The sequence below is a fragment of the Coenobita brevimanus genome, chromosome 38 (genome assembly GCF_032717465.1).
Source record: "Coenobita brevimanus isolate Jiangsu-jjx chromosome 38, ASM3271746v2, whole genome shotgun sequence".
Lineage (NCBI taxonomy): Eukaryota > Metazoa > Arthropoda > Malacostraca > Decapoda > Coenobitidae > Coenobita > Coenobita brevimanus.
In genome coordinates, this window is record NC_136991.1 from 50,022,968 (window position 1) to 50,095,056 (window position 72,089).

Here is a 72,089-nt window from a genome sequence, read left to right on the forward strand (position 1 = left end):
GTTGTTGTTTCAAACAGACGAAGAAAGGAGGTAAATCAAAACCGATGGTAACAGAAGAAGAGAAGAAAAGGTGCATCAAAGAAAACATGTTAGTAGAAGAAGGGAAGGAAGGAAGTTGATAAAAAAGATGGATGATAGCAAGACGAAGGAAGAAGGGGAGGTCAAAGAAAATGTGAGATAAAGGAAGCAGGGGAGAGAGCAAGGAGAAAAATAAAGAAAAAGAGGAGATTAATGAAAATAAATGAGAAGAGAGGAAGAAAGTAGGTAAGAGGACACGATAAAAGGAAAATAGGAAGAGGGAAAATTAAGGAAACACTGATAAAAGAAGAATGGCAGAAAGAAGATGAGGGAATAAGTGATGTGAGAAAAAAAGGAAGAATGTAGATAAATGAGGAGGTATTAGTAGAAAAGGCATATTTCAAATCTAAGAAGACAAAAGAAGAAAAAAGGAAGAATGTTGATAAATGAAGAGGTGATGATGAGAAAGGATCACGTGAAATCCAAGAAGACAAAAGAAGAAAAGAAGAAGAATGTTTATAAATGGAGAGGCGATATTAAAAACGGAATATGTGAAATCCAAGAAGACGAAAGAAGAAAAATGGCAAGATAAAGATGATAACACTGATGCTCAAGATTCAGTACCTTGCAAGCCCGGGAGAGCCAGGTAGATGGAGTAAGGATGACAGTCAGCCGCTTAGTGGGTGCCAGGAGCCTTGAGTCCTATATAACCACCCTATGCCAACCCCCCCACTTCACCCCCACCCTATCTCCCTGCCCCTCACCATCCCTCTCCCCTCCTTTCTTCTTGCCTTCCATCCCTTCCCTTCCACATCCCAGCCAATTCCTCTCCCCTCCCCTCTCCTCTCTTCCCCTCCCAATTCACTTTCCCAGCTCCTCTCATTCATCCCCTCCCATCCCTGCCCAGCCCCCTCCTCTCCTTTCATCTCCTCTACTTCCATCCATTCACCTCCCCTTACCATCCATCCCATCCCAGTCCCAGTACCTTGCCTCCCATCCCATCCCAGCCTCCTCCACGCCCCTCCCAGTCCGTCAGTGATTGGTTGGCACGATGCTGGTGAAGGGCGAGAAAGGGGTGGTGGTGGGGGGAGGGGAAAGAACCACAGGACTTAGGCAAAAGAAGACAAAGGAAAACAGAGGGGGTAGGAAAGCCATGGAGGAGGACCGAAGGAGGGGCAGGGAAAGGAGAACTGACGGAGGGAGGGGGGAAGAGGAAGAGGGTAAGGTGGAAAAGATATGTATTGAGTCAATGTTTACTCCTTCGCTCATTGTACTGTTGTGGACATAAATATCGATTCATTTCATAACGATAAATAATGAGGCAGCGAACAATGTAAACCCAGTATTGGCATCTGCGGAAATCATCATACTTCATACAATACTGTGTAAGAGTTTCATTATTCTTGGGCTAATGAAATGTAGGCTCTCTGTATTACTGTCCACAACTGTATCTTGACCAAACCTCTCCTTTTTCTCCCTATTAACCATCCTAAAGAGAGAGAGAGAGAGAGAGAGAGAGAGAGAGAGAGAGAGAGAGAGAGAGACGTAAGATGCGGGAATACAGAACTATACATGTCGCTCTCTGGTAATGTCAAGAGAGAAATTAATGCCAGTGCCACTTTTTTTTTTTTTAAACCTCTGCCATTGACATTGGAGAAGGTTATGTATTCACTCATGTATATCTTTTTGTTTGTGTTTATGCACAAGATGTCTCAATGAAATATGGTGGATAGGTGGGCAATGGGTCAAGGAAGAGTTGATAAGATGTTGAGGTGGATCTGGAGCAGGATGTGGGAATAAATCATAAATTTTATCGGCGTCGGCGGTGGTATGCGCTGTCTGAGACCGCCTAACAAGGTAGAGTAAGACCGTAGAATTAATTGACTGTGTGAGCCGGTAAAAGTATTCGTTTGGTAGCATTTTATTGGCCTTGGCGCAGGTATACACTCTCTCAGTGCTTAATTTCTGGTGTGAATAAGTTGCCTGACAGAAAATATATAAAAAAGACAAAAACAACTGTAACGAACCATATCAAACTGTACTGCTTCACAATACTTCCTGTATGTCAAAATGTAAGCGAGAGTATTTTTTTCCCCGACGTCTACCAGGGCCCTCACTGTTAATTACTATTTAGCATATACAACCAGACATTACCTTGTTGAGCCGCAGTTCTTACTTCCTGTATGTTTTATTTTGTAAATTTTGTCCAAGCTTGGAGGAACGACTGAAAAGGGAATTTAATGTGCTTGTTACTCTCCTGGCTACAAAAGCAAATCGTTGCTCCATCCATCCATCAACCATGGAGTCTTTTTTTTTTTTTTTTTTTTTTTTTTGCCTCATTAGAAGCGTAGGGTCCCGATGCTAGGCTGTCAGTCCCGATGCATAAGGGGAGGATGACCAGCCTCACACGCCTCTGAGTGGCAGATGTTAGCAATAAACCACAACCACCCCTCGGATGTAGCCTAAACCTTTGCAGGCTACATCTGGCTGGAGCGCCTTAACCCTCTAGGCCACCAGGTGTCATTTGGTTATATGGTTGCCTTACTATACTTAGTAAATGGTTTCCGGGTTTACAGGAAACCAATTGTCTTGTCATTCAGTGTAGAGTCACCCGATGGAGCACTACATGGACTTTATTTATAGTCCAGTCCCTCTCTACAGTGACAGCAGTTGTAAGAAATAATTTGGATTTTCACTCAGTGCAGATTCATCTAAAAGGAGAGCGACCGACCCTGTCTAAAGTTATTGGTCACGACAAAGAATTTATTTGTGTGTGTGTGTGAAGCAATCTTTACATTTGGTCCGTTTAACCTGTCATTCAATGTAGTTACCTAAAATTGAACAATATATCGAGTGAGTGGATGGTGACTTTGTAAGTTTGTGATTCACGGCACACAGGGCAAGGATTTTTGCGGGCAGGTGTACTAGCTTCAAGTGCAGGGAGAAGCGCCCTAGTACCACGGCTGCTCAGTGCTTCCTGTGTTAGTACGGGAAGTGTAATAATAACGGGGATAAGAAGTGGTGGCTTGATTGTCAGGTAGTGATCAAATCTGGACTGATATTTTGGATTTCTGGACGAAAGAGAGAGAGAGAGAGAGAGAGAGAGAGAGAGAGAGAGAGAGAGAGAGAGAATCATTCACGGAAGAGGCGATTGCTGACCTTTAGTTTATAACAGTATTTTCCACATCATCATCACACGTTTTTCACTGTAATATTTATTGCTCCTCGCTACACGTTTGTATCGTAATATTGCTCGCCATCCTGAACATCATCACAGTAGCAGCAATAGTAGTAGTAGTAGTAGTAGTTATAATAATAATAATAATCATCATCATCAGCAGCAGCAGCAGCATAACTTCTGCAATCCCTAACTTCTGACATACCACATGTATAGCTAATATTTTTATCATTATTTTAATTTATGGCCATGCAGATTAATACCAGTCTGATAGTTTGCTTTTAGCCTAATCACTAGTGTTGCGTGTAGTTCAGTAGCCATGTGCAGACGCCAGTGCATGAACATAATTTATTTAAGAGAGAGAGAGAGGGGGGGGGAGATCTATTGCTAATGAGATGAACATCCTTTGACTCCACCCTGTGTTGAGGAGTTCATTTCCCTCAATTTTGGCCTAAGTTCATTTACCTCAATTTGGCCTAGATTATTTTCCTTTTGCAGCTTATTTGATGTAGCTCATTGGCAGAAAAAGACAATGCAGTGACTTTCTTTCCTTTCCATAACACTTTCCACAATTTATACGGTACTCTTTCCTTCTCCAAAACTGTGTAAGATTGCTTGTTTCTTCTTATTTTTTGCCACCAAATGGTATGGAGTGGCCACAAACAATCGCCTGCACAACACCCTCTCCCTTGTGATTTGGCTGCCCTCCCCACAGCTCCCAACCCCCTGTCTCTTGTATACCTCTCCACTCCATCCCTCCATCTCATCTTTGGTCTCCCCTTCCTCCTCCTCTTCCCCTCCACGTCACTCACATACACTCTTCTAGTTAGTCTCATATTCTCCAACCTTTGCACATAGTGAAATCAACTCAGAATATTTCCCCTAGCACTTTCATTCTAATAATTGACAAAGATCCTGCATGAATACTTGATCTCCAGCCCAGAGTATCTCATTCCATTCATTCCTCATTCATTCACTCTCAGATGCATTTATTACAAACTCATTCTCTCATTCATCATCCACTCATTCATTCCCACTCATTCATTCCCTGCCCACTCGTTCATTCCCCAGTCACTTATTCATTTTGCAACTCCCACTCACATGTACACATTCCCACTCATTCCACTACTCAGATATTCATTGCCCACTCTTTCATTTGCTTCCCACTCACATATTGATTCCCACTCAATTATTCATTGCCCACTCAGTGTTGACTTTCTCCACTGATATTTCTTCACTCATTCCTCACCTGTGCCCTTGTACTTAAATTTTCCACCCTGATCCTAGTACAGAACATTCCAATCCAGTTAATCATCATCATCATCCAATCACAGTTGCAGCCATTGGTTCCCTTATACTGAACTGTCTTGAAACCATGTCAAAAGTCATTGAGATTTTTCTAAACCAATCAGCAAGTATGGTAATCTAATTCAGCAGTTGTTTCATACTTTACTTCACATCCTTCCTCTTACTTTTTGTAACTGTTCGTTCCATTTCTGGTGGCTGTATGCTGAATGACGTCTAATAATTTCCTGTAACCCAGGAAACCATTCACAATGCAGGGTGGTAACCATACAACTAGTTGGCAGGGTGATGTGGAGTCTACTATGATGCTTCTGTTAATTGGGGAGAGAGACGCAAATGCAGTATCCATTTGGCACCCAAACCTTTATTTTCTTATCTGCACCTCACTGTGGTGAGGCCCTGTTTACTACAAGAAAGCATTGGTTCAGTGCATGGGACAGCCCTGCAGGGGTGGTTGCTTGCCCATGGTTAATGGGACTGCTCACCCTGAGATACTAGGGTTATTTAACAACCCTCTACCACTTACCTTACCCCCTGTGGAGCACAACACTCATAGACTGAGGTAGAGGTGGGAAGGTAATGCTCAGCACAGGCTGTACAGAACTGCTAAACAGGATGGAGTTGGTTTCTCATTGCATCTCTCATCTCACTGACTTCAAACCCTCTTTGTTGTAAAGTTACATCACTCTGTATCACTCTTACACTGGACAAGTGCCTGTATATCACAGCCCTTATGGCATATACAACTCTCATCTTTACATACAACTCTCTAATGCAAGAGTCTTCTGGTATTCTGGAGACCTGTACACAAATAATGAACATGGGAACAATACAGGTACACCTTATTCTGCATTTCCCACGACCAGTGACCTCCATACTCTTAACTCTTGCATGGTTCAGCACATACATTAGTACTTTAATTTAGCTGCTGTTCAGCCTTGTGAAACCTCTGACCATCAAGCCTTCATTAACTCCTTCAGCCTGAGGACATTATTTATGTTTTATTCAGTTTACTGTCATATAATATACAGTAATCTTAAAAGAGACTTCTTGGATTGAAATAGGTAACTACTTAATTCACGAGTGTAACAGTGATATCCACCAGTGTAACAGTGATAAACACAAGGTGGCAAAACTGGTGGTGACACTAATTCAACCACCACACTGGAATGTGTGTGAATGTTTGTGTTTGGCTTCCTGATCTTGAAAGGTTATCCAAGAACAAGAGAAAAGGAGGCATTCCAGGTAGCCAGGAACTAGCAAATATGATACTGTGCAGTATATTGCATCTTTACAGTACACATATACACATCCAGAGTTCAAATAAAACTCACAGCCTATCAACAAGTAAGGAATTCACCCCTAAACCTAGGCTGCAGCTCAGATCTGAGATAATGTTTCGGGATGAGCACAGAGAAGCAAGTGATGAGTCAAGAGAATGACTTTCCGGTGCGCTTACCATGTTATGATTCAGTACTGACTCATCACCTACCTCCATCTAATGAATCACGCCACCTACTAAGTGGATAGTGATGGAAGACAGGGTAAGCTAGAGAGGGCAAAGTTGCACTCTCAGCAGCCATATCTCCCGTCAACTCACTGTCTAGCAACTTTAGTATGATCCATCTATTGCCAGACACCTTAATCCCGTAAGGGGTGGCCATAATCCTGTACGGGGTGGCCATAAACAAATCGCCTCCATGTCACCCTGCCCTTTCACTGCCCTGCTTCCAGCTCACACCCTCCTCATATACCTCTCCACTCCATCCCTTCACCTCATCCTTGGCCTTCCCCCCTCCACCTCACTCACATACACTTCTCATCAGTCTCTCACTCTCCATCTTCTCCAAATGGCCTTCAGTATGATATAATATCCATCCGAAACATAAGCTTACATTCAGCGTCTTACTGTTGCATATTGTACAGTATATCTCATCATAATCCAAGCAACCAACAATCACTAATTTTGGTACTGTACTTCTGCACAATGAACTAAATAAGCAGACATGCAACAGCATGTGTATCAACCATCTAACCCTGTAAATCAGTGGTTATTAATATTGTGAGAGTAGGAAGAAGCTTGGTCTCAAGGAAAAAAACAATGAGGTCTCAACATCCTGGACTTTATTAAAGAATTTTAAATACAAGCCAGTACCTGTACCATTTTACAATACCTCCTCTTAAGGTGCAGAGACCTGGGGCTAGGTCATTTACCTGTGAACATTTAGATGCCCCCGGTGGCATTACATAAGAAAACTTCTGCTGTCTTGTGAAGATTCGAACCTATGCATGCAAGGAATATGACTGGTACCAGGACTTTTGACAGTTGCTTTAAACCACTAAACCACCAGGTATCCATTGATCCATACAATATCTATTTAAAAAAATGTTATACTGTACAGCACCACAGAATAAATATGGATTAGCTGACTAATAAACACAAACAAATAAGTGATTACCCAGAGGAAAAATATCTGATAATTTAAAGGTGGAGAAAAATTACATGAAGAAAATATATTGTAAAAGAATGGTGGCCAAAGTAGTTCTTAACCATCCTTAGCAAGATATTAATGATATTTTTGTTTGGTGACACCTTTTTACAGTAGCACTCGCGTCCAAGACGGTAATATTGTCACCTGAGGGTCATGTCTAGGATGATAAATGTCTTGGACCAATGCAAAACCTTATGGAAAAAATTGTCACAAAATCTTCGAAAAGTACCCATAAAAACATCAACCTACTGTAGACCCATTGTGGCACCAAAATAAATTTCCTCACCTTGAAAGCGTGTTTCTGAGCTTATCTCCAGCTTAGTGGGTCACTTATCTCCAGCTTAGTAGCCTAAGGTAGATGGCTGCACTTCAGGGGGTTAGCAGACGGTTTCCTAGGCATGGTTTTGTATGGAAAAGCAGTAACCTAGGAGCAAACTCTGAGTGCAACACGCAGTATGTCCACAATGCTCTGGTGAGAGACAAAAAAACAAGCCCCGCTTGCTCATCACATGACCATATGCCAATATTTTATTGGACAACATCTGAACCACGTCACTGTCTCGGGCGTGGGAACTGTGTTGGACAGGGCAAGACTGTCATAGTTGCATTCTCCTCGGATTTGGGCCGTGATAAAATGTTGGTCCCGTATTAGACGTATGCAACCAGCAATATTATGTATTAATATTTAAGGTCACCGTCTTGGACGCGAGACGTCTTGCACACACCCATCTTGGACACGAGGGTACTGTACTTTGTTCTGGCCAATGCTGGGCAATTTTCTTTAAGTGAGACTTCATATGCTTTCAACTGATGATACACTTCCTCCTCCACAAAAATACTTTTCTCATGATGATACAGACTAAACCTTAAAGTGTAAGGCACCTTGCTTTATTCCAGGCTTTCCTGGATGTCATCCTGTCTGTGTACTTTCCTTGTGTCTTAACACCACCTTGCTTGTGCCAGGATTTATTGCTACAAAACGAAATCTGTTGAGAGGTCCCTTACACTTATCATCCTTATGTTTGGATGGGGACACACCTTTTGAACTTCATTTAGAGGTCCTTTATACTTATCCAGGTCTGATAGCCCTTTTATGCCCAGGAAGGCCCAAGGCCTGAGGCTGGACTACTACTAGTCCAAATCACTTACCTAAGCTGTAAGAAACCACTCTCCATCCCTGGATTTAAGCCATGGTGCATTAATACAAGACATCCAACCTGAGACGTACCATTAAGCCACCAAGGCATCTTTCTCTTATCTCACTGCAGGATATCTTGTAGTAAGCTAGAATTTAATCTGGTGTGTTCCTGTGTACCTTCATTTCTGATCCTCAGTGCTGTAATTAACCAAGAGAGCTATTGGTACATACCATTTTTTCTTAAAAGTAAATTCTTTTTCTTATTAACTGATATTTTATAAGCTTATTAGTACCATACAAATTTGAGAAATCAGTATACAGTATTATTTTTTCAACTTTTAAGGATAGATGTCTAATATGTCCTTACTCAAAGAACATGACTGACAGTAATGAGTGAAGTGGGATAAAGAAAATCTTCACAGTCAACTTCTTTTTCCCCTGCTTCGCAGAGACTGATATCACACAGTAGCTGACTGAACAATGTAAATTGAGAAAAAAATTCAGCACTATCAGAAAGACATGTTTGCAATATTCTTCAATAATTCATACTTCAGAAAGTCTTTGAACTCTTCTCTGTTTTCATCGTTTATGTTTTCAGCCATGTGAATAGGAAGATGGAGTCTACCATCTTGCATGGCTCCTAAAACCTTCTGTCGGCCATCATTAATATGGTATGAAAGTGCAGCCATTTTCTTGGAATCAAAGGTTTCCTTTGAGCGTATCTCTTTAATTAAGTGCCCAACGATTGCCCTAAGGTGCAGGTCTGCTTGGTGAGCAACACTACGAGAGCACTGCAAACGAGAGGCTGCTGTTTCTGCACTATGGTCCAACATGGGGGGAACTGGTGATCTGAAACATTTGTCAAACATTTCCCTAACACTTGACAGATTTTCCATACTGTCAGCCTGAAAGACACAAGTGAGTGATTCCCAACTATGATGGCAGGGTTGGGGAGGTTGGAGTTTGGCTGCCATTGTTTTCACTACTTCAACTGGTACCTGAGCATCTCTTTGGCTATTTTGCTGAATTGCTGCTTCTGTGCTGCATTCTACATACAACTGACAATAACCAACACCATATTTCCTGGCTAACTGAAAGTACTCATATCTCATGCTTCGATAGTAAAAATTATCATCCAATAAAATTACATAACATGCATTGTCATCTCTTCCTATGTCTGGGTTGATTATATTAAAATTAGATGGGGCTTGATTTCCTGTCTTAAGGTAGTCAAGAAAGAGGGCAACATCTGTATGAATCTTCTGTCTGGCAGCTTTCCAGTTATACTCAGGATTAAGGTTTAGCACTCCACTTTGTTTGAGAAGTGCAGATTCCTTTTGGACATGCAGTGGAATTATATCATCATAGCAAATGTGAATGGTATTGATTAATTGTGAGGAACAATTAGAGTTTAGATCTGATACAATCTTTTTACACAAAGTTGATTTCCCAGCACCAGGCAAACCTACCAAAGAAACAAGTATGATGTTACTCATCATTGTATGCACATCCAATATAGGAATTTACCTACATTAACACACACCAATGCAGACTTTATTCCTTAGCTGGTCTCTCTGCTGGGCTGCTAGATGAAAGATCATCTTGTTTATCATCAGCCATCATCTTCAATGTGTCTTCTACTGCCTTCCAAGCAGCATGTTCTTTGGCCTCCTCAGCCTTCCAGTCTGTCTCAGTGCTAGAGTCCTGTTTCACTGATTCCCCAAGGTCACACACTGAGGCACTGATACCTCGCCTCACTTCCTCACCCTTGGCTGCCAAAATCTCCTCAATGTTTTTCTTGCCATCCAGGTCTGAGAACCATCCAAGGTTGTCTGCTACCAGATGATGCTTGGAGCAGCCTTCACATGTCACAATCACCACACCTTTCTTGTAGGCTAACTGGGAGATTACCTTGCTCTGCCTGGTATTACACACCTTGCAAGTAAACACCAGTTGAAATTTTGGGTCAACTTTCCCTAGTGACACCTGCCCATCACCCTCTGAGGGACCAGATGCCTGAGTGCAATATAACCATGATCTAGAGCACTGTAGCAGCTTATGTGCAGTTCCACAAGGATTCACACTGGTCTTTTGTAGTAACCTTGAAGCTGTTGGGGTAGTTAATAAAGCTGTTCTGCACATACCAAGTCTAACTGAGCTAGAAACCAACCTTATAAAATAAGCCATATTTCTTTCAGTAAAACTGTCTCAAACTCAATACACCACAACACTCATGAAATTCATAACACTGTCAATCTGTAGAGGCCAGAGCAAAGTTACTGAAATAATGACACATATAAGTACGAGTCCTGCACCAAATCACACTTGCTGCTGTGGTGCATCCACTTGTTGTGCTTCCAGTGCAGCCTCCATCTGCTGGCTCATCTCATCAATGCGGCGTTGCATGTAAATCGGCTGCAGTTCTGTGTACACTGACATAATCTTGTGGTTTACGTTGATATGCTTCATTACACACCGGTCTACACAATTACTCTGCAAATATATAAAAAATAATATATTGTCATACGTCTACAATACTCCCTAATTTTTATTTTTGTTTTAGAGGAGATTGGCAAATTAGCAATTTAAAAAAAAAAAAAAATTAATAACGTATTGCTTATTTATTCCAAACCACAGAGGCCTACAAGTGCTTTTACTATACCAACTCTGATGGGGGAAGTTTAGGATCATTCAAAAGCAGGAAGAAAAATCAGTAGCAGACAGGTAACTACATTTCCAGGCACAATATTTAATACTGTACCTATGTTTCTTTAAACTTGGGCAAAGCATATTTACCAAATAACAGAAAGGGATTGCTGTTGTACTTCTTTTATTAAAGAAAAAATAAATTAATAATAATAATAATAATACCAATTCCTTGTGCTATTTATGCATAAAATTTCATTACCAACCAGAAATGAAAACACAGATATTTACCAAATAACAGGAAGGGATTGCTGTTGTACTTCTTTTATTAAAGAAAAAATAAATTAATAATAATAATAATAATATAAATTCCTTATGCTATTTATGCATAAAATTTCATTACCAACCAGAAATGAAAACACAGATATTTATCATATATGTTCAGATAAGTACTCAGCTTACTGCAGCTACTAACAAAGCAAAGCTCTTCTAACTTACCTCAGTCTCTGTTAAAGTGCGGTCATTGAAGCCCATCACACAGAAATTGAAGCATCGCTCTGATATATGATTGTAGAGTTCCAGGAAGTCTTTGAACTGCAAAGAATAAATATATTACTGTACTGTGCAACAACAAGACATTCCAAGAATATCTACAGTACATACAAGAGTGAAAACAGCAGAACTGTCAAAATGTACATATGAAGAATACCATTAAAAGATCTGGTTCAACCCTCTGTACTGTTAGCTGCTTGTGGGTTCATCAGACTACAAATGTTGAAGCTTTATAAACAAACCACCGCATATCATTCACGGCCTCATATTCATCTATGATGAATGGCAGAGTGGCTTGGGGATAAGGTAACATATGTGAGAGGTGTTACATAGAGGGATGGAGACTAATCAGTCACTACAAACCCTTAAGAGCAGTGACATGGCCTGCGTCACTATCTGACACACCCAAGTACTATACAGTAGTGTGGAAATGAGAGATTAGCCACAAAACCGAATTTTACTCAAGAAGAAAGGTACTCATTCATAGTGTTTATTTTTTCTAAACTTTTCTTAAAGTTCTTCTGGGACAATGACTGTGTTGCACGGGGAAGGCAAAAGGTGGTTACCAACAACTCAATTAGCATAACGTAATCCTTTGGTGCACACAAAACTGACATTCTCCTTTGGTACACACAAAACTGACATTCTCCTTTGGTGCATATAAAACTGACATTCTTCTTTGATGCACACAAAACTCTCTTTGATACACAAAACTGGCATTCTCCATTGGTGCACACAAAATTGATATTCTCAGTTAGTGACCTAACTTGTTCCATGGTCTGCGGTTTTGCTCTGTAATTCTTACAAATGTATGCTCTGCAGTGCTTGCGGTCTTCCATACTCACATCTATTTTTGTTGATAAGTTTCTCTCTAAATCTCTCTCTCACTCTCTCTCTCTCTCTTTTCTAAAGGGTACCCTATGTAGTTATTGAGTACTGCATGTTAAAAGCCCCATGGAGTAAACCAGCTACTATTAAACCCTGATGTCAATTTATATTAGGTTAGATTAAGCTGGTCAGATGACCACTCTTCTATACAGCAATAATGCTATAGCTATTCATTACATGCTGTGAAACTATGTTGTGTTTTCCCCCACCAGTTTCCCAAGACCTTCACATCCCCTCCTATTTGTTAGGAGTTGATGCTTGTCAGGAGAGAAACAGTGGTTATTATTCATTGCTAATCAAACATCACATTACTACAAAACAAATACTGTATAGCCAAATCACATTCATAAGCATGATCATCATCCCAACCTTTTTCACTGACAGCAATCAGCAGAAGTGTATACAATAACCACAGAGTCACTGTCAGGGTTGCCTGCATGGTGACAGTCTGATGGTCACATGGACACAAGGCTACGTGGCTGTCCAAAAGTCTATGCCACTTTGTAAGCTTAATATTTTAAAAATCTTTAAGGCTCCCCTAGGTGTGTCAGGAGTCAAACATCAGTACTGCTCTGCATCTGAAGTGATGGTCCTATGGATTATCCAAATGAAAAATGGTCAAGCACACTTTAGGAAAATGGTTAGGAATTTACCCTACCAATTCACCACAAAGAAGTTAATATTCATATAAAAACACTAGTATAGTTTTACTTCTAAGCAATATGAGAACATATATTTACTGTTAGGTTGGCTATGTAGGCTCGTAGCCAAACTTTTTTATTTATTTATTATTAATATTATTATTATTATTATTTATTTATTTTATTTATTTTTTTTTTTTTTTTTGGGGGGGGGCTTGCATAGCAGCCAGCTTGTCAAAGATCTCCTGTATGCTTGCTGTGGGAGTCTGGGTGTATGTATAAGCATTGCTGAGAAGCAGTACAAAACTTGTGAAAGGAGAGTGACTTCTTTTTGCACTATTAAAAAACAGATTGTCAGAAAGTGAACCTTTAAGCAGGTGGGAGGGGTCAACTGATCCTCTCAAGCTCCCCCTCCCCTGATTACGGGCCTGTTATGCCCTGGTTAGGACTAAAAGATGTTTAGCCTATGCTGCATGTAACAACTGGTAGACTTTTAGTTTTGGACATCTCTGGATTTTGACATGCAAACAATGCTTTTCTGGTGGTTTTTGATGTGGTTTGAACGATTTTGTCTTTCACTTTTATTGCAAACCACTAGTTTTTGTGATTTTCCCCCATCCCCACCAAGGGGTTTTGCTAGGGGAAAATCACAAAAACTGGCAATTTCCAATAGAAGTGATGGTCAAAATCATTCAAAACAAATAAAAAAACCATTAGAAAAACATAGTTTGCACATCTAGCCTAATTTCCTGACCGAGCCGAACTGAACCTAAACTATTCCCATGACCTACTGAATGTCCTGCTTACCTTATTCAGAGTTTGGGTTGTCATTTGGAATGGAGGTGCTATGGCCATAAAGCCAGGAATCGAGGTGCTATGGCCACAAAACCAGATATGTTTACCAGTATTGTCTCTGAAGCAACATGGACTTCTACAGTTTTTAGACATCACCCAAGGTGCCACAACGATGTCCTAAAAACGTAATAAAGTAGCTTCAGATTTGTCTGCAAAATCATGAAATTTTGCAGTTACTGAGAAATAATCACTCACAGCCAGAGCACAGAGATGCCATCCTGATACTGAAATTCAAATGTCAAAATCGGGTGCAAAGTGACCGCTAATTATGCTGACCTATGATTGGCAGAGATGAAAACAAAAGCACCAATCAACAGCCAAAAAAATATGGTTAGCCATTGCGCATGCCTACTGGTGACATGTAACGAACGTATGAACGCACAGGAGCTCTCTAACAGCACATGAAAGATGACATTAAGTTCTGAAACGTGGAAAAAATGTGTAAATTCATTTACAGCACTATTATTCATTTGTTGTTGTGTGTTCTGAGGTTCAAAATAGTCCAGATAAGGAGATCTAAAGATTGAGGAGGGTTAAATTCTGATAATTCCCCGGATGCCCAAAACTAATAATGTAAAAACTCAGGTTAGATCTATTTTGTTGCTGACATAACCACTCACCTCCTACTTACTACACTACCTGGTTCACCTTAAAGCAGTGGAGCCGTTTTGCCTGGGTTCGTTAATGCATGCAGATACCACTCGAACATCACCATACGACAGGGTCCTGTATGACTTTCTAACATATTGTATTATAATCAGGCCTATTCACGTAGTTCTTTTGAATTTACTTGAATTGTATTCATGATTTCTAGTGAAATGCTATTTTTTTACCCCATCATTTCCCCTGGCCTTCAAGCCCTGTATGGTCTATGGGGCTAGTGGGTGAAAGGTAGTTTATTAGGTAGTACCTTAATCAATGCCTTTCAGCCATGGTTATTACCTGGTTTACTCACGCAAATTATTCAGTTTGTCTGAAAATTATTATCACCTTAATGATTATCCTATCAAGTTTGAAATCTGTGGTCCAAACGTAAAAGTTATCCTTGCATCATCCGATCCTGACGCCGGTATCCAAAGCAAAATACAGGATTTATCGGTGCACGATGAGGGTTGACTCTGTACTTGTATCTCTGTCACCAACTCTGGCATATCATCGACCCGAAAATAATGGTTTGCGCCTTACCTGCCTCACGTTAGCAGCTAAATCACCGGCCATTATAAGTGACCCCCAATCGTATGTATTACATGACGGGTCTTATTCTTCTTCCTTATGATGTTCATCCAGATCCACACGGCCACAGACAGGATATCGTACTGGTGAAAAAAATATATAATGCAGTATTTATTATACATAAAACTCATAATTTTGTATTCTTCCCTATCTTATATATACCCATACTTTAAATTTAAGGGAATCTAATTTCATTTTATTTTTGCTCCTGACGATTCACAACTTGGGAGTCTTCCTTCATTCATTCAGTACGAGAAGGCTAATCATCTGGTTGAAGCATGAAAAAAACAACTAAATGCCTTATCGTAGGGAAGGCGTGTTAATGAAAATCCAAAACCTCTAACTAAATCATGATTGACATGGTTTTTAAACGCAGATTAAAAGTTCATGTTATAACCCCGTGAAAAAGGAAATGAGTATTTTCATTCGAGGGAACTGGACCACACAGCTTGACTACTATGTCATGGCTGCATGAAAATAAGCTTTTGTTGATAAGCTTCTGTAGAGATGTGTCTCCTTGGTTGCTAGCCAAATCTACCCTTAAGTATGACTGCACTTGGCTATCAGCTGAGCTGTAAATGCACTATATTAAATAATAAGAACACAGTAAGTTTGTCTATTGCCAGATGCCATAATCCCATAAGGGGTGACCATTTGACTTTGAGTTATTTGTTTTACGGGTAGGGGCACTTATAACCCTCCACCAACCCACTTGCTGACACGTAGGGAGCACGTATGGTTTGGTTATATGGTTACCACCCAGCGTTGTAAATGGTTTCTTGGCTTACAGGAAACCATTTGGCTTGTCACTCGATGCAAAGCCACCTGTAAAGGAAAGAAAAACAATGAGAAGTGACAGGAAAGATGGGAGAAATAGGAAGAGGAGGGCAGGCACAGAAAAAGAATGATAAAGGCTAAGGAAGAAGTAGGCAGCACTACATCAAGTGAGTGGATGATGGTCGCCATCACCTACCACTAATAGTAAGTGAAAGCATGTAATAAAATGTAAGAGGAAGTATTAAAAAAAAAAAAAAAAAAAAATATTTCTGAAGGAAATTGAGGTAGTTTGTAAGTAAACTTAAAATTCGGTGGACTGTATATCTGTCTATGCATTTGTCTCTGTTTATCTCTCATTATCTATATCTGCCTATAGCTAGATTTCTGTCAATATGTATCTGTGTATCTATACACTATATGTATGCAGATAGTGTATTGTATATTGCCCTGCTAAAGGCAAGGCAAGGCAAAATACTTTTTGTTAGTGTGTGTGTTTGTGTGTTTTGATTCTATCACAAAACAATGTGGATGAATTTTTACCAGACCTTTTGGACACAGCAACCATGTGAATGTGCTGAAGCTATTTACTTTTTTTGTGAGGATTTGATCAAAGACAACTAGATGCTAGCCATCACATATTTTTTTCTTAATATGGACTGGCTTTTTTGTGAAATGCATTAACTGAATTACTGGTACATAGTTTTGCAAATTTTATTCACATTTAGTTTGTAGGTAACTTGTATTGGCTACCTTAGCTAACAACATATTTTGGCAGACGATTAGCATTCGGCTTTTTTTTTTTTTTTTCCTATTTTAAAATTAATTTTCCGCCTCTTCATGTTCTGAAACACTTCTTTGGTCTTATTTCTTGTATGTAATTTTTTTGTGCAATGGCCATGATTACAATCTTCAAAAATCAGCCGGCTAATTTACACTTCTACCTTCCATTCCTTTCCTGTCATCTCTTATCATTCAGCTTGGTAATCAGTTGTAATTGAGATGATTTTTGCTCCTAATACCGAGCCTTGTCCAATCCTCTTTCTAACATGGACATCCTTGCACATTCCTATTTCTGACATTGGTCTTAACATGTTTTCAGACAGAGGCAGAGAACCAAGGGAATGGTAGGAGAGAGGCAGGGAATTGGGTACATGACTGCCCCTGTGATTTTTAAATGCCTTCCAATTTCCCAAACCCATAACAGTATTGAAATTGTTCTACCAAGCCCACAGATAAAATACAGTACGTATATGCAGTTTTAAAGGGAATGGAATCTGGTGGTTGACCCTGTCACTTCTGGTACACGCATGTCATCAACAGGGAAACTGTAGCATCTTTTGGGACAGTCATTCCAGCAATTATTATATATGGCAGTTTTTTTTTATTAAAGTCTTCTTTCACCCGCTAAACTTCCATGACAATGCCATCCTCTTGGACAGCAACATACGGTACCATATACAATAATAGGAATTTGAATTTAAAGGGTTTGGACCATAATTCAGTCAAGGTAAAAACCATTGGAGAAAATGGATTTGCCCTATCTTAATACAGTAATTTAGTTCATGTTTGCCTCGCCCCTGGTATAACCACATTAATCTTGACAGAGCTGCCCATAGCTTTCCCAGTCATACTGCTTAGCGCCTGTGTCTAAGGCAACAGTACAGTGCACAAAGATAAGCTTATTGATACAGTACTTAAGTCTGCAAGCACCTCCATTGGACTATGATTACTGCAGGGTGAAATAAATCTTCAGCATGCATCCCACCCTCAACTGCTTCTAGGATAAATTCCCATTCACCAGGAATATCTTCCCCTTGGCAAAGTATCTGAACAGCTGGTGGCTGCCAGTTTTGCCTGTACCTCACACATACCTGTATTTTTAACTGTCCATGTATCATCCACTTTAGACCCTGATTTATTCATCCTTATGCTTTGGGGGACATCCTCAGGACCACTTTTGTGATTTCTTTGGCCCTTGACTTAAAGTCATACAAACAATTGCTTTACCATTCATTACTTGGTACCACTGCCCCACTCCTATTTATTCCCATATAAAATCATGCTATGCTGCCAGCATCAGATGGTGAACCTGTTTGTCCTTATATCATTGTTCCACTGTCAGCTGTAGTTATTATACCCTGTTTGTATCCTGTCATATTCTACCCAATCCTGTTTGGCCATAAGTGTGCTGAGGCTCATACTCACAAGATCCAAGTGCTCATCACTCCTAGAACATAATTCTCAATATGAAAACATATGATGAATTACAGAATAGTGACAGCAGCACTAAATCAGGGTGAAAGATCACAAAATGGAAAAACCACAAACTTTTATTATAAATTCTCTTAAATACACTTTATCAAAACTGACATGTACTTAATATGGTACTCCTCAAGATGACTAGGAATAATACTGGACGGGATATGAGACTAGAATTCATATTAACAAACTAATCCTTCTTTTGGTCCTTACTTCTTCCACTTGTCTTCCTATTAAAACCCATTCTTCCTCTAATCCCTCCTTCCTCCACTTCTCTTCCTGTTATCACACTCATCCTTCTTTTTGTCCATTCATTCCTCCTCCATTTGTCTGCCCCATGAACACATCTCTCCCTCAGTCCTTCATTCCTTGACCTGTCTTCCTATTAACAACTGTTCTTCCTCTGGTCTGTACTTTCTCCTTTTGTCTTCCTAATAACACTTATCCTTTTCTCCTCCATCCACTGCCTTTTTATTAACAATATCTCATCCTGTATTCCATTACCTCCTTTTATCTGGTGAGGTACTTTTTATTTTTATTGATAGGAAGTACCTCATATTCAAGAGGATAATGAAGGCTATATTTAACCACTCATCTGAAAAGTCTACCCTTATCTGAATAAAATCATCTGGAGATAATAAACCAACAAGATACGGTACCAGATTGTAAGGGTTTGTATTTCTACTTCTACTTTATTAATCCTCATTTTCCTTTTTCTCATTTCAGTCTTCCTTTCATCATATACCGGGGGAGCTCCTTTATTTATTTAGCATTCTTTGCATCCTTTTCTTGTCCAATATTATTTACACTGCAATATACAAACAGCCTCTCATTCTCTACTGTAGGACTAAAAATAGGAACCTTAATCCACCAGTCCCCACATATATAAATTTTCTCTTTTAACTTACAGTGTACTTGTACAATTAATGAATATAATTATGACACAGTACATCTCATCTTATGGAATATGTGAGATAAGTGAATAGCTATATTGTATTACAAAAGAACCTCATATATATCTATAAATTCTAACAGTGGAATGTATACTCAAAGATATATTATGCTATAGAGAAGAGATTGTTCACTATGCTTATACATTATGATTTTTGTACTTATACTGATATGGTGCAAGTGTACAGTACTTATAACTGGAAATGGAAAATGATTCAGTGATGACCGGGTCACTCACTGGGCAGTTATTGTGGTGGTGAGCTAGTTCATTGATATGAGGCCTATGATGCTCTCCATAATAATTATTCTCCAAAAATCATCAGTCTTAGATATCAGGCACCAAATGAGTGTAGTAGATAATGAAATTCTGATGAAAGTTACATGATGCCAGTTACTTCAACATTAGCAAAGATTTCTGCATGGCCAAAACCCCATTTTCTCTTGCACTGAAAGAGATACCATCAATGGCACTTTGTGGAGGACTGAGGGTAATGTATGTATGACCCCACTAAATACCAAGGTTTCTAATGAAATATCTGCACTCTAAACTTCCCAATATTAGAGTAATTTCTGCCATACTGGTGGCATCCCTGGATGAGGAATTGAAAAAAGTTGTTAAGAAAGCTATTTTGTATGCTTAAGTGGTAAGACAGGACAATGTATCCTTTGACATGGCTGCAAGGCAATAGATATCTCTATCTTCCTTGCTATGAAAGAATGGGTTGCTGGTCCAGTAAAAACCTGTTTTTCCCCTCTGCTTTCTTTCAATGGAGATACCCATAGGGAAGAATAGTGTGGCAAAAACATATGCAACAATAGTGGAACAAGACACAGTGCTTTATGTAAACACAGCACTGCAAGAGTATGATGTCCTTTTATGAAAGATGATGGAAAGACAAGAGGATATGAATATAAACTTAGAAATAATATTTGTCTCAGTGATGTTTTTTTTTTTTTTTTTTTTTTTTTTTTTTAACAGAAATATAGCTATCTGAAACAGTTTGAAAGGGGAGGAGGTGCAAGTAAAGAACATCTGTATGCTCAAAAAGACTAGATAAATGCAGTTACAGACACAGGACAACTCAAACTCAGCTCAAATACTGCAATAGGTAAATATAACGACTGTGACATTGCAGGATGAGTCATAAATATAACGACTGTGACACTGCAGGATGAGAGTCATCCTGCAATGTCACCAAATAACAGAACTATTCAAATGTCATGTTTAAGACATAGACATTTCATCAGAAACCATGGGGAAGGGTTTCATGACTTCAGACCCTGGCTTGTCTTCCCAACCTCCATAAGTTAATGGCAGCAGTCAGAGTAAGGAATATCAACACCCTATGGGTGTCTCCACTGAACAAAGAGAAGAAAAACTATTAACAGCCTTCCATACCAAACAACCCTGATTATCAGTTTAACTTTACTAGGCATATCAGTCTCCAACACTGTCTCAGTCATCGGGGGGCCGGAACATCTGTGAGGTAGAGAGGGGAGACAGTGACAACACAGGAGGACAGAGTAGAGAAAATTATAAATTACAGGCTGCTGTGCAATCTGTAATTTTTTAACTGTATATGCTCAACTCCTTCAGTATGATGTCTTATGCATTTTGTTCCTGATACCACCAGATAATTTTATTCAGCTTAACAAAGTTCCTTTGCTATGAATGGGTTAGTGAGTGTCTTCATTAACCCTCTGTGTATGGTAACATCTATTTATTTTGTTCTTGTCAATGCTGCACATAATTGTTAAGCATAAGGCAGACCCCACATACTGATGGGGTTAAGCCATCTAAACACCCAAGGACTGCAGGGCCAAAAATTTTATTATCCCAACTAGAACTTCATCCTGCAGTACATAAATGAAAAGAACATTTTGAACTATGGGTACATATCAAGAATTGAGCTCAGAGTTCCATTTAATTGAGGTGAAGACTCAATAACCACCTGTAACTAAGTTAATACAGTGCCTTTACCATACAATAGAAATACCTGGTATAATCTTTATAAATTTTAAAAGACTGTATCTGAAGCTTGCATAAGTCATTTCTGTTATCTGACAGTTGTTTGCCTAGACCATGAATTTCCTTCTCAGGATATCATCCCACAATTTCTCTGGACTGCCCACAGGGGTCCCCTTTGTGTAGCTCTATATAGTGCTTCATGCAGTTACTTAAATATTTTCTCTACTTGTCCAAACCACGTCATCCTACCTGTGTGCATCTCTCTACTAACACTCATACCTATGCATCCCCACAATTCTGCACATATTGCTCTATCCTGCAGTGTGGCTAAAGAGTACACAACCATTTCACACTCAAAGATGGAGACATCTTAATCTGTTAATGCTCATGTTTCACAACCGTTGCGCATATTACTTCCATTCATCCATCCATCACCCAATCCTACATTGCCCCATGAGGAGTGTAGGAGCCCGGGACTAGGCAGTTGGTCCTGACATTTAAGATGAGAGTAAGCAGCATCACTCATCCCTGAGTGGTATTACATGGGCAATCAACCCCAACCACCCCTTGGATATAAACCTTCACCGGCTCAATCTGACTGGAGCACAATAATTACCCACTAAACCACCAGGCACCAATATTTGGTTATATGGTTACCACCCAATGTAGAAAACAAAATAACAACAACAATTGCCAGACGCCATGTATCCCAGACAGGGTGGCCAAGGGCTTAGAGTTAATTGTTTTACAGGGAGGGGCACTAATCCTCCACCAACCCCACTAGATGTAGGGATGCCAACAGCATCTGGTGTTCCCAGGCGGTCACCCATCCAAGTACTAACCAGACCCAACGTTGCTTAAAAACCATTGTGCATATTATTTCCCTTTCATAAAGTGATTCCCTTTCTGGTCAGCAGGAGCAAAAGCTTTCTACAGTTCTTCCAAATATTTCATACTTGGCAATCAACCTGGCTGCTACATCCTCCATATTAATTTTATCAAACAAGTTCCATACACTGAAGAGCTGATGAATTTTTATTTATGGATACTGGGTATTATTTGAAAATTAGCTCAAAATACATTAACCATGCAAGAGCAATTACCAAACCTATACACAGTTTTTATTTTGTATTGCATCAGGATTTGCTCTATCCAACATTTAAACGATATTACAGTACTAGTAAAGGTATTAAACTACATAAACTAAACATTACATCACATCATCAGACAAATGCTCACAACAGCAAATATCTGCCATCTATATTTACTGCAAGATGCCTTAATCCTGGAAAGGGTTACTGTTGAATTCCCTCCATATCATCCCACATATAACTTTCCAAACATGTTATCATAAACTTACATGGTGCAGCTCAGTCAGCTCAAGATCCTGTGTGTGTAACCTAGCACGCAGGTACACAATCTCCTCCTCCTTTCGAGCAAGCACTGATCGCATCTCCAGGTATCTTTCCCTTGCCCCTTGTTCACTGGACTCCAGTTCTGAGAGCTCAGACTCATATTTGTCTCGCAAATTTCTGAATTGGGAATAAGGAAATGGGGTGAGAATACATACAAAAACATGTGACTCTGAAACTAACACAGGAGACATACTGCAAATAGAACATCAGATGAAAATGGAAAACTATACAGCAGAACTGAGAGTGGATTTTTGTATGAACACCAAATTCATAGACAAAGGAATCAAGATCTTTTGGGAATAATGTTTTCCACTCTTTAGCTTTACATATTTCCACCCCTCCAAAACCACTTTATGCATCCTACCAATACGTCTGATGGAACAGTTCCTAATACTGGCATGTGCCAATTAAAGGATCATTTAGAAGGCAACCCTTGTCATGTTCATCTCCATAAATACTTCATCCCCCAACTTCTATCCATCATATTCTCCTGCCTCTTGACTTCCATACTTTGCTTTCTACCGGTAACGCTCATTTACCATACCAAATCATCTTTTTGGCATTTCACGTCTCCTCCCACTTTCAAAAATTAGTTATACAATTCCAGTTTAAAAAGAGGGGGGGGGGGTCAGTCACTAAATATCAGAAATCACTAGCCTGGGTGAGGAATTCCAATCATAAATTTCCAAGTCTCATGAAGACCATACATCACTTCACCTGTATACAGCCTGGGTTCTAAAAAACCTGTTTTTGTTTTTTAACCTAAGTTGTCATCACATCACACATACTTTTTCTGAAATACACTTCCGACATAAGAAAATTTATAGTTTTGAAGAAATTATCAGTAAAGACGTGAATATCCTACAGTGAGGTATGACAGACAGATACATACCCAATTAAGACACTTGTACTCACTTAATTTTTCCATTACAAGTAGTCAGGGTTTCCTTTTCTCTGGCCTCTGCTTCTCTCTGTACCTCCCTGATGGCCCGATCTATCTCTCGGTCTCTCTGTCTCTTGAGACGCTCTCTCAGTTCCTTTTCTGCCCTCTGCCTTGCTTCCTCCCCCTCCCGTCTCAACTGCTCTTTCCACTCTTCCCTTGCACGTTCTTCCTTACGCTGTAGCTCTGCTATTTCTTCCTGGAGATGTGACAAGATACCTTAGTACACATAATACCATACTGTCTCCATTACTGAAGAAGTTCCATCTGATTATTATTTTCATTCACTATTACATTCAGAGGACCAGTCTCAGTGGCTACCAAGAGTGACCATTTATGGAAAAGTTCTCAGCCTTCCATTACATCTCAATTCCAGTACTATTCCTCCCTTATGTCAAGAGACAAGGAGGCTACACCCAATGTGTTCAGTGTATGGGGTTACAGAGAGGAGTTTATAGCCTTGCTCCCACCTCTTTTAGGATAGCCGCTGAGTATCTGCTCTCTCCTCAACCCCTTCACTCCAGTGATGTATTCTATATTTTATTATTTTACCACCAGATTATTTTATCTGACTTAGACTTTCTGAACTGGAGGGGAGAGACATAGCCTTCAATAACCCTTTAAATGCTAGAGACCCTTCTCAGGCTGAGTAAAATTGCTTAGTGGTGGGCTAATTAAAATGAAAAATACATAACTGAAGAGAAGGGGTTAATATTACCTGGAAATTCAGCCCTATCTGTTTATTGTTCAACACAAGAATTTTATCTAAAGTTAGTAGTAATGGTTGCAAATCTAAATGTGAACCTGGTGGAGTACAGGCCTAAGCTGCCCTTCCTCCACAGGCCACCATCCTTCATTTGAAGGACAAGAAGGGGAATGAGGGATGTGTGCAGCCAGTCATGTCAGTGCCACCACATGAAGGCATCCCTCTCCAGCAATTATCCAAGGTGCTTAATCAATGTACTCTGCAACCCCTACAGATTCATCTGTTCTCTAACTCTCATCCACTTTACTGCCATGTGATAATTTTTCATGCATAAAACATTTCCAAATCATTGCAGTCAACATATTTCAGTAAATCTAACAAATGTCAGTGCAGTTAGGTATGAAAAGTCAACTGCGAGACCATCCCCATAACCACTTCACTATGATGACATATTATTTTACTACTTGTAACCCTTAACGATTTTACTTGGATATGTAGAGACTTTTCAAACTAACAGCACTAAAAAGGTCTTTCCTAAGGTGAAAAATACTGCCTGGGAGTAACAGGAATAAACCAACAAAATATATTATCTCATTCACATATTTAGGCCATGTATTAACCTGATGTGTCTTGATTAGTTGGGATATTTTGTTCTCTTGATCATCTTTCTGCCTCTCTTTCTCTCTGGCTGCGTCCCTCCTTGCTGCTTCTGCCTCAGCACGCAAGCAATTCAGTTCTCGGGTGTGTTCCTCCACCAGCTGCCTCAGGTCATGCTCATGCTGTTTACGCACACTTTCCAGTCGGGATAATGAATGTTGCTCGCTCTGTCGTATCTCCATCTCCAGCCTGTAAAAACAAATAGTGGTTTGCAATTACAGGCTCAACTGAATATGAACTGTAGGATGATGTTACTCTCCTCTGGCAGTCCACCATTCTCCTTCTAGAGGAAAGGGAGAGAACTAGGCAGTGGCACCACCTGTTTATAGTGGTGCCTCCTGTATGCAGTATCACAATACAACTGCAGAAATGGACTGTTCAGTACCTCTGCTGCTCTCGTTCTTGCTCCCTTCGACAAGCCTCTTCCTTCTCCTCCTCATACTTTTTCTTCAGTTCCTCCTCCTGTGCTCTAAGTTGGCTCATGTATTTTTCTTCAGCCTGCCGCTTCTCCTCCCAGTGTTGTGCCTTCAGCTGGCTGATCTCATCTCGATGTTTGGCACTGAGATCCTTCATTTTTGTCTCTAGTCCTCGGTAAGTTGTCTCCTGTGAAGTAAAAGCATGGATACTAATATGAACCTGTACTCTGTTTGAAATTCTATGTTCAAGTTTTGAAAATTGACCCAGGAAAGTTCTGTTTCTAGTCTTTTTATGGGAAGTTAGGACAATGCTAATTGAGGACAGAAATAAAGATAGATAAATTACCAGTACATAAAAACTTGCACACAAGGACTGTAATTCTAAATCTGGCACTTTATGATGTGGAACCATTTCAATGGTACTGCAAGAGTGACTTAATCATACTGTATAAAACACACCTTGTGATGCACTTCTGCCCATAGAGTGATGCTATGAATTCTGAAGGCTTGAACAGTCATGGACAAAGAGAGAAACCCGGCATATTGGTAATATATTGGATGGAGTCATGGATGCATAGCCCATTCTAATGAGCACTCCATTAATATTCTTTTGTTAATTCTATTCTCTTCTTTTTATATTTCTGGAAACTACCCACCTAATATAGCACTCAGAAACAGGGTTGATATGATACTTTAATAATACTGTCCTTTTACATTCTTTGTTTATGTAACTGTAGGTGTAGGTGGGTGGCTACCACTGACCTTAGGAGGTACTATTATATGAGTGAAAGGTGGCTAAATGTTTAGCCACATAATCTTCACTTTAAGGCGGGACACCCAATCATGGGTAAACACATATTTACAGTCCAAGACTGAAACTTTATCATCATTACAAGCCTAATTACACACATGAGATTTCTGTTTTCAAACACTTTGCAGCAAGTGATGGGATGCAATTACAGTATCTGGTTTTAGTGGTTGGTTATGCTCCCACCAAATAAAAATCCTCAGGTGCAATACAGCCAGCCCTAGTACAGGGAAAGTATGATGACATTTTAGCTCATGGAGTGTTTGTCTGTAACAAGACAGGGCCAGAGGCCCAGAACAACAACAACAGTTACCACACCTTGATCACACGTGTTTTCTGCCGTGTCCACTTCTCTCTCTTCTCCTGCTCTGAAGCCAGTGTGCGTTCCTTCAGGCTCTGCAACTCCTGGCTATGACGCTGCTCCACAAGCTTTAGCTAAGGGAGAAGTGGAGAAATATGTATACATTATATCATTATCATCACCATCACCATCATCATCATCTGGACCTCCTTTCCCATCCTAGGGCAGGGTGAGGAGTAGCAACATCCAGACAGCCCGAGTCTGCCCAATCCAATGGGCCACGCTTCCATTCACCCATCATTCAAACCCCTGGAATCCTGGCTCGTATACTGTATATCAGTATACAGTCCATTATAAATGAAAACAATAATATCATACGCAAAGAATGGCAGATGATGGTTTTGTAATGAAAATAGCTACAACAGGAATATACCTAGCTATTTATGCAAGGTGTTGTGGTAGTTAATGTATTTGGCAATGTGACTATAAAAACACTACGAGTAGATTTGCTTTTTCTGCCCATCTTTACTATAAACAGAATGTCATATTTAATAAGAGGTATGATATATATTCCACAGTATGTACAATGCTCAGCTAATAATGTTCACCACAGGGCCATTGTGCATTACTGTGGCTGGAAAAGAGACAGTGCATCCTACATGGGCAAGAGGGAGCTGGGGCAAATGACATGTGCCTGGCAGCCAGCCCAGTGAATGACATACACCGCCCAATAAGAGCACTGACGGAGTGACAGCTTCCATTAGTCACACGTGTGGACGATTCTGAAGAGGATTGCAATGACACTAGTGACAATTTTTTACTGTGACAAACTCCATTATCTCCAATTTCCTTCCAAATGGGTGACAAAAATGGCCTAACCAAGGAATGGATTAACCATAATCAATCTACACAAGGCACATAAGCCAGATAAAAAAATATAAAAAATTGTTAGCATGACAGATAAATGTGTGCAGACATTAGGAAAGAAATTTGACAAAGGTGGTGGAGTATAAACACCAGAAAAGAAGAAGATTCAGATTTCATTGCATACCTTAGCTGGGATCAGACATGAGGATCTGCATTTACTGTATCTGAAGCTTCATGCTCACCTTGTCAGCATGTTTTTTCTCCATTATTCTGCTTGCACGAAGGAGCTCCTCACATCGCTCTGTCAAGGCCCGCTTATCGTCCATTAACTGTTCACAGTAGAAAAGTGATCTTATAGAAAGGGTCAAGGTGTTGGCAAGCCACCAATTTCCAAGTCATTTATGAAATCTTTTACAAGCTGAAGTATGCACTGATTTGCTTTGCTGTTACATGCACTCTGTAATGTATCATACAGGTCCATCATACCTAATGCTCATTACTGTTCTATAAATGAAAAGATGGACTTGCATATATCACTCCAATTTTATGATTAAGTGTAAGGATCAGTTCCACTTTTCTCCCCTCCCACCTTGTATGAACAATGCAGATATCTTTAATTCTCTACACAAAAATAATGCTTCTCTGCTTATACTCAGGGATAAATCAGTTCATGTTTTTGTTCTTGTTGTTGTTGTCATAAATGTGAATCCACTGGATTGCAGACTGAAGCTGCCCTTTCCCTGCAGTCCACCATCCTCTTTTCCGAGGAACAGGGAGGGAACTGAGGGGCATCTGTTTAACTGCACAGCTCTACCACCCAGTTATATGAAGTCATCCTTATTTGGTCCCTAAGTCAATACATAAACGGTAAATGTGATGCACCATCCTAACCTTTCTAATGAGCTCCAAGTTGCGTTGTATCCTGGCTTCACTCTCTCGCTGACTCCTTGCCACCTCCTCCCGGCACTTGGTGTGCAGTTCCTCGGGGGGAGTGTTGGGGTCCCTCTTTCTCCCTTCACCCACACAAATAATCTCCAGCAACCGCTCTGCCTCCACCACTTGTCTCAGCAGCTCTTCATGCTGCTCTGAACAGGATGAAAAAGTTTATTAGTATTTTTTTTTTTATACTGTATATATAGTTTGGAAGAATTAGTAGTAGGTGGGGCACTCATCATCCACTCAATCGATGTAGTGCCACTCTCAGATGCCTGCCCTTTCCTCTCTTCCTCTTTTGTATTTCTTTCCTTCATTCTTTCCTCCTCCTTCTGTCTGTGGGTGTCTACACTGAGTGACAAGCCAAATGGTTTCCTGTACATCAGTGGCACTGTCAGAAATTTGCTATACTGGGTGGTAACCATATAACCAAATTATGGTGCCTGGTGGTCTAGTGGGAAATTAAAGCGCTCCAACCGGATTGAGTCGGTGCAAGTTTACTGTATATCCGAGGGGTGGCTGGGATTTATTGCTCATGTAATGCCACTCAGGGATGAATGAGGCTGGTCACTCATCTTAAATGTCAGGACCAACTTACCCAGCCCTGGGCTCCTACATTCCTCATGGGGCAGCATAGGATTGGATGATGGATGGATTAATCCTTGGAAGAATCTTTTGTAGCATTGTCAGACACAGTCTACATTAACCCTAACAGTATGATGAAATCTTGTTAATGTATCTTGCAAGCATTAAACAAAGTTAATTCATCTCTGGCAAGATGTCTTGCAGTAAGAAAGTTAAATAAACATTCTACTCATTTATGTGTCTACAGTCAGATGTCTTAATCCCAGAAAGGGTGGCCATAAATGAATCATCTCCATGTCATTCAGTCCTCCACCAACACCTACCTCTTCACTCCATCCCTCCATCTCATCCTCAACTCCCCCTTCCTTTCTCCCCTCCACCTCACTCACATAAACCCAATGAAGTCTCCATACACTTACCGGTACCATCGCCATCACCTCCCAGTTTCCATCGCTCAGCAAGATCTTGTGTGAAGAGGAACACCTTTTCCACCAACACCTGCAGCACTGGTAGGGTGGCGGATGGTGGTGGGGCACACTGCACGTTGGATGATGCTGGCTTAAGTAATGACTGACCAACAGGGGGTGATGAGGATAATGCTAACTTTGTAGAACCAGTGTAAGATGATGCAACAAATGGTCTTGATGTGCTGGCAGGTTCTTTGCTTTCCTTTTCCCTGTGCAAAATGTATAGGTTATATTATTATATCATTATTCTCTTACATATGGTAGCAGTAACAGCCAATCCCATCACTGCCCCTTTTAGAGTGTAGGGGATCCCAAAACTGGACTATTATAATCAAGATGATTTAGGGGTAGGAAACTGACCTATCCATATAAACAGCAGAATACTGCAACATCAACATCTCTCTCTTGAGGCCATATTGAAAGTGGAAGGAGGCATGAAAAACCAAGAAGATGGCTGAATATGCAGTGAATATGTAAGAAAGTGAGATATGAAAGTTAAGTAAAAGAACTGACAAAAGAAAGACCCTGAGATGCACATGACAAGGGCTGAATGCATTTTTTTTTTTTTTTTTTTTTTTTTTTAATACTCCAGCAGTAAATGGGATGCCATCTGTGCATACTGATGACTGATTATGAACCAAGCCTCTAATTCTGTTGGAGCAGCCACAGAGGTGAGAATTTAGGGACTAAGTGTAAAGAAACTTATGCAAAGGTACTAGAGGACACTGTGGTAGGTGGGGGCACTCATCACCCACTCGCTTGATGTAGTGCTGCCCTTGGGTGACTGCCCTTTTCTCTTTTCCTTCCTTCCCTCCTCTTCTGTCTTCACCTACTTCATTCTTTCCTCTTCCTTCTGCCTACAGGTGACTTTACACTCTCACTTCTGTCTTTCTTCCCTTCATTCTTTCCTCTTTTTCTTCCTATGGGTGACTCTACACAGTGACAAGCCAAATGGTTTCCTGTACACCAGGAAACCATTTACTATGCTGGGTGGTAACCATATAACCAAATTATGGCACCTGGTGGTTTAGTAGGCAATTAAGGCACTCCAATTGGATTAAGCCTGTGCACGTTTCTATCCAAGGGGTGGTTGAGGTTTACCGCTCACGTAATGCCACTCAGGGATGAGTGAAGCTGGTCACCCTCATCTTAACTGTCAGGACCAACTTACCTAGCCCCAGGCTCCTACATTCCTCATGGAGCAACACAGGATTAGATGATGAATGACTGAATGAATGAGTATTTTAATGGGAAGTGTCTGTATGGGGGGGGGAAAAAAAAAAGAGGGGGATTAGGTCAGGATGATGAGAATTGCTAAAATACAGAATAAAAAAACTGAAGTGATAAAATAAAAAGTGCTCCCATACCTCTGGATTAACACAGCATATCAAAACAAAATCATGTATCTAATATACTCTACCTTGATGGACTGGTTGCTGTGAGCTTGCTTTCATTTGTTCCTTGCACCACAGTTTCATATTTCATCAACTCTTCTATTTGTCTTTGTTCTTCCACAGTTCGGTTCTCGTCGTCTTCGATCATCTTAAGAGCATCCAACAAGTCCTTTGAAGGCTGGGTTCTGGTGTGTCTGTCTTTGGGGATCCTGCCACTGTTCAAGACAACACAGGTCATGGCTGATCCGGAACGATATACTGGCAGGTCAGCAGTGCAGGAAAAGTCAGATAAGGAAATATCAGTAGACTTTGTAATGGTATCAGATATCACAAGCTTTGTTTCTGGTTCTGGTGGTTTTTGCTGGACAGAAAGTAATTTACTAGCACGGATAGAGATATTTTCAAAATCAGAATTTTCTGACAAAGGTGAAACAGTGTTTGGACTTAGGCTTCGAGGTTGCTCATCAATCTTTATTTCAATCTTATCACTGGAGTCATCCTTCCTATCAGTATATGAGTAATTCACTGCTGCTCTGGGAGAAGACCTGCTGCTGGAGCTGGACTCTTCTATTATGTCCTCTAGCACACAGTCCGGGCTCTTGGCTCCCATGAAGGTCTCTGTTAAGGAACCTGTGTCCTCATCCCCAATATTAAGCTCCTGGATTTCTTCTATGTGATCTGAGTCTGACAGCACGTCATCGGGACAGTCCAGAGTTTCTTCTACATTACCTGTATTTGGCTCCTTTTCTCTCTCTTCCTCTCTGGTGTAAGTTAGTGTCTGGACACCACTGTCATGCATCTCAGTGTTTCTTGAACTGTCTGCGATGCATTCAGGAGAGCGAAGATCCTCTCTGCTGGAGAGTTTCAGCAGAAGCTCATGGTTTTGTTTTAACAGCTGCTTCCACTCAGAGTCCCAGTTTTCCTCTGGTTTCTTGTGTTCTGGTGAGCTGGCCATTATTTGTATCTTTTGTCCAAGGCTCATCACTGTGCTCTCAGATCCATCATTTGAGCCAGAGTCTATGTCCCTCTTGACAAAATCTGCTTGACTGGTACTTCTGGTTGGGCTGATATATGAGGTCTTGTCTTCTGTACTCTTATTGAGGGATTGTGGCCTCAGGTTGTAATCAGAATGGCCATATGTAAAGCTATCCTGTGATCTGTCTGTTAAAAATGCCTGCTTATCACTACTCTTTGCAAGGCTACTGCTAAATGGGGTTATCAGTGAATAACCAGGGTCAACTCTTGCAGCCTTTCCATCAGGAGGAACTCTTGCTGGTTTGTCTGAGACATGATAATTGTCTGCACCAGCTCTCAAAGTGTATGTCTCCCCAAGTCTGTGCTCACCATGTGTTTGTTCATCTTGAGTGTAAGTTGATCCAAACATAAAATTCTTGTCACTGAGGTCAGAACTGCCATACACGATAGGATGATCAGGACTAAGAGGGAGGGTATACGTTGTCCCAAATCCCATCAGGCTTGATCTATCGGAGTCACTTCCCACATCGTAGGATGGGATAATTTTGTGACCAGGAAGTATCTGTAACGAAGAAAATGAAGTCAGCATGCTGCTGTACACCTTAATAAATAGCAAACAACTACAAGTATTTATTACAGGGCATAAATGAATTTAACACATTGACAATGCATACAACATCAACACATCAGATATAGTCATCAGAAAATGTTGAAATCTATTTATTCAATAAGTCTGACATCATATAGAGTAACTGCCTGATTATGGAAGTCTGCTGCATAAGGATATGAAATTAAAGCCAGAGTGGGCTGCAGTATTTACACTGTACTCTCACAACCATTTTTCAAGAGCATGCTGTTTTGTCACCAGAATGCTACCGGTACTACAATTTTTTCCCCACAATTCTAACTTATGTAGGACAAAATAAAACTTATGGGTCACATCAACCTAATGCAAGGCAAAATGTAAGGAGGAAAATCATGTTAATGATGTTGTTGACCACGTGTCCAAGATTAGGATTACTGTACAATTCTCCTGCCGAGTGCAAGAAGGGCTAATGTACAAAACTGTAATTTGGGTGGTAAAAGGCCCAGTATGTCCCCATTCATGAAATAAGCAGTACACATTTTGTTGACTCATATCAGTTTATGTCAAGGGGATTTCAATCTTTTGCATCTGAAAAATTAGGTTTTTAGACATCAGTCGTTCTTGCACACAGCTAGAAAAATATAAATCACCATATACAGAGTGTTCACGTGACAGAAGATAGCGTAAAGTGAGGGAGTCATGTCCTGAATACACACAGATGTACTGACTACTTCTAAGGCTCTATACTTCCCATACCTGCCTAAGGTTGGGTGGAACAGCATGGATGTGACTGGAGACCACACGAACAGACCCACGGCTCACTGGCAGGGGTCGGTGTGTGCTACTGTATGCCACACTCCGGATCTGCAGAAAGACATACAGTATGAAAATGGTCCCTCTCATTCCTGCATGAACAGACAGAAAATCTATACAGTAGTTCACATAAGCTTTGCATAAGTCAGAAGTGGTTGGAAACTGTAGAGAGCTCTTGGCTCTCTGCAAACAATGTTCTATTTACAACTGTAACAAAGCATGACAAGTAAGAAAAAAACTGAAGTACTGGAGTACCCAGTGCAGTATTACTGCAGAGTAAAACTGCTCAAACAGGCTGTTCTACACTGTACTGCATGTGCAATTTTTCACCACTGTACCATTATTCCTCTCTTTCAATATACAGGCACCAGTATTAACATGTATTACAGTGAAACCTCCCTATAACAAACTGGGGGGAAGCCTTGTCCAAAAAAGCCAATAATTCATTGTATGCAATGGTCCCCTTCATGAGGTGGGAGTTCAAGCACATATTTGAAAATAAATGAGTATAATTGCATATTCTAGTACCAAAAATGAAAACTATACCCATTTCACACTAACCTGGCCCATAATTTTGCCTTCTTGCAGCTTATTTTACTTTCTTGTCATTGCACTTCTCCATAAAACACATGTATTGTGACCCATTTAACGGACTGTTTGTCACAGTAGATGGAAGTGTGGTGGCTTCATAGTGTCCATTAAATTCCATAGCCAATCTATCAAGGTTTTACTGTAGTACAAAACTTACCAGTATGAGAAATATTACGTCACATAACACCCAGATCTTTGAGTGAAGTGAAGTCAGTGAATGTTGGATAAGGAGGATGAGGAGGAAATGGAATATGTGAGTGCATTTAGGTACTTGGGTAGTGTGATGAGTAAGGATGGAAGTTTGGAGGATGAAGTGCTTGAAGGGGTACAACAAGGCAGAAAGGTTGCTGGTTCCTTGAAAGCAGTGATAAGAACAGGGAAGTGAGCTTGGATGTAAAAAAGTTACAAAATGACTGTGATACCAACTCTAACGTATGGAAGTGAAGCTTGGACCTTGTTGGAGGGACACAAGTCGAGAGTGAAAGCAGTGGAAATGAGTTATTTGAGAGGAGCATGTGGAGTAACATGGGAGACAGACTGACAAATGAGGAAGTGAAGTTGTGGTGTGGATGTGGATGTGATAGGAAGCGTTGGGAGAAACACACTGAGGTAGTTTGGCCATGTGGAGTAGATGGAGAGTGAGGGACTGATGAGGAGAGTGTATGTGAGTGAGGTGGAGGGAGAGAGAGGGAAGGGTAGGCCAAGGATGAGATGGAGGGATGGAGTGGAGAGGTATATGAAAGACGGGGGTGTGAGCTGGAAGCAGGGCAGTGAAATGACAGGGGACAGGGCGACATGGAGGCGATTTGTTTGCGGCCACCCCTTATGATTTCAGGGGTTAAGGCTTCTGGCAATTGACAGACAGATAGATAGATAGATGCCCAGTATGACCCAACTGTAACATACAGCTTAAGTGCAGCAAGGATGCAAGAACTCACAGATTTCCCTTCCACTCTCAGGCTGAGGTGCCCAACATCATGTGTCTTAACAAATCCTGAGCTGGTGGCTGGTGCTGGTCTGGTAGGGACATGAACATGGGGACTGACACGGCCGGGTGGAGCTGAAGACGGGCGACCAGTGTGCAGTTTTGGGCGACGTGAGTCTGAAGAAGGTCGGGCTGATCCTACTCGCCCACTGACATGCCGTGTGGGACCAACACGACAGCTGACCTGCCGGGCTGTTCCAGTTTTCGACACAGTGGAACGTGCCGAACCAACACGTTTGCGGGAATTTGCACGTTCCTCCAGCATTGCATCAGTCACTCAACAATGTTGTACAATGTGTTAGTTTGGAGGTGAGGAACTGTACCTTAAAAAAAAAAAAAAAAAAAAAAGTTAGTACACTAGAAACATGTTACATATCTTTAATATGGAATCAATGCCCAAATGAGACATGGTATAAAATAACTATTAATAACTAAAACAAGGATTAAATAGCCAAAAAGAGCATAAACAATATTTTAAAAATCACCTTGTGATGTGCTACACTTGCAGTTAATGAATAGCCTAAAAGAGCATAAACAATATATTTTAAAAATCACCTTGTGATGTGCTACACTTGCAGTTAATGAATAGCCAAAAAGAGCATAAACAATATATTTTAAAAATCACCTTGTGATGTGCTACACTTGCAGTTAATGAATGTGGAGGCACCCTGAGGAGCAGGTTTTCAGCCACTGCACAACAGCACCTGGACATTTTAAATAATGGCTAGAAGGAATCATTCCAGACTCACACAAACTGAAGAGAGGGTGCAGTACTCGTCACCACTTAATACGTATGTCCCAGAAGGCATAGTGACCACCCCCATACTCGCTCACCCATTCAAAGTAAGTGTGCTGCTCTTCACTTCCTTGTACAGTGCAGAATTCTTACTCTCATGCAGTGTTAATTACCATCATTACTTCTTATGTGTGCAGACTTGTTTGGTGTGACAAGGGAAGACGGAGGTTGCACAGCTGCTTCAGGTACCGGTACTCAAACTAAGCAGGTGGTAGGGCTGAGGAGCGTATGCTCGCATGGTATGGCCGGTGAAGAAAGTGGATATTAAACACGCTGATCAAAAGGGCGAAAGGTGTGGCAAGCCAAGAAGAAAATTGTTGGATGTTAACTAAGTACCGTATAATACGAACAAAAGTGATGTATGGGCTTTGATAACGCTAAGGGACTGAATGGCTGGATGGATTGTGTGTGGAGGAGCATAAGACAAAGATTTTGCATCTCATTCTTAACATGACAGTAGGCAGTGTAAAATGTATCTTATATTTTCTGATGGCTATGCCTGTTAGGTACAGTTAGTCCTCTGTGGGGCCTGAATGGTAAGTCAGTGAGTGGCCCATTTCAGTGGCCATGTTGTTGACGGTTCTTCCTTTGGACAAACTGCAGGAGAGCTCCCAGTAACATGATGAAAATTTTACAACTGGAAATAAATTTCATAACTGCATAATTCATATATGACATCCAGATTCTGCAGAAATATTCATGTTACAAAACACCACCAAGTTGGATTTGTTTATTTGGCAGTGGCATCCTACAGAGGTCGACTCGAAACCAAAATTCATTCGTCCTCAAACTGATCTGGTTAGTTAGGTCATATTAAGTTGTGCTAGATTAGGTTTGGTTATCTTGGTTATGTTACGAGGAAAAAAACAATTAGTGACGGCTCAACTTGGAAGCCAAATCAGCCTCAAAGTCCGATACAGCAGGTGGCCACCTTTCATGGTTTGTGTGAAACTGTGATTGTATTCAAAATTACATATTTCCACAATTTTCTAAATCTGTCACAATGATAATTACATTATCATTCACTTAAATAAAAATAAAAATGCGCATTCTATGCATGGGAGCTCTCCTTAAGTTTCAACTACTTTTTCCTCATTTTCTGGGCCCTGCCACAGCCAGAGGTGGAAACAAAGTCTATACCAAGTTTCAATTTTTTGTCTGAATTTTGTCAAGTACTTTTCTGTACCCGTAGAAATAAACTTTCCTTGATTTTGATCATTGTTCCATCATGATTAACAAGAATCACTCTCAATTAATATTTGGTTCTTGGTGCAAGGACCTTTCGAATAACAACGATATAAGTTCAACAAATGAGAAATGTCAGGGAATCAATACACAACAAACCTCCAACATGAGGTCTCCAAAGTGAAAGGCAAATAGATATATAACATAAGACTGAAAACTTCCATTAGTAGTGACATACTTACATATGATTTGGTAATCATCATCTAAATAAGCGTTCAAGTGAAGAATATTGAAAGAGATCCGGACCTCACCCTACCGTCCTAGCCATTATGTTTACACTAGCAAGTTAGCACTTAGCGCTGCGTTGTTGTCAAAGAGCGCTATTACCGCTAGGTAAACAAAACTCAAAATATCGCTAGAGAAATGATAACACCTCAAAAATATTTCAGAAACACCACGAAAAGATGAAGAACATTAAACTTCATATTCTCATCCATCAGAAATTGATGCTTGAAGGGCTAGAACGAAGGTGTGTGGCAGAGCCACCCATAGTTATAGAACTCTGTGGTTGGTAGCATTGGTAGTGGGACAAGTTCTTTCTTAACTGTTATAAATCTACCCGTACATTATATAATTAGAATATTGCATAAAGAATTAGCTGAAAAGATGACAGAATTTTTCCAAAAGAATACAGCAGTACATCTTTATTATTAAGTTATAATTAAATGATTGAAGATTTTGTTAACTCGCGCTCTTCAGTCTTCATTTCTTCACCTCCCGAGGCTCCCGTTGCGAGCGGTAGCCGACATATTGCTTTGTAAGTAGACGTTCATCGTATTTACTAAGTCTTTCCATGCTTTTATACATTTATAGCTGGTGTGAGTACTTCTAAGTTTTATGAGAATTCTGGGTGTTATTTTATTTAGGCTTATACTGGGCAAGTCAGCATAGGCCATAGTCCTTCAGGAGAGGGATGCCTTCATTTGCCTTGAAATGGGCCTGCCTGGTTATATATACGTCCGACAGTCACCTCCCTGACCCCCCAAAAGGAGGATGGTGGACGGTGGACAAGTGGCCAGCAGTTACGTTAACCTTTCCGTATGACTTCTTAATATTCTGCCATTAATCAGTTTCAGGGGCAAATTAAGAGGTACGTCACTGGAGAGAAATGGTTAAATCACAGGGATGGTTGGGGTTGAATGTTTGTGACCTTTGGTTTCCTTTCCCTTATATATTAAAAAAAAAAAAAAAGATGGTGCTCATTGGCTAGTGATTGGTTATCCTTCAATAATGACTGGATTGAATAATCAAGCCCCAAGCCTTTACACTTCTGATGGAGCAGTGAATCTAAATAAGTCAAGCTGTGTGTGTCTGTGAGTTCGTTTAGTTCACGAAAACAGTAATGGATATTGACCAAATACTTTCAGCGTTAGGTTGAGGTAAGTCCAGTGAGTGTCAGAAAAATACCAAACAAAAATTTTGGTGATCGTGTGATGCGACAGCACAGTTTTGTTGGAGATCTCAATGCAAAAATCATTTGTTTCATGCGAACGATAATAGTTATTAAGCTTGTTCTTTTTGCATGAGGTCAAGCCAAGTCCAGGGAGTGTCGGGGGAGGGGGGGGGAAATTGGCCATTATGCGTGATGCGACCACGTAAAATGGTCGGAAATTGAAATGAAAGTATGCAGAAACATTTGTTCGTTTCTTTCACGAGAATAGTAGTAGATATCAACCATTTTTTTTTTTTTTTTTACATTCATGGTAAATCTAGGGATTTTCAGAAAAAAAAATGGATCGCTTGCGACGTGACTGCAACATGAATATTTTTTTTTTACTTTTGGATCAGAATTGGCCATTTTGAGCTTAGTAACACTATGAAACCAATGGTAATGGTATTTGCAAACATTCTTTGATGCAAGAGTTAGTCACAGGCAGGCACTAGTGATTTACTATTGTGTGGATGGGTGAATGAATTTATTTGTTTACATTGGAGTTCCTCCTTTAAAATATCGCAACTTAAAATTCAACTTTGCTTGTTCTGATATTTTTTTTATGATGTAATGTTTTATTTGTAACTTTTCAGGTTAGGGTATACCATGATGGAGGTGTTTGTGTGGTTGCATTCACACACATGATGGCAACCCAGTACAGCTACCAATACCAGACTCCAGAACTGTATGCAGTTATGGACCTCAGTTCCCCTAATGACCTACATGTGAGTAATATTTCAGTTTTATATGGTAATCGGTTTTCGCTATCACTGCAAAATGAAAAGCTGCACCCCTGCTGTTATCACACACTTTTTGGCTGAAAAACTTTGTTATTGCGCACCTTGAGCTGGTTTCTGCCAACAGTGATGATGCAGTGTCTGAGGTTTCTGATGGCTTTGAGAGATACAGACAGGGGTTTTGTTTGCTCCTCTGTAGGGTACAATTCTGTGTGGGAAGGCTCTTGACATAGAGCTCTTCTTAGCAAGGTGGAGTCAAAGGCATTTTGTCTCATTAACTCACCTCGTACTGGCTACCTTCAGCCTCTGTCTCTACACTATGGCATCTTTCTTTTTTTATCACTACATCAATGGACACTGCTCCTCTTCAGTCTCCTTACATCCCTCCACCATTACAGCAGGCATGTACCACCTGCTAGCAGCTAAATCTCATCCCTTCTCAGTCTGGCTCAGTAATGCAAGTGTTGTTACTTCCAGTCCTTCATGTATGCAACAGATCAACTGTGAAACTGTCTTCCTCAGTCAGTATTTCCATTGCCCGTGATCTCCAGTCTTATAATGCAGTGTGTCCAGGCATCTCGAAATGAATATATATATATATATATATATATATATATATATATATATATATATATATATATATATATATATATATATACAGTAAATACTGTATATATTATACACACACATATATACAGTATATATGCAGAGGCAGCCAACACCCATAAAAACAGAATAACTAATGAAGTTAAAGTGGAAAGGGTGGAGTATGAGACTAGCTTGAAGAGTGTATGAGAGTCATTCTGACTAGAAGAGAGTATTAGAGAGGCGGCTTTGTAGAGTGTATGAGAGTCAGGTGAATGGGAAGATCAAGGATGAGGTGGAGGGATTGAGTGGAAATATATGAGACGGGGGGGGGGGGTTAGAGGAAGATTAGTCAGATAGCAGAGGATAGGGTATAGGGAGATTTGTTTATGTTCACCCCTTTTGGGATTAAGATCTTACAACAGATAGATTGACAGACATCACATGAGCTAAAGCTAAGGACTACTGTAACCCTCCAGTGTTCCACAAATCAGCCTCATTTTTAGTTGCACGTTTTCAGGTATAGGTAACTGAAAAAAGAAATCTTGATGTATAAACACATCTGCAATAATTGGCTAAATAAAACCCCCAAGGAGATATCAAATAGCTGGTTAATTCTGCACTTACTGAGGTAAAAGATTATGCGGTAGTCATAATTTTTTTCTCAGTCTTTGTACAGTATGCTCACCATGTCATATATAATTTGGGATTTTTTTTTTCATGTAAGTTGATTACTGTTGCAACAGGAGTTAGGGTTTAAATATATACATTAAAACTTTGTTGTGATGAGGATTGGTAGATTGAGATGTTTTGGGCATGTGGATAGGATGGAGGATGACAATTGGATGCAGAAGGTCAGAAATGTGAACGTCGGGAGTAGGGTTGCGAGAGGCAGACTGAAAAAAGCCTAAGAAAAGGTTATAGAGTGCGACCTCAGGGTTAAGGGAGTGAATAGGGAGGCTGCCAGAGATCAAGCAGCATGGAGAGCTGCCATTAAGTGACCAAGGCTAATGCATGCAAGCATGTTGAAGCCATCTAAACAATATGTAAACAATACAGTATCAATCTCATTGTACTTTGACTGTATTATTGTTCTCCTATGATTTAAACAAGTATATTAAATGAGTATTTTTTTATGCCTCAAGTGCATTAAGGGGAAAATCTGCCAAAAATCAACCCCCCCCTACTTTTTTTTTTTTTTTTTTTTTTTTTTTTTTTAAGAGTGCTGGGTCTGGTCCTGAGTGTGGTTCTGATTTTTTTTTTTTTTTTCTTGTATTGAAATGCAGATTAATTCAGCATATAGTTATAATTTTTTGTCTCTTTAATGTGTAAACTGTAGCCAGTGTATATGCTGTGTGTGGATTTTGTTCTTGTCACCCCAGGATCATCCAGCATGTTAATCTGGTAGACTGCAGATTCTTTTTTTTTTTTTTTTTCCCCATGGTTGCTGCTTCCAGGTGGTTTAACTCTTCTTATCCCCAGATGGTGCTGTTCTTGCTACCAACCAGATAATTGTAGTAATGAAGGTTTGGAAGGCAAGGACTAATGTGTAATATATTTTTCAGGTGCTTGAGTTGGTGCAGCCTTGCGAACTGCCCACAGGGAGCGGGAAGGGGGGAAGGAAGCCAAATTAATATCAGCCAATTACCAAAATAATCTCAACCAGCTGCCTCATTGATACCAAATTACGGTTATACCAACCATCTGCCTCACTCTGGTAATTGTCTGAATGTGACTTAATTTTTGTTCAGCTGTGGTCTTGGCCCCAGGTAGACGAGAAACCAGAAGTTACCTTTTTCCTACAATCCACTGTCCTGTTTTGGAATAGGGAGTTGAGGGAGAGGGAGGAGGAGACTGAGGATGAGATGGAAGAGCGGAGAGTATGAGGTGGGGGAAGGGAAGCAGAATGGCAGGGGACAAGATTACATGGGGGCAGTTTGTTTGTGGCCACCCCTTACAGGGTTAAGGCATCTGGCTCTAGATAGACAGATAGATAGTGTAGATTTATTCAAACCAGGGACCATTATCATATTTTGGTGAATATTTATTTTTTTGACAAGTAGATAAAGAATTGAGTAGATAAAAGGTGATTGGCTGAGTTTTGTGTGGGGGAGTAGATGACCAGAGTTGACAGCATTTATTCAACTTAAAAGGTGTGGGGTGGAATATGTGATGGGTATTATGAAGTGCGTATGTGTGGATAGTTATGGCTGTGTGGTGGTATCAGGAGTCCAGGGGCAGGAATGGTGTGTGGGGGTGTGGTCCATTTGGCATGCCATTGAAACAGAGTAGTTCTTATCATCAGAATTATTTTTATTTTTATTTGTTTTTTAACCTTACCTCATCATACAAGGATGGCGAAAAGGTGCAGGATTTTCTTTTTTTTTTTAATAATATGACAGCTTTTATTTGCCTAGGGGACCTGTAGCATGGGGCCTTTTGATGATCTGCAGTTTATACTCGTTACCACCAGACTGTTTTATTTTTATTAGGAGAGGGCCATCATTGTGAAGGAATTAAATATATCTACAAACCTGTTCCCCATTATATGTGTCTAAACTGCCATCTCTCCATATTCAATGCTGAGATGTAACAAAAGATTAACTCAAGAATAATGCTAGTCATTAAGAGTTCTGTAAATAATGCAGAGCCGTAGTAGTGTCTTGTCTTGTTGGCTGAAGGTGCTGTCTTCATGCCATTCACCTTCCTCCTTTTGAGGGATAGGGAGGTAGTTGAGGAATGTTTCTGTAAATGAATAGTGGAGATGCATAGTTATAGTTACCATATGAAGACATGCACTCCACATTCGTGTCCTTTGTTCATACTGTGTATTGTTTGTATCGTTTGTAAAGGCTCCACCTCCCTGTGCTTTAATCCATCCATCCATCATCCAGTCCTACATTGCCCTATGAGGAGTGTAGGAGCCTGGGGCTAGGCAGGTTGGTCCTGACCCTGAGTGGCATTACATGTGCAATAAACCCCAACCACCCGTAGGATATAAACCTGCACAGGCTTAATCCGATTGGAGTGCCTTAATATTCCCTGAACCACCAGGTGTCATAATTTGGTTATACGGTTACCACCCAGCGTAGTGAATGGTTTCCTGGTGTACAGGAAACCATTTGGCTTGTCCCTCAGTGTAGAGTCACCCATACGCAGAAGGAAGAGGAAAGAATGAAGGAAAGAAGACAGAAGAGGGAGTGTAAAGTCACCCGTAGGCAGAAGGATGAGGAAAGAATGAAAATTTATACAAATAATACGTAGGAGAACATTACTATGTAATACACACAATAAGTTGCCCAGGAAGAGGTCCTGAGAGGCCTCATAAACTCAGAAATAATATGGGCCAAGGTTTTCTTTATACAAATTTTTACCCTTTTTATATAACTTATGGTAAGGATTGGAGGGAGGGCAACATGATGGCAGAGGACAGGGCAAAATTGAGGCCATTTGTTTATGACATCCCCCCCTCCCCTGCCGGACTGAGACTGTCAGGGTATAGACAGATTATGTCAGGATATAGACAAGTTATTATTATTATTGGTCGTAGGTGGGGATGCTCACCATCCACTCACTCGATGTAGTGCTGCTTTGGATGTCTGTCCTTTCCTGTCTTCCTTCCTTCCTCTTCTGTCTTTCCATCCTTCTTTCCCCTTCCTTCTGCCTATGGGTGACTTTACACTCCCCCTTCTCTTTTTCTTGCCTTCATTCTTTCCTCTTTCTTCTATCTATGGGTGACTCTACACTGAGTGACAAGCCAAGTAATTTCCTGTACATCAAGAAGCTATTTACTACACTGGGTGGTAACCATATAACCAAATTATGGTGCCTGGTGGTTTAGTGGGTAAATAAGGCATTCTAATCAGATTGAGCCTGTGGAGGTTTATATCCAAGGGATGGTTATGGTTTACTGCTTACGTAATGCCACTCAGGGATGAATGAGGCTGGTCACTCATCTTAAATGTCAGGACCAACTTGCTTAGCCCTGGGCTCCTACACTTCTCATGGGGCAACATAGGACTGGATGATGGATGGATGCATTATTATTATTATTATTATTATTATTATTTTGTATGTGAGGTGGAGAGGGGAGGAGGGAGGGGGAGGCCAAGGATGAGATGGAGGGATGGAGTGGAGAGGTATGTGAGAGGAGGGTGTGAGCTGGCCCATTGTGGCCCAACATCCTTTCCATAGCACTTCTTCATGACTAGCACTATATTAGTCTTGTTTCAACCAGCATTTACAAAGGAAAGATGGTAATTTAATCCCCAGTTAAACAGAGTATAATTGAATAAAGTCAAAATACATGCATCCCCCATACCCGCAGACTGAGCCGACAACACACCAGATATATATGGGCAGCCCAGTGTTATGGTTTAGTAAATTGTGGGCTGCTGTTGTTGTGGTCCTGTATTCCTCTATAGTAGTGCTGTAACCAAACCACTTCTTTGAACCAGCATAGCATTAATTTCAGCAGTTTTGCCTATACAGTATTTGCTCCCTGACTAAATAACACAGTGTCAGTTGTTTGTAGCTTATCTGTGTGTGCTGATCACGTAGCTTTTTGAATGAGATGTAGCTAAAAGAGCAGAGAAATTTTGCCAAGGCTATATGCATGTCATTTTCTAAAGTAGACTGCTGAAAGATGCACACACACGTCTGAAACGGATTATTAGAGGATAATCTTTGTTGTAAGGATAATTTTGGAGCTCATATTGCCTCTGTTCTTTGATTAAATTCCAGTTTTTATTTTCTGTAGCATTTACTTTGATTCTTAGTAGTTAAAATTAGCCTGGGACCACCACAACAGCAGGTATTATCAGCCCAAACGATCGTAAATAAATGTGGCAAATAAAAGGACTTCGCAAAAAGCCATAGTGCTTTTTTACCAAACAATAAAAATAAGTGTTTTGTGTATATTATCCTTCCTGAAGTATTGATGTTGGTTGTTATATTTTTATGCCTATCTTCATGTAATGATGTGTTATTTTTGCATTTTTATTATTATTATTGCCATTTCATAGTGATTTACTACAGTCTGCCTGAGGAAAAAATATGCTGAAAAAAACGTGTACTCTTTAGTCCTTTTTTGAAAGATTTTAAATGGCAACAGGTCAACTATGAAATTGTTTTCCTCAATCTGTATTTCCTCCTGCCCATGACCGCCAGTCTTTGAAATGCAATGTCAGCTATGAAATTGTCTTCCTCAATTAGTATTTCCCTCTGCCTATGTCCTCCAGTCTAAATTCAATGTTTGTGGGAATTTCAGAAATGGATCTTGAGTTTGGCTCTTCTTTGTGTATTATTTCTTGCAGCCCTCATTTTTTTCAACTCTGGTTTAAAAAGAAAAATGTATTGCCCTAAATAGCACTGAGAATTTAAAACTAACAAGCATCCTTAGTTAACGGTCATTTATGTCAAAGACTAATTAGCATCTTGAGTTGTGTCCCTTCATTTATATCCAAGAATACAATCATTCTGAGTTGATTCCCTTCATTAAACATCCCCACCTGATTCCCTTCATTTATGCCAGAGATTAATGAGTTGAGATTTTTCCCTGCATATATACCAACATTTGTCGTTAATATTTTTTTTTTTTTTTTTTTCCTGTGGCTTACTTCATGTTTATATATTGATGTGGGTACTTTTTTTTGGTGCCTGTTTATTTCTGTTGATTTAGTCTATAGTCAGTTTGCTTTCGCCTGTCAGAGATTCGTAACCTCCAGGTAGGATTATGGCCAAATGTAGTCAGACTGGAGTGTTAATTTGAATAGTAACCAAGGAGTCTCATCCCTGCTTCATCACAAGGCTTATCAGATTTTATGTAGCCACAGAGATTCATAACCTCTTAGCGTGGATTATGGCCAAGAGTAGTCAGACTTGAGAGTTAATTTGAATACTAACCAAGGAGGCTCATCCCTACCTCATCACTAAGGCCTGTTGAATTTTATACACCAATGATTCAGTAGTCAAGTAATAAACGTTGCCTCGTTTTGTCAGATGAAAATAAACTGGTTATAGTTATGTACGTGTTGAATTATGTTATCTTTATATCTGTATTCTTGTAATAGTGTGGGAAGATGTCTTTGTAATGTCAAATTCAGGTGTTTAAAATTTTATAACTATATGGAAAGATCCTAAGGTGCCCCATGGACTAAACATTTTGATATGCTGTTTCATATCACACAGTCATTTGCCACATTTTCCAAAGCATGTACAAGAACTAATTTGCCTGTCAGGTCCCTATTGTCTATTAACCCTTGGCATCTCAGAAGTCAACAGTATTATGTGATGAGCAGGGTATTTTGTGCAGTATGCAATATTAAGTTTGGCAGACTGTGTTGTTTAAAATTGTAAGCTCTCCAACATCACAGCCAAGTGTTTATTCATTTTAAGAATTGGTATCATTATGTTTATTCTTAGGCCGTGCTGTGGATATTTCTCCTACTTTGTTGCTTTTCTTAGTTTGTGGATCTTTGGGTGTTTGTGATGGTGTTTGTTGGGTTGGGTTGTGGTGGATTGGAGAGAGAGAGAGAGAGAAATATGTAAATAAGAGTGATTTAATATCGGTGACGGAATGAGCAAGGATGTGTGTTGTCCCCATGGTTTTGTGTGTGTGTGTGTGTGTGTATTTGTGTGTGTGTAAGATACTGGGATTTGAATGGTGAGTGAATGAGTGTCAGAGTCATTTCAGTGGGATTGCAGCTGGCTACTTTCTCCCTATTTTGGTTTTCCTCTTTGCTTTATGGGCCCTATACATTTCATCCATATGTATAAAAAAATGAATAGGGTGGTAATGACTGCTTGAAAAAGAAAGAAAATATGGTTATGATGATGATTGAAAAATAATTGCTTATGATGATTTTCCACATCACTCGGCATGATACTGATATTTCCCCCCTTTAATGCTTGTTCATTCTTTGTTCTCTGCTCCCACCTCAAACATTTCTGTCAGGAGAGAGAGAGAGAGAGAGAGAAATTGAGAGAGACCCTGTTGTCGTAGTGCCAAAAATCATTACAGGCCTCTGACCCTCCCATCACCAATATTGACAGTCTTTCCCCCAACCTTCCCTTCAAGCAGACAAATTAATTCTCATGATAAATTTAATTCCTTTGTCAGTAGATGATAAACCTATTAGATCAAGATTATGCTGTTTTGAAGAATATTTGCTGTGTATTAGTAAATCGTGGATTGTAATCCCACTTCACTGACTACAGAATCTTGGCAGCCCCAAAGATATATGTTGAAGGATTGTCTGTTGTGGTAGTGTGGTGTGGTGTGGGAGGAGGCCTTACACTGTGGTAAATGTGCTGTGGTGTGGCAAGTGGCATTACACTAGAGTAAATATGAGTGTGTTGTGTGTGGGAGGAGGCATTACATTGTGGTAAATGTGAGTGTTGTGGTGTGGGAGGCATTACACTGTGGGCACAGTGTATTGTCTGAGAGGTGTATATTGTGTTGGCACTGAAGTAAAGAAAGATGATGATTGTGTTGGTCTGGTTATACTCATTTCACTCTAACTTGACACAAATGTTCGTTTTTGCACATTTTTTTAACATTTCCCACTGGCAGAAACAAAACATTACAGACCTACATGCCTTCCATAGCTTTTCATCGTGACAGGTATCATATTTCAATGCTTGGTTACTGTATTCTTATAACTCAGCAATCATGAAAGAGCATAAGCCATTTTTAGACCAAGTTAAAGAGAGAGAGAGAGAGAGAGATAGTATAGGTGTAATTGTGTTTCACTGGGTATGGTTTGTGTCTGAAGGGTGGGTGTCTGGTGATGCTTTTTGAAGGCTTCTGTTGTGTGGCTGTAGTGGCCATGTATATCTAGGTAGTAGCTATGTACTGTCTGAAATAGTAGGGGGGGGAAAAAAAAAAAAAAAAAAAAAGTGGACGACGGCCACAGCCACTTGGCGGACTGCATTTAGGCTTCTGGTATTGCAGATGGTCGGAGCCGGTGACCTGTACTGTGAAATTCCATGGGGGCTGTTTTAAAGGGGTAGGAAAAAATATGTATCCTTGTGAAATTTAATGTTGGATATAGGATGAGAACAGATGTTTTTGAAGCACTCTGTGAAGTGTAGGTTTTGAATACATTCTTTCCATAGCATTGCTTCATAACCAGCATCACATTTTAGTGCTTACATACTGTATTCTTACAACTTATCATCCGTGAGAGAGCACAAGGCATTTTTAGACCAAGTTAGAGTAAAGAGTGGGAGAGAGAGAATAGGTGTATTGTTTCTCTGGGTAGGGTTGTTTCCGAAGGGTGGGTGTGTGGTGATGGTTTTTGAAGGTTCCTATTTGGCTGGAGATTTTTGAGTGGCTGTGGTGGCCTTGTGTGTATAGGTAGTAGCTACAAAACAACCTGAAATAATAAAAATAATGTACTGCATAATCATTTAAGGGGGAAAAAAACAGAAGGTTGACAGCTACAGTCATTGGCGGACTGCGAGTAGTGCAGGTGGTAGGAGCTGATGACCTGTACAGTGAAATTCCATATATTTTCACAACACAGTTCTGATTGGGGGCCGTTTTAGGGGGGAGAAAAAGAATGTATCAAATATATTTTTGTGAAATTTAGTGCTGGGTGTAGGATGAGAACAGAAGTTTTGAAGCACTAGTGTAGGTTTTGAATGGGTGTAGGTGCTGGGTAGTGAGTGTATGCAGTAGCTGAAACAAGTATCTGTGCAGGAGGGGGTCACTGTTCTCGAAATTCTGAATGTGACAAGTGGTATCTCAGGAGGGTTCATATACATGATTCTTTAGTGTTACCTTACAAGAACAGTATTACATTTGATTATTGTCTTTCAGTACAGGGAGACAGTTCTTACCACAGCTCATATTAGGTGTACATAGTCCATCTTGTCTGTAGCCAGACACCATGATCCCATAAGGGGTGGCCATTTGTCTCTGAGTTGGTTATTTTACAGGGAGGGGCACTAATCCCCCTCCCCCCAAGAACTTGTTCACACGTAGGGAACACGTATGGTCGGGTTATATGGTTACCACCCAGCGTTGTAAATGGTTTCCTGGCTTACAGGAAACCTTTAGGCTTGTCACTTTATGTAAAGCCACCTGAAATGGAAAGAAGAGTACAGTAATAAAAAGAAACAGAATGAATTTATATAGCCCTGGAGTTACTGCAGATTGCCTTGACAGTGGGTGCTTTGTAATAATTGACTCATAAGACCAAGTTTGTTGAATATATTCAGGAACCTGATTCACAAAACATGCCACTGCTGGAGCTTTGCCAGGACTGACTTGTGGCAATATCACATTTCACAGTATTAACACTTATTGTGGATGTCATATCAGATGCTTATCAATACAGAGAGAAATTATATACTGTTTAGAGAGTGGTTACCCTTTACTGGAAGATATATGCCACTACAAAAATGGAAGGTCAGGCTTTTACGAGATTATTGCATCGTAAAATGTATTAGTGTGAATAATATCATAAAGCTATCTACAATATTACAAGCTTGATGCCCCAGAAACTATCACCCGAAGTCTTCAGTTTTAAGGCAGTTTGTCCAGGCATCTCAGAATGAACGGATCTTAAATTTGGCTCTATTTTATTTATTCTTTTCTTAGAGGGAAGAGTCATGCAGGCTTCTGGCCTTTGGTTACTTTTTCATTGCATTAAAAGAATTCCTCATGTAGTATGCACAGATACTTGTTTTAGCCACCCAGCAGTATGAAAAAAATAATACACATTTCCGAACACAGTCCCTTTAGGATGAAGGTCATTTAGTTGGTAGGGGAAAAAAAATTGTGTAAGGTGTTATGTTAGATAGAGGAAGATGAGGGAAGTATAGTGCTGGGTATGGGAAGAAGAGGGAAGTGTAGTGGTGACTATAGGAAGAAAAAGGAAGTGTAGTGCTGGATAGAGGAGGAAGAGAGAAGTGTAGTGTTGGGCAGAGGAGGAAGAGGGAAGTGTAATGTTGGGTAGAGGAGGAAGAGGGAAGTGTAATGTTGGGTAGAGGAGGAAGAGGGAAGTGTAATGTTGGGTAGAGGAGGAGGAGGGAAGTGTTATGTTGGGTAGAGGGGGAAGAGGGAAGTGTAGTGTTGGGTAGAGGGGGAAGAGGGAAGTGTAGTGTTGAGTAGAGGGGGAAGAGGGAAGTGTAGTGTTGGGTAGAGGAAGAAGAGGGAAGTGCTGTGTTGGTTAGAGGAAGAAGAGGAAAATGTAGTGTTGGGTAGAGGAGGAAGAGGGATGTTGTTGAGGCAGTGTGTTTAGTGTTATAGGCTTTGAATGGCTGTAGTGGCTAGGTAGTGAGTATGTACAGGATAAACTATTAACAGAAAAAAAGGGAAATAACAAAAAGAGGAAGAAAAATAACACAAAAATGGTTGCACATTTTATTTGGATGGAGGTCACTTTTATATTAATTAGGGGCAGTGGTCAAGTGATAGGTCTAGTATAACTTCCTTGGTGGTTTGAATGGCCTTAATGCTTTTATTTTCCTCTGATAATGTGGGGCCAGACTGGAGGGTCAGTTGAACTAGTAATCAAGGAGACTCATTCCTGTTTCAGTACTAAATTTCACTATGTTTCATGGGATTGTACCCATTCTGTCAGATAAAAACAACTTGTGATGAACTACATAGGCTGGGGGGAGGAGGCAGCCTATAAGTCTGTGTGGAGGTCTTGTTGGGGTGTGGTGGTTGTTTACATATTCGTGTTTTTCTGGATTGAGAGTCCCTTGGTTGTCCTGTGTCTGTGTGTTTAGCCATGAGGGATTTTTTGGCACTGAGAACACCAGCTGGTATTGTATTGGTGTTGATCTGGAATGGGAAAGTCATGGAGTTGATAATTTTGAAGCACTTATATCGAAAGAAATACGCAAGGTCAGGATTCCAGGGGCTTAAATTGGTCTGTGAGTGAGCATCTGTCCCTTTTCACTGGACATGGCCTGGTTGTATTAGTGCCATCACATGAAGGTGTCTGCCTAGCACCACATTTTTTATAACAATTGGGTGCAGGTGAGAATCGGGGGAAGGGTTGCTAGAGGCAGACTGAAAGACCTGGAATGAGGTTATAGTGTGTAAACTCTGCGGTAAGGAACTGATCAGGAAGGGTGCCAGAGATCAAGCAGCCATTAGGTGACCAGGGCCATTGCAAGCATGGTGGAGCCTTTACAAATGATATGTGACCAATACGAAAATACTGAACCACTTCTACGGGTCCACCATACACTCTTAATTTCAAGGTCATTTAAGCTCAGTGTGTGTGTGTGTGTGTGTGTGTGCATATATATATATATATATATATATATATATATATATATAAAATGACTGAATTATATTAAAACACATCATCTGAGATCTGATGGCACATTTTCCACACTGTTACAAACTGAATGTGTAAATTGAGTTTTGTTTATGTATTATGCCAGCAAAAAGTAATTCCTCATTTAATAATTGATGTATATTCCTGTAAATTGCTGATAGGTGAACATTGCGTGAAGTTTGGGTTAGGTGCCAGCAAGAGGGACTTTTTCTCAAGCATTTAAGGATCATATGCAAGACAGCAGCTTATCAAGAAATGTATTTGTGTTGAGTTTAAATCAGTAATATTTTTAGATGAATTAACCTCTGTCATTCACAGCACAGCTTTGAGATTAAGAAGCATAGTATGTGAAAAGTGTTTGTATTTTTGACTGACAGATTAAAAGAGAAACTGTGCTTAGTGAAAGTATCTTAAATGGGGAATTACTGATATGGGTTTGCCAGCAAGTTATTATTGTTATTATTTGACTAACAAGCAGTTTCTGAAGCCTAAACTACTGATACCCCTTGTTGGCATTATACTACAAATGAAAACATTTGAGTGTTTATTCTCTGTATGTTTTAGTATTTCATATAGTTAAGTATTGTTATTAGGCTTCTGCTTCTCTTTGTTCTTCTCTTCCTCTTTCCTTTTCCTCTCCTCTTCCTTCCTCCTCCTTACCTTACCACCCATCCAACCCACTCTACCGCCACCACCCTGCAACCCACCCTACCACCACCACCACTCTGCAATCCACCATTGCCATGCCCTGTCAGATGTCCCCTGCTATTTCTGTCATTCTTGTCCTGTCCTGCCATCCCTGTTTTGTCCTTCCATCACTGTCTTATCAACTACTTCTTGCTGACCCTGTCCTGCCATCATTTACCTGCCCTGCACTGTCCTCCCCTCCCCTACACCCTTGCAATACACAGCCATGCCCTCTCCTGCACCCTTGCAAATATACACAGCCATGCCCTCTCCTGCACCCTTGCAATACCCAGCCATGCCCTCTCCTGCACCCTTGCAATACCCAGCCATGCCCTCTCCTGCACCCTTGCAGTACACAGCCATGCCCTCTCCTGCACCCTTGCAATACCCAGCCATGCCCTCTCCTGCACCCTTGCAGTACACAGCCATGCCCCCTCCTGCACCCTTGCAGTACACAGCCATGCCCCCTCCTGCACCCTTGCAGTACACCGTCATGCCCTCTCCTGCACCCTTGCAGTACACCGCCATGCCCTCTCTTGCACCCTTGCAGTACACCGCCATGCCCTCTCCTGCACCCTTGCAATACACAGCCATGCCCTCTCCTGCACCCTTGCAATACACAGCCATGCCCTCTCCTGCACCCTTGCAATACACAGCCATGCCCTCTCCTGCACCCTTGCAGTACACCGCCATGCCCTCTCCTGCACCCTTGCAGTACACCGCCATGCCCTCTCCTGCACCCTTGCAGTACACAGCCATGCTCTCCCCTGCACCCTTGCAATACACAGCCATGCTCTCCCCTGCACCCTTGCAATACACAGCCATGCTCTCCCCTGCACCCTTGCAATACACAGCCATGTTCTCCCCTGCACCCTTGCAATACACAGCCATGCTCTCCCCTGCACCCTTGCAATACACAGCCATGCTCTCCCTTGCAATATACAGCCATGCCCTCCCCTGCACCCTTGCAATACACTGCCATGCCCTGCACTGTACCCTTGCAATACACAGCCATTCCCTTCCCTGCATCATTGCCATATCTAGCCATACCCTACCTTGCACCCTTGCTATGCCCTGCCCTGCTATTCCTGCCTTGCACTCTTACAATACACAGCCATTCCCTTCCCTGCTCCCTTACTGTGCCCTGCTGTTCCTGCCATCCCTGTCCTGTCCTATCGTGCCAACCCTGTCATGCTATCTCTAACTTCCTCTGCACCCTTGCTATGCCCTGCCATCCCTGTACCCAGTCATACTCTCCCTTGCACACTTACTGTGCCCTGGTATTCTTGCCTTGATCTGTTCTGCCTTGTCATCTCTGCTGTGTTCTGCTATTCTTGCCTTCCTCTGTCCTGTCATCTCTGCTATGGTCTACTGTTCTTGCCTTCCTCTGTCCTGTCCTTCCCTGTCATGTTTATCACTCTTTTAATATAATAAATCCTTCTTCCTCCATGTCATTACACTCTTCCATCTCACTCTCTTCCTTTCCTCTTCTACCTCTCCTTCCTTCTGCTTTTCATCTTTTCCACCCCAACTTCCTCTTTCTTATTTTCTCCATCTCATCCCCCACCTAACCCATTTTCATCACCCTCTTCCTCTCCTTTCCTGCTCTCTTCCAACTTTCCTCCTCCTCCTGTCCCTCTCCTCTCACTCTTCCCCTTCCCCTGTTTCCACCATCCACTTTACTCTTTTCCTGTCATTTCTCTTTTTCTGTTCTGCCTCTTCTACTCTCTCATTATATCTGCCTCTTCTCCTTTTCCACATCTCTCCCTCCTCGTCTCCAACTTCCCTCCTCTTATGCTCCCTCTCTTAGTCTTCCTCCCATCCCTCTCTATTTCCTCTACCATTTCTCTTCTTCCTCCTCTCACTCTTCCCATTATTCCTTTTCTCCTCCTCCTTCTCACCTTGTCTTCTTCACTACTCTATCTTCTTCTTCTCTCCTGATTTTCATTCTCTTTCTCTTCTCCCATTTCCCCCTTTTATTTTTCTCTCCTTCCCCTCTTCCACCTCCTGTTTCTCTTCCATGTCTTTCTCTTACTCTTCCTTACTTTTCCTCTCTTCCCTTCCCTTTCATTTTCCCCCTTGTCATCTTCCTCTCCTCTCCTCCTCCCTCTGCCTCTACCCCCTCCATTTCCTCCTTTGCTCTTGCACCTCCCTTTTTTCTCTTCTCTCTGCTATTCTTCCTTCCGTCTTGTTTTCATTCTCCTCTCTCTTCCTCGTCTCCTATCTTTCACCCTCTTCCTTCCCCTTGTTCTTCCTCATCTTTTTTCCATCCTTTCCTTTTCTTTTGCACCCCCCTTTCTCCTTTTCCCTCTACTCCTCTCATTCTCTTTCTCCTCTTCACCTTCATTCTTTCCCTACCTCCTCTTCCCTGTCCTGTTTTCTTCTCCCCCCCCCTTTCCTTTCCTCTTCTAACCTCCCTTCCTCATCTATTCTACCCCCCCTCCTCCTCCTCACTTCTTCCCTTCCACCTCATCCACCATTTTCTTATCTTCTGCTCCTACAACTTGTTCCTTATCTTGTACCTCTTCCTCTCTTCTTTTCCCCCTTCCTCTCCTCTTTTACTTCCCTTTCCTTCTCTTCTACTTCCCCCCCATTCCTCTCCTCTTCTTCTTGCTTCCTCTTCTAACTCTTCCCCCTTCCTCTCCTCCTTTTCTACTTCTTGCCCCTTCCTCTCCTCTTCTACTTCTTGCCCTTTCCTCTCCTCTTCTACTTCCCCCTTCCTCTCCACTTCTATCCTCCCCCTTCCTCTCCTTTTCTACCCCTTCTTCCACTCCCCCTTCACCCTTCTCCTCTTCTACTTCTCCCCCCTTCCCCTCCCCCTTCACCCTTCTCCTCTTCTACTTCTCCCCCCTTCCCCTCCACCTTGTCTACCCCTCTTTCCACTCCCCCTTCCTCTCCTTCTCTACCCCCCCCTTTCCTCTCCTCTCTTGCTACCCCTCTTTCCACTCCCTCTCCTCTTCTACCCACCTTCCTCTCCTGTTCTACCCCTTTTCCTCTTCTACCCCTGTATTCCTCTCCTCTTCTACCCCTGCTTTCCTCTCTTCTATCCCCCCCTTCCTCTCCTTTTGTACTCCCCCTTCCCCTCCTCTCCTTTTTTTACCTCCCTTTCCTCTCCTTTTCTACCTTCCTTTCCTCTCCTTTTCTACCTTCCTTTCCTCTCCTCATCTACTCCCCCTTCCCCTCCTCTCCTACCCCCCCTTCCTCTCATTTTCTACCCACCTTTCCTCTCCTATTCTATTCTCCCTTCCTCTCCTCCCTTTCTACCCCTTCTTCCACTCCCCCTTCCTACTTTTCCCCCTTCCTCTCCTCTTCTACCCCCTTTCCTCCCCTCTTTTACCCCCTTTCCTCTCCTCCCTTTCTTCCACTCCCCCTTCCTACTCCTCCCCCTTCCCCTTCTTTTCTACCCCCTTCCCCTTCTTTTCTACCCCCCCTTCCTCTCCTCTTCTACCTCCCCTTCCTCTCCTCCTCTTCAACCCCCCCTTCCTCTCCTCCTCTTCAACCCCCCCCTTCCTCTCCTCTTCTGTCCCCCTTCCTCTCCTCTTTTACTCCCCCCTTCTCCTCCTCCTGTACCCTCCCTTCCTCTCTTGTACCCCCCTTCCTCTTCTATCCCCCTTTCCTCTCTTACTATTTCCCCTCCCTCTCCTCCCTTTCTAACCCTTCTTCCACTCCCCCTTCCTCTTCTTTTACCACCCCGTTCTCTCCTCTTTTGTCAACCCCCTTCCTCTCCTCTTCTGCCCTTCCCCTCTTCCTCTCATCCTGTTCTACCCCCTTCCTCTCCTCCTCCTTTTCTAACCCCCCTTCCTCTCCTCCTCCTCTTCTAACCCCCCTTCCTCTCCTTCTCCTCTTCTAACCCCCCCTTCCTCTCCTTCTCTTCTAACCCCCCCTTCCTCTCCTCTTGTATCCCCCCTTCTCCTCTTCTTCTACCCCCCCTTCCTCTCTTCTACATCCCCTTCTCAATTCTTTTTGTCCAACTGCATTCATGTAGCTTATGCTGTGTTGAATAATAAAAGGGTATAGGCTTATTAATCCATTTTTTTCCTTGCCAGTACGATAATTTAATTCTTGCTGACACCACACAGTTTTATTTAATTCTTGCTGATGCAACACGATTTTATTTAATTTTTGCTGATGCCTTCCACTCCCCTTCCTTTCCTCTTTTACCCCCTTCCTCTCTTCTACTTCCCTCTTCCTCTCGTTTGGAGGAGGGAAGGAGAGGAGGAGGAGGAGAATGGGGATGGAGGAGGAGTGGAAGAACAAGAAGGACGGAGAGGAGAAGTGGGAGGAGGGAAGGAGAGGAAGAGCAAGAGGCAGGAGGAGGGGGGGGGGAGAAGGGAAGGGGGAGGAGGAGAGGAAGAGGAAGAGCATGAGGGAGGAGGAGGGGGGGAGAGATGAAGAAGGGGGAGAAAGGAAGAGCATGATGGGGGAGGAGGGGGGAGGGGAAGGGGGGAGAAGAGAGGAGGAGGAGGGGGGAAGGAAAGAGCAAGGAGGAGGGGGGGGGAAGAGGAAGAGGGAGTATGAGGGGGGGGAAAGAGGGAGTATGAGGGGGGAAGAGGAAGAAAGGAGGAGGTGAGGAAGAGCAAGAGGGAAGGAGAGGAAAAGCAAGAGGAAGGGAGGGAAGGGGGAGGAGAACTGGGAAGGAGAGGAGGAGGGGAAGAGGGAAGGAGAGGAGGAGGGGAAGAGGGAAGGAGAGGAGGAGGACAAGAGGGAGGGAAGGGGAAGGAGAAGAGCAAGAGGGAGGGAAGGGGAAGGAGAAGAGCAAGAGGGAGGGAAGGGGAAGGAGAAGAGCAAGAGGGAGGGAAGGGGAAGGAGAAGAGCAAGAGGGAGGGAAGGGGAAGGAGAAGAGCAAGAGGGAGGGAAGGGGAAGGAGAAGAGCAAGAGGGAGGGAAGGGGAAGGAGAAGAGCAAGAGGGAGGGAAGGGGAAGGAGAAGAGCAAGAGGGAGGGAAGGGGAAGGAGAAGAGCAAGAGGGAGGGAAGGGGAAGGAGAAGAGCAAGAGGGAGGGAAGGGGAAGGAGAAGAGCAAGAGGGAGGGAGGAGAGGAAGAGCAAGAGGGGGGGAGAGGAGGAGGAGAAGAGGGAGGAGAGGAACAGCATATTAACCCACTGAGCAAGATGATGTCATTTTCATGTCACAGTACTATTATTATTATTATTATTAGTCTTTTATTCCATCTTGGGATAAGCTCTTTAAACTGAAGGAGTTCAATCCAGCTTCAGTTAAAACTTTCATAATTAAACCTTTCCTAAGCTGAATAAAAAAGTACGGTGTTGATAAAAACTTTCATATTTAAAGACATTCCTCAGTTGAACAGAACAATCTTGTTGCAGCAAGAACAAATTGAAAAGGATATTACCAAGACTCAAAAGACTGACACTCTAAAAAGTCAATCACTGGTACCATCCTACATTCTTTTTCCCATTTAAGGATGGAGTACAGCGAGGTCCAAAGTGCAAGGACGGAAAACATAAAAGTGGAATAAATGATCAACAAAAATAGCAATGATGAGAAACAAATACTAACACACTCGCTATTCAAGCCCAAGAATCCTATATTATGCTTCGCAGGCAGATGTATGTTGTACATATATTTTTAAACAGATGCACTTCACATTACAATGAAAACAACTCATTCAGATGACTAAAGTTTAATAAAGTTAAATATGGGACATTAAACTTTTATTATATGCTCCTCCATACATACTTCATCCAATCAACTCAACCCAGTCCATTCCCTAGCCCAACCATCTTTTAACTGTTTTTTGTTAACAGTACTCATTCATCATATCCATCCACATCCTTGGCCTAAAATACCTCCTCTCACTTTCACTCATTGAAGCATATTTTTTCACCATCTAAAAAATAATGAAATAAAAAATAAACTGTCTCAGATATAAACGGTCCAACATGCTTTCATGTGTCAGCCTTGGGCACCTAATGTCAGCTCTCGATGCTGCTTGATCACTAGCAACCTCCCTATTCAGTACCAATAACCTAGCAACTGTTTCATAACACAAACTCAACAGTTAGCTGATAATCTCCAACAGTACCTATGGTACACTCACTTTTAACAGGCTTAACTAAAATAACTGCTACACTAACCAAATTAACCATCACCCTCCCAAGTCCGGACAAACACCTCAAACATCCTCATGTTACCCTGCTCAAGCAACCACTCCCACTGGAAAGACACCTAAAATTCTAAGATCTACTAAGGGCATGCATGACCTTTTCTCAATTAATAGATGACATCAGAGCAAAGGCATATCATAAACTCAATGTCTTGAAAACATTCTATGAACAATTCACAAGAACAGTGACTTAAACTAGCACATGATGAGCTCCCCATTTAAATGGCACAAAAATGGAAAAGCTTAAGACAACACAAAACAAAGCCTTTGGAATAATGATTGGATGCAAAAAGGCCACAAATTCAGATCACTTCTATCAAAAAATAAGTCATCCCACACAAAGATCATAATTATGAGAGAGAGTGTTCATCGTTTCTGGTTAACACATCTCAACCCTGCAACTGTATGTTGCATCACCTTCCACCACAGAGAAACTAAGAGGAAAACCACCAAACACTATACAAATTGCTTCACCGACATTCCACCTCCTCCACCCAGCACAATATTTCACACACACACACACACACACACACACACACACACACACACACACACACACACAGCCATCCAAAACATTCAACCAAAATAATAATACCCTTCACAAGCCTCCACCAGACAACACCCCTAAGAAACTACCCAATCCAAAAAGACACGACTACATCTAACCAGAATGCCACACAGTCACCACCCTTCCCTGCTACAACGCCAACACAAAATACAACTCAGAAAATGCAATATGCACAAACTGCAATGCAACCTCTCACACCACAACACACTTTCTCGCATCAGGTACCACACAGTCATAACACAAGCAATCTTTGAACATAAAAGTCAACAAAACATCTATGAGAATGGCTACAGTATGCATTTTACAACTTTTCTAAATTCTTCTCCCAATTAAGACACTCTGTCACAGTTGTATCCTGTGTATTCCACAGGTCTGAATACTACTCTTAGCAAACACTTCAGATTTCAAAACGGCATAGCCTACACAGTCATAACAGACAACCTACACAAAGCCAGAAATTCAGAGTTGCAATGCAGCAAGCACTGCAAATTTTGTCCATAATATAGATAAATAATCCACACACAGCTGTATCCATGAGACTAAATTCGTGGTATAACAGGAAATATTCCAAAATAAGCGATACGAGGTATAACAAGGCAATATACATCAGAAAAATATAATAAGCATAATACCAGACTTGTGGCATAACAGGAAATATACCAGAAACATGTCTGTGGTATAACAAGACAAAATATATCTGAAAAATATAACAAGCATAATACTGGCCTTGCAGTATAACAGAAAACACCAAAAAGAATCAATGTAAGGTATAATGAGACAAAATACTGTACCTTCATACTGACTTATAAAAGTCCATCTCAAGCATGTACATATAAAATACAATATTATTACACTATGCTTTGCTGCATGGTGGAGTGAAATCGTCTTCTTTATTTACTTATTTATTTTTTTAATGAAACTGATTCGCTTTAGGATGTCACCATTATTTTAAGAAGTCACCAAACGATAAAGTAATCCAAGTACCTCTTATCACTAAACCTCTAAGTAGAGTCACCAAACCTCTTAGTAGTGTCACCAAACCTCTCTACCTGTCACTAAGAACCTCTCTGTGTCACCAAGCATATACTGTAATATCACCAGGCATACAGTATACTGTAATGTCACCAAGCATACATTTTAATGCCAACAACCATATTTTAATGCCACTAAGTAACTGTGTGTTAGCAGACAAAGTTTATCAATAAATTGCAGCTTTCAGCTAGAGTGATCTTCATTCATGTTGGGGTTTATTGCTCATGTAATGCCACTCAGAGATGAATGAGGCCGGTCACTCTCAACTTAAATGTCAGGACCAACTTGCCTAGCCCCGGGCTCCTACGCTCCTCATGGGGCAATGTAGGATTGGATGATGGATGGATGGCTTCTAGTAGCTCTAATATATGGTCGTGGAAAGGGATGCCTTCATGTGGTGGCACTGATATAAGTGGGTGCTTCTACTGCCCACCCACACAATCACTCCCTGATTCATCTACCAAAGCCTGTGGGCTGCAGGAGGACAATTTAAACATCCCTTGACTCTTATCTCCCAAACGGGAGTCGTGGGCTGCAGGACAATTTCAATATCCCTCAACTCATCTCCCAAACAAGGGTTGTGGGATGCAGGATGGCAATTTCAGGCTGCACTCCACAGGGTTCATACTTCCAATGAACCTGGAGCTAAAGCAACAATATATACATGAAGATCACTCTACCCAGGTCCACCACGAGGAGGTAAGCTGCTCGGACCCACACCATGCCCGTCCCAACCACCCTACCATTGGACATGCTGCCATTATCACTGCATATGCCTTGCAGTTTTACATGTTTGTCTGTCTCTGTGTTGACTGATGGCAGTAATCTTGTTGACTGATAGCAGTAAACATTTGATTTTGGGAGAAACGTTTCAAACTCGAGGCATTAAATATAGCCTTCAATTTCTTCTTGACCTTCATCTTGATCTTTAGAACACACCAAGAACAGGAACTGGTGTGCATGAGGAGAAAACACACCAATAGGAACAGGTGTGTGAGGAGAAATCATACTCACAGGAACTGATGTATGTGAGAGGGAAAAAACACACCAACAGGAACTGGTGTGTGTGTGAGAAAACACACCAACAGGAACTGGTGTATGAGAGAAGGAAACAACACACCAACAGGAACTGGCGTGCCTGAAACGAAGAAAACACACCAATAGGAACTGGCATGTGTGACAAAGAAAACACACCAATAGGAACTGGTGTGCATGAGAAAGCACACCAATAGGAACTGGTGTGCATGAGAAAGCACACCAATAGGAACTGGTGTGCATGAGGAGAAAACACACCAATAGGAACTGGTGTGCATGACAAAGAAAACACACCAAGAACAGGAGCTGGTGTGTGGAGAATGGTGAGCTCACACCGAGAACAGGATCGAACGCCAGCCGCAAACAAATTTCCGGTCGCGCACACGTGGCACCTTCCACCCAACTAATCTATATCCAAAGTTTTAGCTAGCGAATCAAGCCAGCCATATCACGGCCTTTGTGCAGATACTTTTGTAAGGTGTAGCTTGGTGACATTTTGGTGACACTTTTCTAATACAGAAAAGTTCGTCCAATTTGGAAACCTACTTTTCTAATGTGGAAAAGTTCATCCAATTTGGAAACCTTATCGTTTGGTGACATATTAAGTAGGATGTAGGATGTTTTATATTAAATATAATATAAAACAATTTCACCCATTTAGAAACCTAAAAGAATGGAGGCACCCTAGGAATGTAGAATATTCAGGTGCTGCATGTAGATGTGGACGAAACAGATCTAATTCATGACGGGTGGTTGGGGTTTCTTGCCCAACTGTGTAAGGGAACGTGAAGACTGAGAAGATGTGCCTATGTATCAGCGTCCCACGTGTGACATTCAGATAAGTGCTGGTGCCCTGATTAACGAGCAACACATCGGCCCAGACTATACTCAATTCAACAAGTCCGACACCATCAGGAATGACATCAATGCCTCAGATGTTGATGACCCCACAGATATGGTGCCAGACAGGGTGAAAATGGCATATAGCCCGATTGTTTGTTGTGCCCAAGGGTTATGGCCTCAAAAGCGTCCTCTCAGGTACATCCAACACCCACACGGCACATAATAAACATTTTAGATAAAAATTATTAAAATCAAAATTGAAAATACATTATTCAAGGGAATAAAATAAAAAACAAGCAACCACGTGATTGTCACACGCAAGGGCCGAGTGCATGTGACGGCCGGAACGTCCCACCTTTGTGACATCTCGCCGTTCACCTTACGTGCCTGTTGTGGGTTCGCACGGTACATCCTAGGGCCAGAGCATCACATTTAAGACCCCTTCTTAGCGACCCCCTTGTAAGATGCCCATCCCCACACAACAAACAAGCATGGCGAGACGACATCAATTTGACAGAAAGCGGCGGGTTGTGTATGTGTGGACTATTCTAAGCAACCCAGCCACCCAGACTTCACATGAAGAGACAGTGAGAGAGATAAAGACGGGAGGGAGGGGGGGGGGACATTTATTGAATTTAGTCAGTGAAAACACCTGATATTCATCAAGTTAAACGATACGGTTATGAACCATACCGTGTCAGGGCTTGGCAAATTTTTACGGCCGAATGCCCAATCCTGACACCAACCCTCCCCTATTTATCCGGGCTTGGGACCGGCATTGAGTTGAGCTGGCTTCCTCCTGGGATCAAACGCAACTCAATGGCTGGGTTAAAATCTCATATGCTCCTTTCACTCTAACTTGGCCTAAAACTGCACTTTTACTCCCATCCATCCATAAACAATCAGAGAAACAGGACATAACTTTAATAAATTCAAAAAGAGTACAAGAGGCAAAAAGAGGAAATGTACCATGAAATTTAAGACAGAAATAAAACGAGGGAAGAAACCCATGGAGAGGTTACTTAAATACCTCCGTCTTGAAAGGCTCTCACTCTGACGACGAGAAGTTAACTTAAAGGTCAACAATGCCAACATCATGGAGCTTGATTGCAGGACGCAGAAGTTTGATCTGACTAATAACTAAGGAGATTCTAAAGCTTGACTGCAGAAAATAGGGGTTTGATTTGACTCGTAACCATGAAGATTCTATAGTATGACTGCAGGAAAGAGTTTTGATTTGACTGGTAACCAAGGAAAGTCTAAAACCTGACTGCAGGAAACAGAAGTTTGACTGGTAACCAAGGAGATTCTAAAACTTGGCTGCATGAAATAGAAGTTTGATCTGACTAGTAACCATGGAGATTCTAGAGTGTGATTGCAGGAGAGGTTGTGATCTGACTAGTAACCAAGGAGGTTCAAGAGTATGATAACAGGAATGAGTTTGATCTCACTAGTCACCAAGGATTCTAGAGTGTCATAGCAGGAAAGAGGTATGATATGACTAATAACCATGGAGATTCTAACATTTGATGGCAGGATATAGACAAACTGAAGGCCTGATATGACTAGTAACCAAGGAGATTCTTAGTTAACAAACTCTCCAGTACCTTTAGCTAGTATTCATCTGACAGTGCTTCTTTCTCAGCTTCTCCAGTTTCACTCAAAGTACTCCTCTCTGCCTATATTCATCACACTCCTCTCAATTTTACAATGCATACCACAGTCATATAATCAGATAAACCTCTACATCCCTCTCTCTCTATGCTCTTGTGTTAGAAAAATTAAGTAAACACTACAGTGAACTACACGTCAGACAAACATAGCTACCAAAACATTTCAGTCTCACAATTAACAAGTATAAAGGTAATTAAACCTTACTCCATCCTTGGCTGGGAAAAAGCAATTTGGATGATGAAAAAAAGTTAACAGAAAATTATACATGTAATACTGGAGTGCTATTACTCTAAGCAATGGTTTGTGTTCAACCTGGAAAAAAAAATGACCACAAAATGGATACTGCATGATTATACAAATGCCCTTCAACTCTCTACCAATCCCTCAAAAGAAGAATGGTGGACTGCAGAGGGGACCATTTCAACCAGCGATACACTGAGTTTATATCCAATGACGCTTAGGCCACAACACTAACAACTGGTTAGATGTCAGCTGTGCATTAAATGGAATTCATGTAGAATTAAAACATAAAGCCATAAGTTTTCTGTAAGATGCAGCATTATTCACTTGAGCAATGGTATGTATGGGTCTAACAAGGCAGCCTAATGAAATACAGTACTGATAACCACTGATTTCACACATAACCCAGTCTTCACTCAAGCCTTTCCATGATACTATACATTTTATGATGATGAATAACAGATGCTTCAGAATATACTGGGTACATACAAATGCTTAAAGAACTCCTACACACATAATATACATTTTATGCTAATGATGCACTATAGAATCCTCTGAAATATACTGGGTACATACAGATGCTTACAGACGTACACACGTTGATAATTTTTTTTGTTTTAATATGTAGACAACCATTTTTTTTTTTAATCTTGTACAGTAAGACCTCAATGCTCAGTGGATACATTAACCAGGTAGCTCCACTGCCTGGTTATATTAACATCCCTCAAGCACTTCCCTATCCCCAGAACGAGTTATGGTGGGCTGCAGAAGGGCAATTTGAGCCTCCAGTCCACTATGTTTATCTTCCAGATGAACCTGGGGCCTCAACAACATGCCACCAATATGTATCAATATTTTGCACCTTTCTCAGGTATCTAGAACTGAAATTTGGTGACACTGCTAATTCAGCATTTATATGCACCAAAGGAGCTTTAATGTCCAATTTTTCTGTAAAATATTGTTAAGAAAATAAATAAATAAAATAAACATATGAACTTTCAGTATTACCTATGAAATGTCAATCATTTTCAATACCCTATACCATCACTCAAAAATGCTTTAAGTTCCTACACAACCAGCCCCTCCACCTATCAGCTGTGTTGGTCTGGGAAGTGTAAACCAGTGCTGGTGGGGGATGCCTTCATGTGGTGGTACTGATACAACAGGGAGACTCCACTGTCACTGAGCTAGGGGAAACAAGCTGCAAGAGGAATCTCTTGCCAAGTAAAGGCATACAAAGAACTGTTGGGTCCCAAGGTGTAACAGATCTGAGAAATGTGTGCTGGGAGAGAACTGGCAGAAGTACCACTGGGGAAGAGATGTAAACTGGTATGTCTGGATATGATGAAAGGAAGGGGGAGGGTGACTGGCTGAAGAGGGTCACAGGTATGTATGCTGAGGGCAGTATGCGAGTAGCAGTTACAACCCTACGCTCATCTGAACTACAAACCTAGTGGACTGCAGGCTTAAGCTACCTTCCTCTTGCAGTCCACCCTTCTCCCTTCATAGGGCAAAGAAATGAATGTAGGACCTTTGTATACGTAAAACTGCTACTGCTCTGTCTAGAATACTGTCACTGTACACAATACTGTAGTGAGAGAGAGAGAGTGTGTGTATGTGTGTAATATATATATATATATATATATATACACACACACACACACAGACCTAGTATCAAAAATAGCTCCAAGGAAGGATATAGATCCATGAAAGATAAGGTTGCTTCGAATGGGGAAAATAGGTCTATGTAGAAAGTAAGTCCAAGAAGGGAATACATGCAAGGGTGAAGCAGGTCCATGGGTGACAATAAATCCATGAGTGAAATAAAATAGGTCCATGAGTGACAATAAAGTCCCTGAGTGGAAATAAAATAGGTCCATGAGTGACAGTAAGTTCTTGCATGATAGTAAAATAGGTCCATGAGTGACAGTAAGGCCTTGCATGATAATAAAATAGGTCCATGAGTGACAGTAAGGCCTTGCATGATAATAAAATAGGTCCATGAGTGACAGTTTAGTCCTTGCATGATAGTAAAATAGGTCCATGAGTGACAGTAAGTCTTTGGGTGATAATAAAATAGGTCCATGAATGACAAAGTCCTTGAGTGGAAATAAAATAGGTCCATGGATGACAGTAAGTCCTTGAGTGAATGTAAAATAGGTCAATGAGTGAAAATAGAATAGGTTCATGGGTAGAAATAGGTCCCTGGGTGAAAATAAAATAGGTCCATGGGTAAAAAACAGGTTCAGAGGTACAAATAGGTCCCTGGGTGAAAATAAAATAGGTCACTGGGTGAAAGTAGGTCCATGGGGAAAGAAGGTGCCAGGTGAAATAGGGCCCTGAGGAAAAATGGGTCCATTGGAGAAAGCAGACCCATTGGGGGACACTAAACCACTGGGGGGGGGGGATACAGAGGTGTGGGGGAAGATGGATAAATGGGGGAGAAATAGATCCACTGAGGGAAAGTAGGTATAACCCCACCTAAATCAAGGAAAGGAGGAATAAAAAAGCAGGATACATATCATTATCATTACTTTGACCTTTATTCCCACCTAAATATGGAGATGGGTAGAAAGGACAGAGTTATTGGCTGATGAAACTGATCTGAAGCTTCAAGTAAAATGAATCCCTGTTCATAGTGGCTGTTCTATAAGGGGATTATGCTTCACTGACATGAACTAAGAATGAGTGAAGCTTCAAACCTGAGTCTGCAATGAGTCAGGCAAATCATTTGCCTGTTGGCTCTCACAGAGTGAAGTGCTAGTGCATGGAAAGGCTTTGTCTATGCTCTTCCCTTTAACTGTGCCTAAAACTGCCATCTCTCCATCTTGAAAGGTAAGCTGTGACAACAGATTAACTCTAAGGTATGGTGTTAACTCTAAAGTATGGTGAAAGTAATGAAAAAATGTTTTATTCTGCCAATGACTTGCAACATATGGTGCTTTGTCACACATGGTACTGGTAGTGACTACTGAAGTGTTAAGGAATGACACCTAAGCTATAGTAACATGCACTCTTAATCTGGCACAACCTGTAACATATGGTGCTAGTGACTACTGGAAGTGCTTTGGAATGAGATCAGACCAATAGTAAAATACACTTTTAATCTGACAATGACCTGTAGCTAATGGGGCTAGTGACTATGGGAAGTGCTATGGAATGAGAACAAACCTATAGTAAAACACAGTAATCTTGTTCTGGCAATGAGCTGTTACTATGCAAGAAATTAACACTAGTTTATGGTACTAGTCACCAAAAAAAAAAAAAACAAAAAAAAAAAAAAAGGTGCAGAGCCCCAGCACTGTCTTAATCACAATTCACCTACAGGAATATGCAGAAAATGGACAAAAACCACTCCTAAGTCAATGATGTGAACTATAAATGAAAACTATCATATAATTTAATTTAAGCAATACTAGGAAAAACGACTGAAAAGGAAAGCCTAGTGAAAAGTTCTGTAAGTACAACCTAACCATGTACCTATGAGCCTTAAAACTCAATAACTAACATAAATGTGTTATGTCTATTGTGACAGGTACACCAAAAACAGACTGGGACAAAATCAGCGTCACACCAGGGATAAGTGACTGAATAGAAAGGCTGCAAGAAATCGAATAATGTGGAGAGTTGCCATCCTGTGACCAAGGCCGATGCATGGATGTTGGAGTCTTTATAAGCAAACAAACGAAGATCAACATGAGGAAACCATGACTAATTAAGATCTGTACCCTTCAGGACCATAAATCAGCTTGAACTGCAGCCCTATGAGGCCAACAAAAAGGTAAAGTACGGTAAAATTTTACATATTTACATTACCTAAACTCCTTTTATTTTTAATTGGCCTAAATTTGCCATCATTTCATGCTGAAAACAGAGTTCTAATAACACAATAAGACTAACCACAGTCAAACTTACCAAGCTCAAACTCCCTGGGTTGAAGCTGTGTTTAAATTTTAAAAATAACTGAGAACTTTAGAAGGGTGTACTCTAGGATGAATTCAAGTACTGCATTTTTTTCTCAATCCATCGAGGGCATGAAGAGCCACCATTTGGTGACTAACACTGATGCATGCAAGCATGTTGAAGCCTTTATCATTTACAAACGGATGAAACGAACGAATGAAATGCAACCAGCCTTTCCATTCATACTAAAACTTAGTCTCCTTTTCACTCAAAGCTTCTTGTTTCCATTTTCCTGAGTAAGAATAATCAAATTAAGATGACTGAAAAAGGCAACGATGGTTTATCAGAATAAAAAATGATTTTATTTTTCTAACAGTACTTAAAACCTGGGGACATAGAGTAATCTGCTAACTTAACACTCTGCAATAACTTTCATTAGACAATTCCCCAATCTGATTCACCATCAATTAAAAAAGCTTTTCATTACTTTGTTATAACATATTATACCTCCAACACCACAATGGATTCTTGGGAACAGGTTGCAAAGCCTTGCCTAACTTCTGTAACAATGTACTGTCTTTCAACATTTTGTACAATGCTAAGTTTCACATATTTCTATTTTTGGAGCACCGCGTTCAAAACTACCAATAGGTTGCATTTTGGTGGCCACTGTCAAGAATTAAAAATTCAAATTAGCGTAGTCTATGAGAAACACATTTGCACTGTCATTCTGCAATTACTTCAGGGACTGCATGTGGATTGCTATATGTTATCTGAGCACCGATTAAACAAATAGTGAAATTCATAAACAGCCATGTTTGGGCAGCTACTTTAATGTAATTGAACACTGGACATATTTCATGCTTAGAAGTTTGAACTTGGGAAGGTTGCCTGCATGATCAGTCATGAAGTACTATGGATAAGAGGTTGAGCCAAAGTGCTGTCTTTTTCTGCCAATGAGCTACAGAGACTAAGCTACAAGGTAAACACTGGTATTTAGGCCAATTTAAGATAAAAGAACTACAATACAACGCGCTGGCACAATCACCCACAAACTCCACCACACAAACACTAGTGCTGTATACTCTCAAAGTTTTATATGTTGTCTATATAGCTGCAACCCAACTCACAAACATTCATGTTTGGAACATTAGGAGGTACAGTACATGCTTTTTAGGAAGCCTGCTGAGTTACAGCTGGTGCATTTTATCTACCAAACATAGTACATATTGTACTGTACAGAATACTTAAAAAAAAAAAAGAAAAAAAAGAAAAAAAAAAAAAAAAAGGACTCTGCTTCAATTGCTACCAGAGTTCACTTTTTCACCAATGACTACTATATTTTTGTCAAGAGTAAACAGTAATGACAAATTTCATATTCTAACTTTCCGAAATATGGACCAATCCAGTCCCAATTAAGTTCTTAAGTACTCATACAAAAGCAATTGTTTTATATATGTCCTCTATTTTATATGGTTATTTATTGTTTTCTATTTATTTTATGACTGTTTGTTCTCTATGATTATTTATCCTTTTTTTGTATTTATAATTATATCCTTTATTTGTATCTGATTATGTGTCCATGCTCTTTATTTATTGTATGAGTTGTTTTGGCTTTATAATGATTTTGGAGAAGGCCTCCTTCATGTCTTGAGACTGATTATAACAGGGTAACTGCATTATCCATTTATACACAGATCCCCCAACTTCTTCCCTATCCCTAAAGAGGAGGCTGGTGTACTAGAGTAAATGGAAAATTTTAGTCTGTCCAATCTACCTATCTGCCTACCTATTTGTCTATCTAACTGTCGATGGATGCTTTAATCCTGGAAGAATGTGTAACAAATAAATAGCCTCCATGTCAATTTGTCTCCTGCCATCAGCTGTCTCTTTCTCTAATTTAAACCCCCTCCCTCATACAGCGTCTCTCCATCCCATCCTTCCATCTCATCCTCAGTCATGCCTCCACCTCACGTGCATACACTTTCCTAGTCAGTAGCTTTCTTTATTCTCTCCACATGGCCAATCTAACTGACAATTATATTAAAACTAGGAAAGACCTCTCATACTGAATGGGTTTACCAAGGTTGTATCTAACCTAATTTAAAAAAAAAATCTATCAGGATGTCTTCATGAGGTGGCACCAATACAGCTGCATGGTGAAGTTGCCTAGTTATACAGTACAATTGTCCATCAACTTCCTATCACACTAAAGGAGGATGGTGGTCTGCTGGAAGATGGGAGTTTTAACCTGCAATGAGTTTGTTGTTGTACGGGATGGGGCAATAAATTTCTGCCTACCCACTTGATGACACACTGGGAACACATACCAGCTGGTTACATGGTTATCAATTAGCATTATAAATGGTTCCCTGGCCTACAGGAAACCATTAGGCCTGTCACTCAATGTAAAGCCACCTAAAATGGAAAGAAGAGTAATAAAAAGTGACAGGAAAGATGAGTGAAATAAGAAGAAAGGAGGGATGACACAGAAAATGAATGATAAAAGTGAAGGAAGAAGTAGGCATCACCACACTGAGTGAATGGATGATGGTCACCACCACATGGGCACCAAAAATGTTGAACTCTTGCAATTAATGTTTTGGCCGAGAATAAAGAACTTCACATTCTATTCCAGCTTACCATGCCTGATTTGATTAAGTCCACAGAGACTCAACACTGCCAATATATTAAGCTGAATTATCACCACAAAATGGCAAGAGATACACAACAAAGACCATCCTTGGTCTCAAAGGCCTAAATTCATCACTTCATTTTCCTATGGCTGCTCTGTTTACCATTAAAAAATGTGCTATAATTCTGTCACTTTAAACTGGCCTGGATATTTAGTCTTCTGAAATCTACTTCACATAGCTAAATGAATAAGACAATTCTATGGCTCTATATTCTTTCCCTTACACTTCTCCATGACTAACCTCATATTTTTATAATGCAGAAGCAGGAACTCAAAGCTGGAAGCCTGCAAACTCGTTCCCTTTAAGAGAAAACAAACAAGAGCCAAAGTCAGGACCAATCACTTTCATGATGCCGGCACACAGTGGATTTGCTTTCAAAAGCTGTAATTTACTTCTTTTACATTAACTTAGCTCAGAGTTTCATCATTTTGACTAATTTCGCATGGCTCAATGAGAGAATAAGAAAATTTTATAACTCTACATCCTTATCACAACACTTCTGCATGACCAGCATCATATTCTACCAGTACTCCTTCATAAATTGTACTAGCTATACTACTTTCACCTTAACACTGCCCATTTTCAGCATTTTGAAGCTGATTTCTCAATGCTAATTGATACAAGAAGACATTTCTATGGCTCTACATCCTTTCCATAACACTACTTCATGACTAGCATCATATTCTAGTGTTTACTTTCAGCTGTACTATACTTCTTGCACCTTAACTTGGCCCAGATGTTCAGCCTTTTGAAGCTTTATTTCAATAAGCTCAGTGACAGTACAAGAGACCCGGAAGAAATGCTACCATTTTGCAAGTAGGTATTTTTAAAGTCTATCACAAACAGAGGGCAGATTTACAATTATCACCTGGGATGCTCACTGGTTATACTGTAACAGGCTTTTGTTTGCTTGTGACAGACCTGTTCCCTGTTGGAAAGGGTTGCCTTCATGTGGAGGTACTGATCTGATACAATCTGGCAGCTTTGCTGTCTGACTGTACAAATATCCCTGAACTCCTGCCTAATCCCCCAAACTAAAGCTGGTGGACTGCATGAACAGGGCAATGTCAGCCTGCTGTCCACTGGGTTCTCTTTCATTTAAGGTTGGGACCACAACCTTTTCACTTCAGCCATTCTTGACTGGGCCAAATAAAAGTAAACCGGTAGCAGCAGGTAAAGATCGGTTAGGTTCGGAGCTGTTAGGATTAGAGCATGAAGAGGTTAGCATTACTTAGAAAATGGTGAAAAGGGATGGGATTTGAGCATAAACTTCATCCATTTTGCTCTACAATGCGCCATTTCTGGGACATCAACAACCCTTTCACTTCAACCTCTCCTGAATAAGTTTCCAACATTTCAGCTGTGGTTCCTCTACAGAGTGACGCTGTCTCTGAAACTTCATAAGCTCCTCTAGTACAAGAAACCGAGAGGTATGCCAGTCTTCCAAAGCTGCATCCTTGCCTCTGTTGTTTGCAGCAAACCAAATGAACTATGCTCACTACCTCCATGCAACGGTCTTGAGCATGAAGGACCTCCCTTTTACTATCCAGGAAGAATTTCATACTGGCAACTTTGTTACCAAGCACACTGATGGTCAATTCAATTTAGTGTGGATAGACTGTGCCCTTGAGACTACAGAAAACAAGAACCTGAAAGGTGGAAAGGGGATCATAGGATTCACCCTCGGTGAAAAATCATTAGTTCCATGGTGCATGGTAAGGCCAATAACAGTTCAATGTTTCAAAATTCCAGGAAAGTCTCCATGGTTCCTAGGCAATGCCAAGGACACCACTCAATGACTGAGTCACCAGTAAAGAAATGGAATGATAATACTGGTATTTCAAAACTGAAGGTAATGTTTGTCTGTTCTTACACAGACCCTTTCAGTCTGAGCAACCAGACAGATTGGTAATACAGACTCAAGTGTCACTGCATCACCAAACACTAGGAACAACATTCTTGGAGCTCTGGACAATAAAGAAAATGGGAGAGAGATCTGTGCAGTGATCCAAAGAGCTATGACCCAATGTAACAGGCCAACATGTAGATGGTGAAAGCCAAGAGGAAATCAGTCAATCAGCATGAAAGGTGAACAGACATATATGCGACTTCTTCACAGAACTCTCAGATGCATGTATCCTTTACCAAAGTGATGCCCTTCAAAAAGCCCCTGGTCCCCAGAGTCTGTTCACAAATAATGGCATGATGAGCACCTGCATGAAAAGTGATTTCCTCCATAAACTAGGAGGAAATTATGATGGAATACATCAAGACAGTACTGGAAACTTGACATACACTCATTATTGATGGGTCTGCATTGGTACAAACAATGCCAAAGCCAAGGTCATGCTTGAGGGATGTGACATTTGCTCAACTCAGTGTACAGTACCTGGACAGAGTGCTCAAACTAGCCAAGAGTGTGGGTTGCAGTTCTGGTCCAATTCACTGTATACGACAAATGCCTGAGGGACAGCATTAAGGCCCAGACAAGGATTCATAGAAACTCAGACTATAGAGCTGTGTACCAAGTAAAACCATAGCAGATGGTTTCTACTAGCTGGAAGCAAGTCCCTTCTGTTCGAGAACACAAAGCTGACCTGGTGGAATGCTTCAATGTACACATGAAAAACAAACCACAACAGCACGTCAACACTAACCAGTGTCTTTTTCCTGGTGGCAGCATGAAGGTTGAGACAGAACTGATATCGAAAGTAAGAGGTCTGCCAGATCGTGTATAGTAATCTGGAGGTAGCAAGAACAGAAAATTGGTTAGCTTCAATCAGGACGGTTAGGGTCCATTACAGTTATGGCAAAGTTAGAAATGGTTATGAAATGGTTACCGGGGGTT

At 41.0% G+C, this 72,089-nt stretch overlaps 4 protein-coding genes across 4 annotated transcripts; all 4 read right to left on the reverse strand.

The window, feature by feature from the left end:
- Nucleotides 1–6,620: 6,620 nt before the first annotated feature.
- On the reverse strand, nucleotides 6,621–9,630 carry Pstk (Phosphoseryl tRNA kinase). The gene has a single exon (XM_080269899.1). It carries the CDS (start codon nucleotides 9,628–9,630, stop codon nucleotides 8,641–8,643), a length of 990 nt encoding a protein of 329 aa, XP_080126025.1. The 3' UTR covers nucleotides 6,621–8,640.
- A 55-nt stretch (nucleotides 9,631–9,685) lies between these two features.
- LOC145396524 (DNL-type zinc finger protein-like) lies at nucleotides 9,686–10,318 on the reverse strand. Its single transcript, XM_080269900.1, has one exon. The coding sequence runs from the start codon at nucleotides 10,316–10,318 to the stop codon at nucleotides 9,686–9,688; it is 633 nt and encodes a 210-aa protein (XP_080126026.1).
- A 117-nt stretch (nucleotides 10,319–10,435) lies between these two features.
- On the reverse strand, nucleotides 10,436–14,968 carry Tim9b (Translocase of inner membrane 9b). Its single transcript, XM_080269902.1, has 3 exons — nucleotides 14,899–14,968; nucleotides 11,276–11,371; nucleotides 10,436–10,624 (listed from the first exon to the last, which is right to left on the reverse strand). The coding sequence occupies exons 1-3, from the start codon at nucleotides 14,929–14,931 to the stop codon at nucleotides 10,451–10,453; spliced, it is 303 nt and encodes a 100-aa protein (XP_080126028.1). The 5' UTR covers nucleotides 14,932–14,968; the 3' UTR covers nucleotides 10,436–10,450.
- Nucleotides 14,969–20,136: 5,168 nt separating this feature from the next.
- Nucleotides 20,137–34,606, reverse strand: LOC145396585 (uncharacterized). The gene is made up of 12 exons (XM_080269960.1): nucleotides 34,295–34,606; nucleotides 32,709–32,816; nucleotides 30,418–31,928; nucleotides 28,956–29,206; nucleotides 27,904–28,097; nucleotides 27,255–27,341; nucleotides 26,163–26,279; nucleotides 25,006–25,223; nucleotides 24,584–24,809; nucleotides 23,233–23,456; nucleotides 22,263–22,434; nucleotides 20,137–20,413 (listed from the first exon to the last, which is right to left on the reverse strand). The coding sequence occupies exons 1-12, from the start codon at nucleotides 34,604–34,606 to the stop codon at nucleotides 20,390–20,392; spliced, it is 3,444 nt and encodes a 1,147-aa protein (XP_080126086.1). The 3' UTR covers nucleotides 20,137–20,389.
- Between the last annotated feature and the right edge of the window lie 37,483 nt (nucleotides 34,607–72,089).

Excerpts from the sequence above, each read along its gene's own strand:
- Pstk (XM_080269899.1), bottom strand. The coding sequence starts at position 9,630 with ATGATGAGTAACATCATACTTGTTTCTTTGGTAGGTTTGCCTGGTGCT.
- LOC145396585 (XM_080269960.1), bottom strand. The coding sequence starts at position 34,606 with ATGCTGGAGGAACGTGCAAATTCCCGCAAACGTGTTGGTTCGGCACGT. Across the intron at positions 31,929-32,708 it reads TTCCACCCAACCTTAGGCAG|ATACTTCCTGGTCACAAAAT; the intron begins GTATGGGAAGTA and ends TCTTCGTTACAG. Across the intron at positions 26,280-27,254 it reads AGAAAAAACATGCTGACAAG|CTAAAGCTTGTGGAGCAGCG; the intron begins GTGAGCATGAAG and ends CTTCTCCCTTAG.
- LOC145396524 (XM_080269900.1), bottom strand. The coding sequence starts at position 10,318 with ATGGCTTATTTTATAAGGTTGGTTTCTAGCTCAGTTAGACTTGGTATG.
- Tim9b (XM_080269902.1), bottom strand. The coding sequence starts at position 14,931 with ATGGCCGGTGATTTAGCTGCTAACGTGAGGCAG. Across the intron at positions 11,372-14,898 it reads TAGCTGCTAACGTGAGGCAG|TTCAAAGACTTCCTGGAACT; the intron begins GTAAGGCGCAAA and ends TATTCTTTGCAG. Across the intron at positions 10,625-11,275 it reads GCACTTTAACAGAGACTGAG|AGTAATTGTGTAGACCGGTG; the intron begins GTAAGTTAGAAG and ends ATATATTTGCAG.